This window comes from Staurois parvus, unplaced genomic scaffold (genome assembly GCF_062004578.1).
Source record: "Staurois parvus isolate SC_StPar_1 unplaced genomic scaffold, SC_StPar_1.0 ptg000860l, whole genome shotgun sequence".
Lineage (NCBI taxonomy): Eukaryota > Metazoa > Chordata > Amphibia > Anura > Ranidae > Staurois > Staurois parvus.
The window spans coordinates 1,936,920-2,009,008 of NW_028318656.1; the positions used below are offsets into that span (position 1 = coordinate 1,936,920).

General features: G+C 43.7%; 2 protein-coding genes and 1 non-coding gene across 3 annotated transcripts; all 3 read left to right on the top strand.

Annotated features, from left to right (window-relative positions):
- The first annotated feature begins 5,792 nt into the window (after positions 1-5,792).
- Positions 5,793-8,609, top strand: LOC149443305 (ras GTPase-activating-like protein IQGAP1). Its single transcript, XM_089655697.1, has 2 exons — positions 5,793-7,565; positions 8,007-8,609. Exons 1-2 carry the CDS (start codon positions 5,793-5,795, stop codon positions 8,607-8,609), a joined length of 2,376 nt encoding a protein of 791 aa, XP_089511823.1.
- A 14,252-nt stretch (positions 8,610-22,861) lies between these two features.
- On the top strand, positions 22,862-25,675 carry LOC149443306 (ras GTPase-activating-like protein IQGAP1). Its single transcript, XM_089655698.1, has 2 exons — positions 22,862-24,652; positions 25,109-25,675. The coding sequence occupies exons 1-2, from the start codon at positions 22,862-22,864 to the stop codon at positions 25,673-25,675; spliced, it is 2,358 nt and encodes a 785-aa protein (XP_089511824.1).
- A 2,582-nt stretch (positions 25,676-28,257) lies between these two features.
- TRNAS-GGA (transfer RNA serine (anticodon GGA)) lies at positions 28,258-28,339 on the top strand. The gene has a single exon. It is a non-coding gene; the product is annotated as a tRNA-Ser (tRNA).
- Positions 28,340-72,089: the final 43,750 nt, after the last annotated feature.

The window sequence follows — 72,089 nt, forward strand, 5'->3', positions numbered from 1 at the left end:
GATTAAATACCACCAAACGAAAGCTCTATTTTTGTGAAAAAAAGGACAAAAATGTCATTTGGGTTCAGTGTTGCATGACTGAGTAATTGTCATACAAAGTGTAAGAGCGCTGAAAGCTGAAAATTGGTCTGGGCTGGAAGGGGGTAAAAGTGCCCGGTATTGAGGTGGTTAAATGTTTTAAAAATTGAACAAAACATTATTTTGTGTTCATATTAACATATTGTCAGCATTCAGTATCCCTGATCACAGCCACACCAGTCATATTATGACACTGTACTGCTCTAGTGACAGTATGTAAAAAAAAAAACATTTTGAAAAAAGGTTTTCAATTTTTTTTTTTTAATCAAAATAGTGGAAAAAAAAATTAAACCTTTCCATTCATTTTATGAAATACATCAGACTGTTCACTTTCAAAAAAAGGTCAATTGGGAGATATTTGTACTGTCCTGGCATTTAGGAGCTTCAATAAATGAGATGCCGTCAGTACATCAGGATTGAGCCATTTTCAGATATACAGTGAAGGAAATAAGTATTTGATCCCCTGCTGATTTTGAATGTTTGCCCACTCACAGAGGAATGATCGGTCTAAAAATCGAATGTTTGGTGTATTGTAACACTGAGAGACAGAATAGCAACAAAAAATTCAAAAGAAATGCATGTCTAACAAATGATGCACTGATTAGCATATTTATGAGGGAAATAAGTATTTGATCCCCTATCATTCAGCAGGATTTCTGGCTACCAGGTGTCTTTCATACAGGTAACAAGCTGAGATTAGAAACAGTCTCTTAAAGGGAGTGCTGCTAATCTCATTTTGTTACCTGTATAAAAGACACCTGTCCACAGGAGCAATCAAACCATCAAATTCCAAACTCTCCACCATGGCAAAGACCAAAGAGCTGTCCAAGGATGTTAGGGACAAGATTGTAGACCTACACAAGGCTGGACTGGGCTACCAAACTATCAGCAAGCAGCTTGGTGAGAAAGTGACAACAGTTGGTGCAATCATTCACAAATGGAAGAAACACAAAACAACGGTCAGTCTCCCTAGGTCTGGTGCACCATGCAAGATCTCACCTCGTGGAGTGTCAATGATCATGAGAACAGTGAGGAATCATCCCAGAACTACACAGGAGGATCTTGTCAATGATTTTCAGGCAGCTGGGACCACAGTCACCAAGAAAACAATTGGTAACACACTACGCCGACAAGGACAGAAATCCTGCAGTGCCCACAAGGTCCCTCTACTCAAGAAAGCACATGTCCAGGCCCGTCTGAAGTTTTCCACTGAACATCTGAATGATGCAGAGGAGGACTGGCTGAAAGTGTTGTGGTCAGATGAGACCAAAATCCAGCTCTTTGGCATCAACTCAACTCACCGTGTTTGGAGGAGGAGGAATGCTGCCTATGACCCCAAGAACACCATCCCAACTGTCAAACATGGTGGTGGAAACATTCTGCTTTGGGGGTGTTTTTCTGCTAAAGGGACAGAGCAACGGCACCACATCAAAGGGACGATGGATGGGGTAATGTACCATAAAATCTTGGGTGAGAACCTTCTTCCCTCAGCCAGGGCATTGAAAATGTGTCGTGGATGGGTGTTCCAGCATGACAATGACCCAAAACACAGAGCCAAGGCAACAAAGGAGTGGCTCAAGAAGAAGCACATTAAGGTCCTGGAGTGGCCTAGCCAGTCCCCAAACCTTAATCTGATTGCAAATCTGTGGAGGGAGCTGAAAGTTTGAGTTGCCAAATGTCAGCCACCAAACCTTAATGACTAGGAGAGGATCTGCCAACAGGAGTGGGCCAAAATCCCTCCTGAGATGTGTGCAAACCTGGTGGCCAACTCCAGGAAACGCCTGACCTCCGTGATTGCCAAAAAGGGATTTGACACCAAGTACTAAGTCATGTTTGGGGATCAAATACTTATTTCCCTCATGAACATGCAGATCAGTGCATCATTTGTTAGACGTGTAGTTCTTTTGAATTTTTTGTAGCTATTCTGTCTCTTGGTGTTACAATACACCGAACATTCGATTTTTAAACTGATCATTTCTTTGTGAGTGAGCAAACATTCAAAATCAGCAGAAAAAAACCTTATTTCCATCACTGCATATCCCATAGTTTGCAGGCACCAGAACTGTCACACAAACCAATATACACTTATTGGGATTTGTTTTACCAAAGACACGCAACAGGATACATTTTGGCCTAAATTAATGGAGAAATTTGATTTTATTGGACATATTTTAGAACAGAAAGTAGAAAATATCATTTTATTTTCAAAATGTTCAATCTTTTTTTGTTTATATAATATAAAATAAACCCAGTGGTGATCAAATACCAACGAAAGAAAGCTCTATTTGTGTGAAAAAAATGATTTATACAATTTGGTACAGTGTTTCATGACCGCGCAATTACCAGTTAAAGTAGTGCAGTGCTGAAAAGCACAAAATTTCCTGGTCATGAAGGGGGTAAAACCTTATGGAGGACAAGTGGTTACAAGACGTCCATCAGACACAGTACTGAACACAATATTGGTGCTAGACATGTTTTGGAGTGTCACTCACCCAGCTCCTGGGGGTCATCTTCCTCCTTCACACCAATCAATAGGAAGTCAGAGCTGTGAGCAGGGAATTCTGGGAATAAAATGACAGTTATAATTCAGGTTCCAATAACAAGGTGTCAGCAAGATTCTAAAAAGGCTAAAATTGAAGTTTCATAGATGTATATTTTCTGTCCTAGTTCCTCCCTCCTCACTTATTAACACGCTAATAACATGTTACATGAAACCTTTGTCTTTTCATTACACATCTTATTTTACATCTATTGATGTCATCACTGCGTCTCTGTGCTTCTTCATGCAATTCAGGCAGATCATGGCTGGTGGGAGGGGCCGGCAGGGTGCTGTGCATACAGTCAGGTCCATAAATATTGGGACATCGACACAATTCTAACATTTTTGGCTCTATACACCACCACAATGGATTTGAAATGAAACGAACAAGATGTGCTTTAACTGCAGGCTGTCAGCTTTAATTTGAGGTATTTACATCCAAATCAGGTGAACGGTGTTGGAAGTATAGAACCAAATATGTTAGAATTGTGCGGATGTCCCAATATTTATGGACCTGACTGTAGTCTCCTGAAAACATCACAGCACCCCGTACTCCTCTCAAGAGCCTTCCATTATGATGAAAACAGGGGGCTGGATCTTGGGAGGAGTTATGCAAATATATAAATGCCTTGATGGGTGGACATCAGTGTGGAGGAGTGGGAGTTCCCAGAAAGAATGTATTTGCATGCAGACCACTCTAGGTAATGCCCCCGTGATGGTGAGCCTCCATGATTGATAGAACTTAAAGTGGTTGTAAACCTCAGACATGACAAAGGAAAAAAGCATTTCCCTCTATAGGGTGTACTGGTCTCAGTCCAGAGCACTAAGGGTCATTTCTGCCTGCTGCTTCATTCCTCTGCTATCAGCACCAGTCACTTCTCACAAGTTTTCCTGACACCAAGAAAAATATGGTGATGGGGAGGGACCTCCAGCAGAATGACAACCTCAGCTCTGTTCCTGTGAGCTGTGTGTGTGGGGGAAAGGGGGGGCGTCTCTTCCCTCCAATCAGCTCTCTTCACTGAGCTCTGCAGAGTGTAACTTCAGCTCTACGCCCCATTTTTTCTGAACGCTCAGACAACATTTATCAATTAAGAACTTTGAACAGATGTAGAGAAGAGAAGACTACAGATAAACAGGTACAACCTATACAGGAAGATCTGTTTCATCTCTGTGTACCACCTGAGGACAGTCTCTTCACTGGGTATATGTTGGGGTTTACAAACACTTTACATCCAATAAATGGAAGGGACAGCCCAGTGAGGCTGAGGAGGAAAGCGATAAATCATGCTGGATATCCTCTAGCCAGGAATGAGGCGGGCTCTATCTGACGTGATGACACTTGTAATGCACATTGTAAGCAGCTCACAGTGTGCAGTGTGAAATCAGAGGAAGCCATTTCAGTCCAGGAGAGGAGCCTCTATAACTGTCACACTCCATTGTTGGGGTCCCTCTGTATAGTAACACGGAGCTGCCTTGTTGTATTTGTAATGAAAGTGGAACGGCACGGTGATGGCCGGGACTGGACTGGTCATGTCGCTCGTGCACAGCCTCCTGGGGCACGCAGCGCGGTGATCTGTGGTGAGCTGTGTCCCTTGGAGACAACTAATCACCAATCAGGGTAAGGAGACAATGAGAATGGCTTGGCTCTCTGCTTATCCCCCCCCCCCCGATCGTTCCCCCGTGAGATCCGGAGATGGGGCATGTGCACATCCCACGGGAGGAGGGGGGGACTGTGAACCTCCCCTGTACAGTGTGTACTCCACCCATCATTATATATCCCCCAATGTATCATCACTGCACTCCACCCATAATTGGAAGGATTCTCAACAGCTCCCCCAAAACTATTAAAAATGTTCATTAAACATCTCATAGATGTGGTCGCCTTCCAAAGACATTGCAAGCCATGTGCATATCCAACAAATCCATCTTGATATTCAATTGCTCCACCCAAAACTAATAAAAACAAACACCCCATGTGATCAGCTTCAAAACACAATGCGATCCATGTGAAAATCCAATCAACCCAGCTTGATTCTGAATCGCTCCACATTAAAATGAAACTACAAAAACGTAAACACCCCATTTACGTGCTCCCGCCAAAGACACTGCAATCCATCTAATAGATTGTGATTCTCAATGGCTCCGCCCAACACTGAAACTATTAAAACACGCCACATATTTGGTTGCATTCAAAGACATTGCAATCCCTGTGAAAATCCAATAAATCTTGTTACTGTATTGTCCCCACTATAATGTACAGGGCGGAGCAAACCGTTGGCGCTATAGAAATCCTGGATAATAATAATATTACATCTATCTTGATAATCAATCGCTCCATGTAAAACTGAAGGGAATTAAACATTGCATTTATTTGGTCACATTCAAAAGACATTGCATTCCCTCTGAAAATTCAACAAACTCATCTTGGTTCTCAATCGCTCCACCCAAAATTGAAAACAATAAAACACCCCATAAATGTGATCACCTTCCAAAGACATTGCAATATACGTGAATATCCAGCAAATCTATTGTGATTCCCCATGTATGAGGCTGCCTTACAAAGACATTGCATTCTCTGTGAATATCCAACAAATCCATCCTGATTCTCAATCACTCCACCCAAAACTGAAAATTATAAACACCCCCATATATGTGCTCACCTTCTAAAAACATTGCAATCCATGCGAGTATCCAGCGAATCCATTGTGATTCTCAATCACTCCACCCAGAAAAAAAAAACAATAAACACCCCACACAAGTGTCACATTGGTATAATGTCCAAACGACAAAGTGTTTCCCAAACGGATTTTCAAGACGTGCGGCTCCACCCAATACTGAAGATACAGCGATGTGTTCATTCCTCCTCTGCTGGCAGTTATCACTACCAGGCTATGATGTGTCAGTTGGTTGTCACTGTGTCAATAAAGTTTTGTTGAAAGAAAATGTTTGAACTGTGCAACTGTCAGTATGAGGTCATCACAGTGCAGCAGAGGCTGTGTCAATAAAGTTTTTGTACAAAAAAGAAACTGTCACAGTGGAGCAGAGGCTAAAAATAGAAGCCAGCAGAGGCAGAGTTCAGTCTACAAGTGACTGTTGTGGTGAACACATCTGATCTGAAGACCTCTGATTACTACCAATAGAAATTCTTGGTGTATTCTACCATCTGATAGCAGAAATGGTGAGAAACACCCAGCGCACTACAGGAGGGAGAGAATCTCCCAGAAGGACAGGCTTGGGCTTCCTTTGCAACAGTCCCTGCAAATGGCTGAGGTCATTATTTGCAGAGGAAGATCAGCCAAAGACGACGAATGAAGACATTAAACTCAAAGAGACGGAGGAACAGAAGAAAGACGAAGTGGTGAAGGAGACTGAAGATGAAAGACTTGAGAGAGAAAGGTTAGAGGAGCGGCATCGTGAAATCGTTATAAAACTTCAGTCATGGGCCAGAAGAAGCTTGGAACAACAGCGATTCCACGATTTCATGCATAGTGAAAACCCATCGCCGAGCTCGGTCATGCAGTTTTCTAAATGCTTGAGCCCCCATGACCCAAACTTCAATCTGCAGCTGCGGATGAACACATTGAACGTGGAATTAACGTCTCATTCTAAAACCCTCAATGAACAGAGGTGTGAGATGGACAACTTGGACAGAGAAATCGCAGCTTTAGTGAAAGAAAATATCACTCAACAGGATCTCGTCTCCAGATTCAAAAAACTAAAGCCTAGCAATAAGGAGCAAGTTAAAGAGGCCATAGCCAAGCATAGACAGGAGGCTCGCGAGGACAGGAAGAGAAGTGAGAGGCTGGAGTCCTATGAACACCTCTTCTACTATCTGCAGACGGATCCAGCTTACCTGACCAGACTCATGGACCAGCTGCCATCCTATCATGATATTATCACATTTACAAGCAGACTGCTCCTCCAGCTCTACAACTACGGCAAAACTCCACGAGAAGAGTACTATTTCCTGAAATTGATGGAATTTGCTCTTCGTAAAGAAGTGGAAACCAAAATTGCTAGCGTTCAGGACATATTTCAGGGAAAATCACAGATTCTAAAGGTCATCAAATATTTTTACACCCAGAAAGCAAAGTACAATCCCGTAGTCAACGCGCTGACTCGGGGAATAATGGACACCTTGAGAATCGATGATAGACTGACCTATCCAGACTCTAAACACAAGAAGCGTACCAAGCTAGAGAAAAAAATGCGAAAACTATTCAGCCATAAAATTGATGTATATGCCCTGACGGACACATTCCTACAGGACATATTCTCATCTGTGAACAAGATTCCTTATGGGCTGAGATACCTAACCAAAGTCCTCCAACAATCTTTGCTAAGCAAGTTTCCAATGGTAGGTGAAGATTTACTGTCGGAGTCTGTTGGCTATTTCCTTTCTCAGTACCTCCACACAGCCATAGTGGAACCGGATAAATTTGACATCTATGTAGGTGAATTTTCAAACCAGAGGAACAACTTATTGTTCATATCTTCAATCTTCTGCATGACCATGCATCCCTTCTCTGCCAACACAGATCAAGCGCCTGGATTGGACAACTATATCAAGAAAACCTCCCAAAAGCTCGGGAGTTTCTTTAAGCAAGTTCTGAACACTATAGAACCAGAGAAAAAATTTGGCTTTACCAAGTACGCTGACGCAATACAGACTCCCCAGATAATCATACATGCAGGGGACATCATCTATACACATACTCTGCTTTCTATGTATGAGAAGGCTGTATTTTGCGACCGCGGACTTTCGCCAACCGCGGACATTGTGTACCAAATGTATAAGGGTATTGGACCGGTCCCTCCACTTAACGAGCTTGAGGCCACTCATGGAGCTGCCTATAACAAGATAAGGAAAATAATTAACATCCCCCTATCTTTATACAGCAAATTACCTCCACTGGAGAATTTGGATGGTGAAACAGAGAAAGCCAAGGTTTCCACCATGAATTTGGTCCTACAACTTATGGCTAAGACACCTGAACAAAAACTCCAAGAGATTCTGACACTCGAACAGGAAAAGAAGGAGGAAGAGGAGAAGGAGGAAGAGGAGATGGAGGAGGAGATGGAGAAGGAGGAGGAGGAGATGGAGAAGGAGGAGGAGAAGGAGAAGGAGGAGGAGGAGAAGAAAGAGAAGGAGGAGGAGGAGGAGGAGGAGGAGGAGAAGGAGAAGAAGAAGGAGAAGGAGGAGAAGGAGGAGAAGAAGGAGAAGGAGGATAAGGAAGAAAAGAAGGAGGAGGAGAAGGAAGAAAAGAAGGAGGAGGAGAAGGAGGAGAAAGAGGAGATTGTAACAGAAAGCACAACTCCCACCGACACTAAAGGTGCAAATGAACAGGAAGGATCCTGTTCAACTGAAAATCAAGATGATGCCTCTCAGGAATCTATAACAAAAACCGTCACCGCAAACCTGCAGATTTTGCAAAAAGCCGGTTACTTCACAGAGGCGACATGCTACGAAGAGGTCACCAACCTAATTCGCAATGAAATCAAAGGGAAACATGAACTTCGTGAGAGAAGAGCAGCTGAGGTGAAAATCAACGAGCAGGCGTTAGCTGATGTCAAAGACACCTGTGAAGATATGAAGGGCATCATAGACCTGTACAAGAAGTATAGGAAAAACTGTGTGGACGACTTGCTGGGTGAAAAGTCAGGCTTTGCTGGAAAGGTTCCAAGGATCCATTATACAGAAGATATGACTAAATACACGGCCAAAGATCTATTTAAGAGAGGTGTCATAGTGAGCACACGCGGGAAAATCAAGAAAATTAAAAAGGAAATGATTTATATAAAAGTGGTTGGTGAAGACATATATATCGATTTGGACGATAAATGTGAAAAGATATCGATTTTGGACATATTACGTGCTCATCATAGCGGTAATCCAAGGATGAAGATCTTCCATTATGACATCGATGTTGGAATGTTTCTATTTCTGCTTTGCAGCAACCTTTATGGAAGGCTGGACATGGATGAAGTTTAAGCTGGCCATACTGGCTGAATGATAAAAGGCAAACGCATTGGAGGTGGAGGCAGGAATCCTCCCTTCTGCGATACTGTATTCTGACAGCGGGGACTCCTGATTGGCGGCAGCACTGATTAAAACTAAATTTCCCAACAAGACCTTTCGACATGGCCGGATCTAGGGGGGTGCTGGGGTGGGCTGCCGGAGAAATAACAGCGGCAGAGAGCCAGGCGGTGGGAGCTGTGCTGTACTCTTCCCACTCCTGTCATCAGAACAGCACTCCTCCATACAGCAGATAACATTTGAGGGGGGGAGGATTTATGCTAGGAAGGGGGTGGGGTGATTTGAGTTATGGTGGGGGAAGATCTTGTGGATAGAATTAGTGCTAGGATGAGGGATGGGGGGGAAGGGGAATTTGGGTCAAGAGGCAGGATTTCTGCTAAGGGTGGATTTATCGTAGGACAGGGGATTAGTGCTGGGAGGGGGAATTAGGGGGGATTTATCGTAGGACAGGGGATTAGTGCTGGGAGGGGGAATTAGGGGGGATTTATCGTAGGACAGGGGATTAGTGCTAGGAGGGGAAATTAGGGGGGATTTATCGTAGGAAAGGGGATTTGTGCTGGGAGGGGGAATTGGGGGGATTTGTGCTAAGAAGGGGGATTTATACTAGGAGGGGGGATTTTTAGGAGAGGATTTGTGCTGAGAGGGGGGGATTTGTGCTGAGAGGGGAAATTTGTGTCACTATCCAAGGCCAGAGGAAGTGACACCATCACGCTGACCGGAACCCAGAAGTAGGCTGCCGCCAATCAAGGAAGGAGGATTGGATGCTTTGACACTTTTCTATGTACACTGCCTTTGATATCCCTATGGAATGTGAATGTTTTTAGCCTTTCATGAAAATCAGAAGTTTGCTGTTACTACGCCATGAGAGTCTCCACTTTTTATATATAAATATAATGTAATATAATTATTAGTCATAATTTATTAATTGAATGAGACTTTAGAGCTGCGCATCTAGTTATATTATGGGCGATAGATGGCGGCGCGGGTAGGGTGGGGAAGAGAGATGGGGTATGAAAAGGGGAGGAGGAGGTGTGGAGGGATCATTTATGATTTGTTTTGTGTAAATTTTGCACAAAAAAAAGAAGACCATACCTAGTGTGATGTCATGAAAAGAAGACCATACCTAGTGTGATGTCATGAAAAGAAGACCATACCTAGTGTGATGTCATGAATGGAAGGTCTGTCATGTATGCAAGAAAGTGGGACACTTAGCCAAGCAGTGTATTGAGTATCTACTGCCAAGGAGAGCTCTGTGGATATCCTGATCGGTTCCGGATGGGAGGTGCACAACATACCTAAGAGCGCAATACTGTGATAAATGAACCTTCACCTTGGGAAACAACAGCTCCGTACCGTCAAGCTGCAGTCTACCCAGTCTTCCAGGAGGAGAGCGCCATGCCCTTTGCTGCGATATATGGGCCTTCACCTTGGGAAACAACAGCTCCATACAATCAAGCTGCAGTCTACCCAGTCTTCACGGAGGAGAGCATCATGCCCTTTGCTGCGATAAATGGGCCTTAAAAAAAATATCTTAAAAACATATCATTTAAAAAAAAAAACAGTTTTGAGCCTACCTCTGAGGCAGCCGGTTGTACCGGCGAAATCAGTCAGAAAAAGGCCTATTTCACACCTAGAGGTCTCTCAGGGACTTTGATCTTGATGCTGTTACGATAATTACCAACAATCCTACCTTTGCTCTGCCTTGATAACTTGGAACTGTCCATACTTCAGGACTTGCTCACCAATATGCCTTCTGTTTCACAAAGATATGCCTACTTGGCCTGTGTATGAGCCAGACCTTTCTTGATGTACGAGGGAGGTTATGTGTCCTCCTCTGGATGGTGCCCTTGGCTCTTCGGGTACCGGAGGGAGGTGAAGACATCACCATTCATATATGTTTGTTATGTAACTTTCTTCCTCCTCTGGACTACATCAGGATTAATTATCTATCTGGGGACTTTGATGGATACCCTATAAGAGATTAATTCGGCTACTCACACAGTGTAGTCATTCACAATGAGCTGTGCCATCACGTCAGCTCTAAAACAGAAGTGGACCAACAGCTCAGTGATAGTCTGGGATAAGGCCATTGTCTCTATAGAGACACAACGTATGCTCATCAGGAAAATTGATCAAGATGGTTCCGTCATTAACAATGAGCTGTGCCATCACTTCACCTCTACAACAGAAGTGGACGAGCAGCTCAGTGATAGTCTGGGATAAGGCCATTGTCTCAATAGACACATAACCTATGCTCATCAGTAAAATGGATTAAGAAGATGGTTCCATTATTCACAATGAGCTGGGGGGGGGGGTGGAGTGGTGTTAGTGGAAGGCTCTCTTGGGTGGGTGGGGGAGGCAAGGGTGTTGGTCACTGTCAGAATCTCTGCAGGGGAGGGAGGTCTGGGGGAAGGTCTGATTTTTGTGTTGCCTAGGGCAGCAAAAAACCTAAATACACCACTGGCCAAGTGCCCAGGTTGTCTGCAGTGCGGGGATGGAATGAGGAGCTTATCCTCTTCTCTGCTAACCCCTGTCCTCTTACCTGCTAACTGCCTGTACATTGCCGTGCTGACCCCTGTACCCTGCCGTGCTGACCCTTGTCTTCTGCCGCCATAGCCCTTGTTCTCTGCTCTGCTGACCCCTGTCCTCTGCCCTACTGACTCTTGTACACTGCCCTGCTGATTCATCAGAGTTTACAATGACACATAGTCAGTACAGGGAGAAAGGAGTGCAGCTGGTATGAAAGTACAACCTGTGATTGACCCCAAAGAGCTCTTTCACACAGGCAGTAGTAAAAACAAGCATCTGAGTAGCAGTTTTAACGCCCCCACCTGCCCACCCAAATGCTAACACAACAGCCTGACAAGGCTGTACACATACTGAAACTGTAGCTGCCGCCTTGCTCAGAGGGACACAGCCTGGGAGATGGAAGGGGTGGGACGGATGACTGAAAAAGGGACTGTGCCAGCAAGTCTGGGACAAATGACAAGTATTTCTATTCAGCCCAACAGCACTGCACGTTTGGAAAAGGTACCAGTGCTACTTTGCTGCTGTTGTTGCTCTTTTTTGGCCCCAGAGATTTACACAGAAAATGCACCAAAAATGTATTTAAAATACACATACGTACGAGTTTTGTGTAGGTGTTTAAAGAGGCACCTGCTGGCATCCTTACATCCCCGCCCGGATCATTTAGCTGTCAGCTGGCTGACAATGAATGTAAACAAAGGAGAAGGGTCATTTAACCCCTTTGCACCCTAGTAACCAATAGTTGCGGCGGCAAAAAGCTGGGCTTTAACGCATATGAGCTGCTGGGTGGGCAATGTTTCTGCGCCAAAAACAGCTCTCGGTCCTGTGAAAACATCGGTAGCCGGCGGGACCGGCTTCCGTTTATGTGATCATTGCCAATCCAACCAATCACAATGGTCACATAATTGTTGACCCTTGTAGGACCTCTTCTTCATAACACTGGCCCGGTGGTTACAAGGGGCCTATGGGTGGGGGGCATATTGGAATCTGGAATATCTATTTAACAATATGTGAATAAGGGATACAAAGTACCTCTATTAATCCACGAAAAAAAGAAGTGAAAACACCCCTTGGGTCTTTGTTACAAGGACATAGACGGATTTGTGCTGATGGAAGATTTTGGGGGTGAGGATTTGTGCTGAGCGGGAGGATTTAGAAGTGAGGAATTGTGCTAGCATGGAAAATTTGAAGGGAAAAAAAGGATATGTGCAAGGAGGGCTAAATTATTTTTGCTAGAAGGGAGGAATTGGGGTGATTAAAGCTAGGAGGTGAGATTGAGGGGCAAAGATCTGTTTTAAGAGGGGAATTTGGAGTGGGAGGAGGATACATTTTTGCATTTTTGTTTGGGGAGAATTTTTGCTTGCAGAGGATATTTTTGCTTAGGCGGTGAGCTTGCTGACCACTGCTTAATTTGTAAGGGAGAGGGTCTTATGCTGAGACATGATGCTCACACATGGGGGGGAATAGATTATGTCTGCCATGAGAGGTAGATGACCTTGTCCCGACAAGTCCCGAGACTTACACAGAAAATGCACCAAAACTACATTTAAAATGCACATACGTCACAGTTTTGTGTAGGTTGTTACAGAGGCACTTACAACCCTTGACTCATCCCTGCCTGGCTCATTTAGCTGTCAGCTGGCTGACAGATGAATGTAAACAAAGGAGAAGGGACATTTAACCCATTTAGTTTTGATTCTGTGTGCATTGTGTAGATTGTTTATTCAAAATTAAAAACATAGTAGTTGTGGCCGAGCGGTTAAGGCGATGGATTCTAAATCCATTGGGATTTCCCCACGCAGGTTCGAATCCTGCCAACTACCATCTGTAGATTTGGAAACAGTACACACATTGGGTACATCAGTGCTCTGTAGGTCAATGTTCCAGTTCTGCTGGTTGATGACTCTTGACAGGAAAAAGTGCTGCACTTGACAGCCTAAAACTTTAGCAAGGTTCTGTAGCTCCTACAGTCCCTTGACTGAGATGAAGCTCTGTGTCCATGGAGGTCTTGGCGGGGTGTGGGGTCTAAATGACCTGTAGAGTTCCCTGAGACTGAGATAAAGGCTTGGCCCGGTCAGTAGATGACATTTACAGTCACACATCCCGCAGGAGTTTTTAGGAGGGGAGGAGGGCTTTTCTCAGCTAAGCACACGGTTAAGGGAGTTTTGTGATAGACTGGACTTGCAAAGAATGGAGATTGCTGGGTGGGAAGAAGAGGATAAAGGAGATACAGAGAACACAAGAAAAGAGGACTGGCAGCGGGTCAGGGGAAGGGGGGGGGAGGCTCTGGGGCCGGGGAGGGAAGGGAGGGAGAATTAAGCAGAAAATATGTTTTGTTTTTTTTGGTTTTTGTTTTTTTTTCTCTCTCTCTCTCTCGCCCCTGGTCTCTCCCCCCCGAAAGTTGAGGTCCTCCGGGAAGCTCCGGTTAGGAGAGAAGTAATGATACTTCCTGAGCCTGGCTGATAGAGAGAGGGGACCTGGGGGGGGGGTCGGAGGAGAGGTGAGCCGTACATGGGCGGAGCTTATTTTAAATCAAAAGGTGGAATCAGATCCACAAATGATTTGTAGGCAGTTTATAAGCCTAAAAATGGGTAGGGGAAAAAGAAGAGAGGGTGGGGGGTGGGAGATGGGGGTTGGGCGGGAGGGAGCCGAGGGAGGGGAGGTTGGGTTGATATGCTGCAAGATAGTAGGGGGGCCTAATAGGAAGAGACGAATCAGAAGAGAGATAGACAGAATCAAGAAGGATGTAAGAAATACAGTTTATAACATATAATGTGAATGGGTTGAACTGTCCTGGGAAAAGATTTAAGTTGTTTAAAGAGTTACACCACAGGGCAACGTCTGTGGTATTTTTACAGGAGACACATTTTGAGATAGAATCAAATGTGAAATTAAAATCCAAATATTATCCAACATGGTATTATGCTGACTCTCCAATTAAAAGAGCAAAGGGGGTGGCAATAGGATTGGCAAAGAATGTGAGATTTGAGTTGGAAGATAGAAAGACTGACCCGGAGGGGAGATTCCTGTTCTTGAAAGGTAAACTACAGGGAATTGAGTGTACACTAGCCAATATATATTGCCCCAACAAGAAACCGGAGATCTTTTTGAAGGGTATGTTGAAAAAATTGATAATTTTAAAAAAGGGCGTTTGATAATAGCAGGAGATTTTAATTTTTGTATGGACCCACAAAAGGATGCAACCTCCCTTGTGCGGAGAGAGGGGGGTAGGTCTCTGAGAGCTTTGAAGAAGGTGATCCACGAGTACCAACTGGTGGACACCTGGAGAATGATGCATATGAAAGACAGAGACTATACCTTCTTCTCTAATGCACATGAGATATACTCGAGACTGGATTACATTCTAATAGATCATCAACTCATTGAAATGCTGGTTAAAATAGAAATAGAGACAAGAACTTTCTCGGATCATGCCCCTGTCATAATGAAAATAGGATGGGGAAAAAGGTGGACGGGAGGTTTAGGATGGAGGTTAAACGAGGCTCTTCTCTTAGATGAAGATATTGTGCAGAAGATCAGGGAAGAGATTAAGGTATTTTTCAAGGAGAATGAGACGGAGGAAGTAACGACAGCTACAGTATGGGAAAGTCATAAGGTATATATAAGAGGAATTTTGATTGCGATGGGAGCAAGGAAGAAAAAAGAAAGAAGAGAGAGGGTTAGTGGACTCTTAAAGGAAATCCTGGATTTGGAGCAGATACATAAGAAGAAAATAACAATAGAAACAAGACAGAAGTTAATGAATAAAAAAGACGAATTAGAGAGATTGATGGAAGAGGAGAGGAGAAGGATATATAACAAAGTATTAAGCGAAAGATATACAGTCATGGCCGAAATTGTTGGCACCCTTGATATTTCTCCAGGAAATCATGTATTTCTCACGAAACGTATTGCATTAACACATGTTTTGCTATACACATGTTTATTCCCTTTGTGTGTATTGGGACAAAACAAAAAAAGGGAGGAAAGAAAGCAAATTCGACATAATGTCACACAAACCTCCAAAAATGGGCTGGACAAAAGTATTGGCACCCTTTCACAACTGCGGATAAATAAGAATGTTACAAGCATGTGATGCTCCTGTAAACTCACCTGGGGCAAGTAACAGGTGTGGGCAATATAGAAATCACACCTGAAAGCAGATAAAAAGGAGAGACGTTCACTTAACCTTTGCATTGTGTGTCTGTCTGTGCCACACTAAGCATGGACAACAGAAAGAGGAGACGAGAACTGTCTGAGGACCTGAGAACCAAAATTGTGGCAAAATATCAACAATCTCAAGGTTACAAGTCCATCTCCAGAGAACTAGATTTGCCTTTGTCCACAGTGCGCAACATTATCAAGAAGTTTGCAACCCATGGCACTGTAGCTAATCTCCCTGGTCGTGGACGGATGAGGAAAATTGATGAAAGATTGCAACGCAGAATAGTCCGGATGGTGGATAAGCAGCCCCAAACATGTTCCAAAGACATTCAAGCTGTCCTGCAGGCTCAGGGAGCATCAGTGTCAGCGCGAACTATCCGTCGACATTTAAATGAAATGAAACGCTATGGCAGGAGACCCAGGAGGACCCCACTGCTGACACAGAGACATAAAAAAGCAAGACTACAGTTTGCCAAAATGTACTTGAGTAAGCCAAAAGCCTTCTGGGAAAACGTCTTGTGGACAGATGAGACCAAGATAGAGCTTTTCGGTAAAGCACATCATTCTACTGTTTACCGAAAACGGAATGAGGCCTACAAAGAACAAAACACAGTACCTACGGTAAAATATGGTGGAGGTTCAATGATGTTTTGGGGTTGTTTTGCTGCCTCTGGCACTGGGTGCCTTGACTGTGTGCAAGGCATCATGAAATCTGAGGATTACCAAAGGATTTTGGGTCGCACTGTAGGGCCCAGTGTCAGAAAGCTGGGTTTGCGTCCAAGATCCTGGGTCTTCCAGCAGGACAATGACCCCAAACATACGTCAAAAAGCACTCAGAAATGGATGGCAAAGAAGCGCTGGAGAGTTCTGAAGTGGCCAGCAATGAGCCCAGATCTAAATCCCATTGAACACCTGTGGAGAGATCTTAAAATTGCTGTTGGGAAAAGGTGTCCTTCCAATAAGAGAGACCTGGAGCTGTTTGCAAAGGAAGAGTGGTCCAAAATTCCGGGTGAGAGGTGTCAGAAGCTTATTGATGGTTATAGGAAGCGACTGATTTCAGTTATGTTTTCCAAAGGGTGTGCAACCAAATATTAAGTTAAGGGTGCCAATACTTTTGTCCAGCCCATTTTTGGGGTTTTGTGTGACATTATGTCATATTTGCTTTTCTGCCTCTGTTTTATATTTGTTCCAATACATACAAAGGGAATAAACATGTGTATAGCAAAACATGTGTTAATGCAATACCTTTTTTGTGTGAAATACTTGATTTTCAGGAAAAATATCAAGGGTGCCAACAATTTCGGCCATGACTGTAGATGGGGAGATAGACCAGGAAAATATTTAATGAGAGCCCTGAATAAAAAGAAAAACAGGAATTATATAGAAAAGATAAAAAGCCCTAAGGGGGAGTTGGTCCACTCAACTAAAGAAATCATTAAAGTATTCACGGAGTATTATAGAAAGTTGTATAACATCAGTCATCAAGGTTCACCAAAAGAAACTAGAGAAGGTATTAACGAAAAAAGGAAGATATATTTAAAAAATGCTGGATTGCCAAAGCTTAGTGAAGCACAATTGAATTCCTTAGATGCGGAAATTTCCCAGGAAGAAATAGAAGTAGCATTAAAAAGTATAGGGGGAGGGAAAAGCCCAGGCCCGGATGGTTATACAGTTAAGTATTATAAAAAATTTTGTGAAGTACTGATACCAAAGTTAAAGAAGTATATGAATGACTTGGGAGGGGGGATGGAGGGGAGGAGGGAATCCCTTCAGGCCCATGTCGTTCTCATTCATAAGGAGGGAAAAGATCCCTCTCAGTGCTCTAGTTGTAGACCAATTTCATTATTAAACACTGATACCAAGTTGTACGCAAAGGTCTTGGCAAACAGGCTAAAAGATCTAATGCCCGAATGGATCCATGGAGATCAGGTGGGGTTCGTCCCGGGGAGAGAGAACTTTGATGCTTATCCAGAAAAGTAGAAAAGGAAAAGCCCCGGTGGTGCTCTTGTCAATTGATGCCGAAAAGGCGTTTGATAGAGTGGACTGGGGCTTTATGATGGACAACTTGGAAGTGTTGGGGATTGGAGAGAGAATGCGTGAGTGGATAGGTAAATTATATAGGGAGCCCACCGCAATCATCACGGTAAATGGGGAGAGGTCGGAATCCATTGGGATGTCCAATGGAACAAGACAAGGCTGTCCATTGTCCCCCTTGCTGTACGTTTTGACATTGGAACCCCTGCTATCAATAATAAGGAATAGCGGAGCGGTAAAGGGAATCCAGATAGAAAATATAGAACATAAAGTAGCGGCCTTTGCGGACGATCTATTGTTTTATGTAGGCAACCCCCGAATAACACTACCAAGTATAATGAAGACCCTGAAGGAATATGGTGAACTATCAAATCTAAAAATTAACCCAACAAAAACAGAGATTTTGAACATCAATATACCAAAGAGCGAAAAAGAAAAGCTACAAAAAGAATTCCCCTTTATATGGAGAGAAAAAGATATAAAATACCTAGGAATAAAACTTGCTACCTCATATAAACAACTATATAGATTAAACTATATTTTCCTGATAAATGAGATTAAGGACGAACTAAAAAGATTAGAAGGAGGAAATCCATCATGGTTAGGACGTATAAACCTAGTTAAAATGGTAATTATACCTAAAATACTCTATAGATTTCAAATGATTCCAATAAAACTCCCAGAGGCATTTTTTAAGATAATGAGAAGAATGATAACAAGATATATATGGAGGAATAAAAAACCAAGAATATCATATGAAACACTGAGCAGGACTAAAGAGAAAGGGGGGATGGGACTACCTGATGTCAAGAGATATTACAAAGCAGTAATTTTAGCAAGAATCTATGATTGGACTTTTAACCACAAGGGGAAAGGTTGGGTAAAAATAGAAAATGAACTGAGTGGAATTAATTTGAGTAAGATGATATGGGTTCCAGCACATTTTAGAAGAATTAAAGAAAGCACAAGCACCTTCACTTTAAACGTTTTAAGGACATGGGATAATTTACACAAACACATGAAATGGGAATTCAACTCTATATTAATGCCTCTTGCAAACACGGAGTTCTTCCCTCCAGGAAAAGATGAGATATCAGGGAGATGGTTTAAAAAGGAAGATATCCAACTGAGAGACGTATTGGTAGAGGGGGAATTGAGAACATTTAAAGAATTAAAAGAGAGGGGAGGAGATATGTTTACTAAAATAGATGAGTGGAAATATCACCAATTAAAATGTTTTATTGGAAATCTCCCAAAGCCCTTGAGATTAAAAAAGGAGTGAAATATGTTTGAAAGGCTATTAGAAACATGTAGAGATGGGAAACATGGTGTTACAAAAATGTATAGAATACTCACAGAATTAGACACAGACACAAAGTTAATTTTTATAACAAATTGGGAAAGAGATATGGAGGTGGTGATAGATGAAGATCAACAGAATAAGATATTTAGATTGGTTCATGAGAGTGTTAGTATGAGAGACGTTGAGATTAATTATAAATGTCTGACACGATGGCATATTACACCGAGCACTGAGCAAAGGATGAGGGGGGAGAATTCAAAAATGTGTTGGAGAGGATGTGGGGAGGAGGGCACGGCGTTTCATATATGGTGGCAATGTCCAAAAATTCAGGTTTTCTGGAAGACAATAGTTAAATCAATAGAATTAATAACTGGAAATGACATAGGGCTTGACCCAACCATGTGTCTCCTACATAATGTTGAGACAACCGTAAATAAATATAAAGAATCAGGCGTATGGTACTACTTAAGTGCTGCAAAAGGGTTGATTCCCAAGTTTTGGTGGAAGACGGAGGTGCCGACGGAGGAGGATTGGATCAATAGGGTAAACCAGATTAGTAGAATGGAAAAATCTTATTATATTCAGGAAGACAGGTTGGATCTATACTATTCGCGATGGGAAAAATCAGGATTGAAAGAGAAATATAGAAAACTTTAAACTAGGAAGTTATTTAAAGTTATTGGGCCTTGAGAGATTGGAGATCTTGCAGAGGGGAGGGAGGGGGGAAGGGGGGTAAAGGTGGGCTGGGAGGGTAGGGAAAGAAAAGAGGTAAAATAGAAGGGGCAAAGTAGAAATGTATGGATTATTTATATGTATTGTGTCTCTTCTTGTGGAATTTTTGTAATAACATGAAAAATTAATAAATATTTAAATAAAATAAAAAAAAAAAAAAAGACGTCCATCAGACACAGTACTGAACACAATATTGGTGCTAGACATGTTTTGGAGTGTCACTCACCCAGCTCCTGGGGGTCATCTTCCTCCTTCACACCTATCAATAGAATGTCAGAGCTGTGAGCAGGGAATTCTGGGAATAAAATGACAGTTATAATTCAGGTTCCAATAACAAGGTGTCAGCAAGATTCTAAAAAGGCTAAAATTGAAGTTTCATAGATGTATATTTTCTGTCCTAGTTCCTCCCTCCTCACTTATTAACACGCTAATAACATGTTACATGAAACCTTTGTCTTTTCATTACACATCTTATTTTACATCTATTGATGTCATCACTGCGTCTCTGTGCTTCTTCATGCAATTCAGGCAGATCATGGCTGGTGGGAGGAGCCGGAAGGGTGCTGTGCATACAGTCCGGTCCATAAATATTGGGACATCGACACAATTCTACCATTTTTGGCTCTATACACCACCACAATGGATTTGAAATGAAACGAACAAGATGTGCTTTAACTGCAGGCTGTCAGCTTTAATTTGAGGTATTTACATCCAAATCAGGTGAACGGTGTAGGAAGTATAGAACCAAATATGTTAGAATTGTGCGGATGTCCCAATATTTATGGACCTGACTGTAGTCTCCTGAAAACATCACAGCACCCCGTACTCCTCTCAAGAGCCTTCCATTATGATGAAAACAGGGGGCTGGATCTTGGGAGGAGTTATGCAAATATATAAATGCCTTGATGGGTGGACATCAGTGTGGAGGAGTGGGAGTTCCCAGAAAGAATGTATTTGCATGCAGACCACTCTAGGTAATGCCCCCGTGATGGTGAGCCTCCATGATTGAAAGAACTTAAAGTGGTTGTAAACCTCAGACATGACAAAGGAACAAAGCATTTCCCTCTATAGGGTGTACTTGTCTCAATCCAGAGCACTAAGGGTCATTTCTGCCTGCTGCTCCATTCCTCTGCTATCAGCACCAGTCACTTCTCACAAGTTTTCCTGACACCAAGAAAAATATAGTGATGGGGAGGGACCTCCAGCAGAATGACAACCTCAGCTCTGTTCCTGTGAGCTGTGTATGTGGGGGAAAGGGGGGCGTCTCTTCCCTCCAATCAGCTCTCCTCACTGAGCTCTGCAGAGTGTAACTTCAGCTCTACGCCCCATTTTTTCTGAACGCTCAGACAACATTTATCAATTAAGAACTTTGAACAGATGTAGAGAAGAGAAGACTACAGATAAACAGGTACAACCTATACAGGAAGATCTGTTTCATCTCTGTGTACCACCTGAGGACAGTCTCTTCACTGGGTATATGTTGGGGTTTACAAACACTTTACATCCAATAAATGGAAGGGACAGCCCAGTGAGGCTGAGGAGGAAAGCGATAAATCATGCTGGATATCCTCTAGCCAGGAATGAGGCGGGCTCTATCTGACGTGATGACACTTGTAATGCACATTGTAAGCAGCTCACAGTGTGCAGTGTGAAATCAGAGGAAGCCATTTCAGTCCAGGAGAGGAGCCTCTATAACTGTCACACTCCATTGTTGGGGTCCCTCTGTATAGTAACACGGAGCTGCCTTGTTGTATTTGTAATGAAAGTGGAACGGCACGGTGATGGCCGGGACTGGACTGGTCATGTCGCTCGTGCACAGCCTCCTGGGGCACGCAGCGCGGTGATCTGTGGTGAGCTGTGTCCCTTGGAGACAACTAATCACCAATCAGGGTAAGGAGACAATGAGAATGGCTTGGCTCTCTGCTTATCCCCCCCCCCCCCGATCGTTCCCCCGTGAGATCCGGAGATGGGGCATGTGCACATCCCACGGGAGGAGGGGGGGACTGTGAACCTCCCCTGTACAGTGTGTACTCCACCCATCATTATATATCCCCCAATGTATCATCACTGCACTCCACCCATAATTGGAAGGATTCTCAACAGCTCCCCCAAAACTATTAAAAATGTTCATTAAACATCTCATAGATGTGGTCGCCTTCCAAAGACATTGCAAGCCATGTGCATACCCAACAAATCCATCTTGATATTCAATCGCTCCACCCAAAACTAATAAAAACAAACACCCCGTGTGATCAGCTTCAAAACACAATGTGATCCATGTGAAAATCCAATCAACCCAGCTTGATTCTCAATCGCTCCACATTAAAATGAAACAACAAAAACGTAAACACCCCATTTACGTGGTCCCGCCAAAGACACTGCAATCCATCTAATCCACTGTGATTCTCAATGGCTCCGCCCAACACTGAAACTATTAAAACACGCCACATATTTGGTTGCATTCAAAGACATTGCAATCCCTGTGAAAATCCAATAAATCCTGTTACTGTATTGTCCCCACTATAATGTACAGGGCGGAGCAAACCGTTGGCGCTAAAGAAATCCTGGATAATAATAATATTACATCTATCTTGATAATCAATCGCTCCATGTAAAACTGAAGGGAATTAAACATTGCATTTATTTGGTCACATTCAAAAGACATTGCATTCCCTCTGAAAATTCAACAAACTCATCTTGGTTCTCAATCGCTCCACCCAAAATTGAAAACAATAAAACACCCCATAAATGTGATCACCTTCCAAAGACATTGCAATATACGTGAATATCCAGCAAATCTATTGTGATTCCCCATGTATGAGGCTGCCTTACAAAGACATTGCATTCTCTGTGAATATCCAACAAATCCATCCTGATTCTCAATCACTCCACCCAAAACTGAAAATTATAAACACCCCCATATATGTGCTCACCTTCTAAAAACATTGCAATCCATGCGAGTATCCAGCGAATCCATTGTGATTCTCAATCACTCCACCCAGAAAAAAAAAACAATAAACACCCCACACAAGTGTCACATTGGTATAATGTCCAAACGACAAAGTGTTTCCCAAACGGATTTTCAAGACGTGCGGCTCCACCCAATACTGAAGATACAGCGATGTGTTCATTCCTCCTCTGCTGGCAGTTATCACTACCAGGCTATGATGTGTCAGTTGGTTGTCACTGTGTCAATAAAGTTTTGTTGAAAGAAAATGTTTGAACTGTGCAACTGTCAGTATGAGGTCATCACAGTGCAGCAGAGGCTGTGTCAATAAAGTTTTTGTACAAAAAAGAAACTGTCACAGTGGAGCAGAGGCTAAAAATAGAAGCCAGCAGAGGCAGAGTTCAGTCTACAAGTGACTGTTGTGGTGAACACATCTGATCTGAAGACATCTGATTACTACCAATAGAAATTCTTGGTGTATTCTACCATCTGATAGCAGAAATGGTGAGAAACACCCAGCGCACTACAGGAGGGAGAGAATCTCCCAGAAGGACAGGCTTGGGCTTCCTTTGCAACAGTCCCTGCAAATGGCTGAGGTCATTATTTGCAGAGGAAGATCAGCCAAAGACGACGAATGAAGACATTAAACTCAAAGAGACGGAGGAACAGAAGAAAGACGAAGTGGTGAAGGAGACTGAAGATGAAAGACTTGAGAGAGAAAGGTTAGAGGAGCGGCATCGTGAAATCGTTATAAAACTTCAGTCATGGGCCAGAAGAAGCTTGGAACAACAGCGATTCCACGATTTCATGCATAGTGAAAACCCATCGCCGAGCTCGGTCATGCAGTTTTCTAAATGCTTGAGCCCCCATGACCCAAACTTCAATCTGCAGCTGCGGATGAACACATTGAACGTGGAATTAACGTCTCATTCTAAAACCCTCAATGAACAGAGGTGTGAGATGGACAACTTGGACAGAGAAATCGCAGCTTTAGTGAAAGAAAATATCACTCAACAGGATCTCGTCTCCAGATTCAAAAAACTAAAGCCTAGCAATAAGGAGCAAGTTAAAGAGGCCATAGCCAAGCATAGACAGGAGGCTCGCGAGGACAGGAAGAGAAGTGAGAGGCTGGAGTCCTATGAACACCTCTTCTACTATCTGCAGACGGATCCAGCTTACCTGACCAGACTCATGGACCAGCTGACATCCTATAATGATATTATCACATTTACAAGCAGACTGCTCCTCCAGCTCTACAACTACGGCAAAACTCCACGAGAAGAGTACTATTTCGTGAAATTGATGGAATTTGCTCTTCGTAAAGAAGTGGAAACCAAAATTGCTAGCGTTCAGGACATATTTCAGGGAAAATCACAGATTCTAAAGGTCATCAAATATTTTTACACCCAGAAAGCAAAGTACAATCCCGTAGTCAACGCGCTGACTCGGGGAATAATGGACACCTTGAGAATCGATGATAGACTGACCTATCCAGACTCTAAACACAAGAAGCGTACCAAGCTAGAGAAAAAAATGCGAAAACTATTCAGCCATAAAATTGATGTATATGCCCTGACGGACACATTCCTACAGGACATATTCTCATCTGTGAACAAGATTCCTTATGGGCTGAGATACCTAACCAAAGTCCTCCAACAATCTTTGCTAAGCAAGTTTCCAATGGTAGGTGAAGATTTACTGTCGGAGTCTGTTGGCTATTTCCTTTCTCAGTACCTCCACACAGCCATAGTGGAACCGGATAAATTTGACATCTATGTAGGTGAATTTTCAAACCAGAGGAACAACTTATTGTTCATATCTTCAATCTTCTGCATGACCATGCATCCCTTCTCTGCCAACACAGATCAAGCGCCTGGATTGGACAACTATATCAAGAAAACCTCCCAAAAGCTCGGGAGTTTCTTTAAGCAAGTTCTGAACACTATAGAACCAGAGAAAAAATTTGGATTTACCAAGTACGCTGACGCAATACAGACTCCCCAGATAATCATACATGCAGGGGACATCATCTATACACATACTCTGCTTTCTATGTATGAGAAGGCTGTATTTTGCGACCGCGGACTTTCGCCAACCGCGGACATTGTGTACCAAATGTATAAGGGTATTGGACCGGTCCCTCCACTTAACGAGCTTGAGGCCACTCATGGAGCTGCCTATAACAAGACAAGGAAAATAACTAACATCCCCCTATCTTTATACAGCAAATTACCTCCGCTGGAGAATTTGGATGGTGAAACAGAGAAAGCCAAAGTTTCCACCATGAATTTGGTCCTACAACTTATGGCTAAGACACCTGAACAAAAACTCCAAGAGATTCTGACGCTCGAACAGGAAAAGAAGGAGGAGGAGAAGGAGAAGGAGGAGAGGGAGAAGGAGGAGAGGGAGAAGGAGGAGAGGGAGAAGGAGGAGAGGGAGAAGGAGGAGGAGGAGATGGAGAAGGAGAAGGAGGAGGAGGAGAAGAAAGAGAAGGAGGAGGAGGAGGAGGAGAAGAAGGAGGAGAAGGAGGAGAAGAAGGAGGAGAAGGATTATAAGGAAGAAAAGAAGGAGGAGGAGAAGGAAGAAAAGAAGGAGGAGGAGGAGGAGGAGAAAGAGGAGATTGTAACAGAAAGCACAACTCCCACCGACACTAAAGGTGCAAATGAACAGGAAGGATCTTGTTCAACTGAAAATCAAGAAGATGCCTCTCAGGAATCTGTAACAAAAACTGTCACCGCAAACCTGCAGATTTTGCAAAAATCCGGTTACTTCACAGAGGCGACATGCTACGAAGAGGTCACCAACCTAATTCGCAATGAAATCAAAGGGAAACATGAACTTCGTGAGAGAAGAGCAGCTGAGGTGAAAATCAACGAGCAGGCGTTAGCTGATGTCAAAGACACCTGTGAAGATATGAAGGGCATCATAGACCTGTACAAGAAGTATAGGAAAAACTGTGTGGACGACTTGCTGGGTGAAAAGTCAGGCTTTGCTGGAAAGGTTCCAAGGATCCATTATACAGAAGATATGACTAAATACACGGCCAAAGATCTATTTAAGAGAGGTGTCATAGTGAGCACACACGGGAAAATCAAGAAAATGAAAAAGGAAATGATTTATATAAAAGTGGTTGGTGAAGACATATATATCGATTTGGACGACAAATGTGAAAAGATATCGATTTTGGACATATTACGTGCTCATCATAGCGGTAATCCAAGGATGAAGATCTTCCATTATGACATCGATGTTGGACTGTTTCTGTTTCTGCTTTGCAGCAACCTTTATGGAAGGCTGGACATGGATGAAGTTTAAGCTGGCCATACTGGCTGAACGACAAAAGGCAAACGCATTGGAGGTGGAGGCGGGAATCCTCCCTTCTGCGATACTGTATTCTGACAGCGGGGACTCCTGATTGGTGGCAGCACTGATTAAAAATAAATTTCCCGACAAGACCTTTCGACATGGCCGGATCTAGGGGGGTGCTAGGGTGGGCTGCCGGAAAAATAACAGCGGCAGAGAGCCAGGCGGTGGGAGCTGTGCTGTACTCTTCCCACCCCTGTCATCAGAACAGCACTCCTCCATACAGCAGATAACATTTGAGGGGGGGGGAAGATTTATGCTAGGAAGGGGGTGGGGTGATTTGAGTTATGGTGGGGGAAGATCTTGAGGATAGAATTAGTGCTAGGATGAGGGATGGGGGGGAAGGGGAATTTGGGTCAAAAGGCAGGATTTCTGCTAAGGGTGGATTTATCGTAGGACAGGGGATTAGTGCTGGGAGGGGGAATTAGGGGGGATTTATCGTAGGACAGGGGATTAGTGCTGGGAGGGGGAATTAGGGGGGATTTATCGTAGGACAGGGGATTAGTGCTGAGAGGGGGAATTAGGGGAGATTTATCGTAGGACAGGGCATTTGTGCTAAGAAGGGGGATTTATACTAGGACGGGGGATTTGTGGGAGAGGATTTGTGCTGGGAGGGGGGATTTGTGCTGAGAGGGGAAATCTACATCACTATCCAAGGCCAGAGGAAGTGACGCCATCACGCTGACCGGAACCCAGAAGAAGGCTGCCGCCAATCGAGGAAGGAGGATTGGATGCTTTGACACTTTTCTATGTACACTGCCTTTGATATCCCTATGGAATGTGAATGTTTTTAGCCTTTCATGAAAATCGGAAGTTTGTTGTTACTACGCCATGAGAGTCTCCACTTTTTATATATACAATTCTATGGCTATTTTTCCAGAGTGAACTGAAGGAGAGATTTTATATGTGACCCAGTAGTGTCCCGGTGTTGAACTTAACAAGCGCATGAGACCATCCTTTTGCAGGAGGTCTAATCCTTTGGTAAGGTATATCTGCATACACCGCGTTGTCTGGTGGAGGCTCTCTCTTCTTAGATTGGCAGAAGATCTTGCATGGAAGCCCCCTGCTTCCCAACTGTGTTTAGTCATTACACCAAATAGTTTTTTTGGTTTTATTTCACGGACATTGCTGTTGGACATTTTTCATCAATTCTAAATATGGGACTATTTCTAGGACTATCTCTTGAATGAGATTTTTCATGCACTTTATATGTGTGTGTTTATTAGTCATAATTTATTAATTGAATGAAACTTTAGAGCTGCGCATCTAGTTATATTATGGGCGACAGATGGCGGCACGGGTAGGGTGGGTATGAGAGGTGGTGTATGAAAAGGGGAGGAGGTGGGTGTGGAGTAATCATTTATGATGTGTTTTTTGTAAATTTTGCAAAAAAAAGAAGACCATACCTAGCGTGATGTCATGAAAAGAAGACCATACCTAGCGTGATGTCTTGAAAAGAAGACCATACCTAGTGTGATGGCATGAAAAGAAGACCATACCTAGCGTGATGTCATGAAAAGAAGACCATACCTAGCGTGATGGCATGAAAAGAAGACCAGACCTAGCGTGATGTCTTGAAAAGAAGACCAGACCTAGTGTGATGGCATGAAAAGAAGACCATACCTAGTGTGATGGCATGAAAAGAAGACCATACCTAGCGTGATGGCATGAAAAGAAGATCATACCTAGCGTGATGTCATGAAAAGAAGACCATACCTAGCGTGATGGCATGAAAAGAAGACCAGACCTAGCGTGATGGCATGAAAAGAAGACCATACCTAGCGTGATGGCATGAAAAGAAGACCAGACCTAGCGTGATGGCATGAAAAGAAGACCATACCTAGTGTGATGGCATGAAAAGAAGACCATACCTAGTGTGATGGCATGAAAAGAAGACCAAACCTAGTGTGATGGCATGAAAAGAAGACCATACCTAGCGTGATGTCATGAAAAGAAGACCATACCTAGTGTGATGGCATGAAAAGAAGACCAGACCTAGCGTGATGGCATGAAAAGAAGACCATACCTAGCGTGATGGCATGAAAAGAAGACCAGACCTAGCGTGATGGCATGAAAAGAAGACCATACCTAGCGTGATGTCATGAAAAGAAGACCATACCTAGTGTGATGTCATGAAAAGAAGACCATACCTAGTGTGCTGATATGAAAAGAAGACCATACCTAGTGTGATGTCATGAAAATTGCTCTGGTATGAGTTAAACCTAAGAACTTTGAATAGTCAGTATGGAAATAAAAAATCTGAAGTCCGTAGGGGTATCCCTGCTGTCCAGCGAAGACGTTGGGAGCCACTTTGATCTAACTAAGCCTTTTGGGCCTTGTGGGGTACCCTCTGCCTGGCCTTGTAGGATTGTTGATTAAAATGTGGCTTCATCTACTGGCTACTATTGAGTTATTGGCTTAGTCCCCTAAGGAACAAGACTGCCATCTACCCTACCTTATCAAAAAAAATTAAAATACATAAAAATTATTAATTGAATTACTTTTAAAAACGTCCTCGCTTTACAGATTACCCAGTAGTTGTGGCCGAATGGTTAAGGCAATGGATTGGAAGTCCACTGGGATTTCCCCACGCAGGTTCGAATCCTGCCAACTACGATCTGTAGCTTTGGAAACAGTACACACACTGGGTACATCAGTGCTCTTTAGGTCAATGTTCCAGTTCTCGAGGATGAGACCTCTTACCAGGCTAAAGAGCTGCATACAGTGTGCAATCCTCACTTTACATCCTAACACTTTTGCACAGTTCTGTGGCTCTTACAGACGCCTGAAGCTGTCATGTAAAGCTCTGTGTCCATTGAGGTCTTGGCTAGTCCGCCATGTTTGTAGGGTCTAAAATGACCCGTACAGTTCCCCGTCACTCCGATAAAGACTTGGCCCGGTCAGTAGATGATATTTACAGGTATTCAGCTGGTCACAATCCATGCCAAAGTTTAGTATTTTGAAGATCTTTTTTTTTTTTGGCTTTACGATTGAAATGTAGTTCATGCATGGGCTAGAGTTTGTTTTAACCACTTGCAGACCGCCCGCAATGTACAGTGGATGGGCGGTCCGCATAGGAACAGTGACATAGCCGTACGTCCCTGCCTGCTTCTCTGTTCAGGGAGCGCACTCGTCGGCTCCCGCTGTGATTGTATACAACGAGAGCATGTCAGTGAGTTCCAGACAATGATTCATGGCTTGGACCTGCTGATTGGCTGTGTGCAATCACAGCCCAGAGATCTGTGTTGACAATCAACACAGAGCTCTATACAGAGGGAAAAATCTCTTTGTTTCCCATCCCTGCAAAGCAGGGATGAGAAACTAAGAGGTCGATTAGTAAAAGCAGCACACTTTACACACATAACACATTGTTAGGAACACATTTAACCCCTTGATGGCCCTAGAATTTAACCCCTTCCCAGCCAGGATCATTAGTACAGTGACAGTGTATAGTATTATCACTGAATTAATGTCACTGGTGATCTCAGTGGCAGTTAGTCAGTTCCTCTCAGAGTCAGTGCCTGCTGCACTATAGCACAGTCCCATTATAAGTCGCTGGTCACCTCCATTACCAGTATAAAATTTTAGTAATTAATAAATTCCAGTATATATACACACCATAGTTTGTGGAGGCTATAACTTTCATGCAAACCAATCAATATACATTTATCGGGATTTTTTTTTTATTAAAGACATGTAGCAGAATACATTTTGGCCTAAATTTTAAAAAAAAAAATTGTTTTATTTTTGTACATTTTGTTATTGGATAAGTTTTGAAGCATAAAGTAAAAAGCATTATTTTTTTTTCAAAATTTTCATTCTTTTTTTATTTATATACAAAAAAACAAAAACCCATGTTGATCAAATACCACCCAAGGAAATCCACTAATTGTGAAAAAAATCATATAAATTTTGTTTGGATACAGTGTTGCATGACCGCGCAATTACCAGTTAAAGTAGCGCAGTGCTAACAGCAAAAAATGGCCTGGTCATGGAGGGGGTAAGATCTTTCGGAGCTCAAGTGGTTAAAGGAGGGTTCTCTTTAACCACTTCCCATTCAACGTAGTGATGGGAAGTTGTTGCCAGCTGCAGCCATGATCTTGGTATGAAAGATTTGGAGAACTCTGGGATGAAGCAGAAAAACACATTCGGTTACACACCAACAAGCGGTGGTCATGGTCAGGTTCCATCTAAGGGCTTGTTCACATTTGCTTTGGTCTCTGAAGTACGTACCATAGTCTGATAACTTTTCAGAGAGCATTTGACAGGTGGTGAGGAGGTGCTGCATTGCCTCCTCACTGCCTGCTTCAATCCCTTGATCCCTGAAGTACATTGCAGTCGGTTGTGGGGTGCTTCACTCAGGTTGAGCGGCCCATTCACTTGACTGGGTCATGTTTAATAAGTGCTATGCCTGCCAAAATGGATAGAAGGTATAATCCTTGCCATAGCATGTGTACACTCACGTCTGCTCCCTCTGTGGTGGGGGAGAAAAATTGTGGCACGACCACAAGTTTTTACCATCCCCAACTGCTAGTCTAAACGAGCCCTAACAGTGGGAGTGGTTTAAAGAGGGACGATTAAACAGACCATGAGTCTAGTTGCTATACAATCACATTACATTTCTGTGTCATGATCCTTGTACCCACAATGCACTTCTAATAACTGTGCCACAAGATTCAGAGACTCACATAAACCTTTGGACAAAAGGATCATTTTCATACAATTACATTTCTCAATTCTGTATGCGAGAAGATAACACAGTGTTTGACTGAGCCTACCTTAAAGAAGAAATTCATTGAAACCAGCAACTGTTGAGAAAATGAACACTTTGGTCAGGATTTTTTACAGAGTGAGTGGAACTCCGCTTTAAAGACATACAGTTGTGTTCATAATGATAGCAGTCAGACATCACTAACCGGATCAATCACTGTTTTTGGTATAAATGATATTTGTACATGGCAAATAATTTACTAGCAGGTGTAGTAGAGTAATAGAAATCCAACAGACCCAACAGTCATGACATGCATGCTGCTGATTCTGTGTAATTGAATCACTCATTGAAAGGGGCATGTTCAAAATAATAGCCGTGTGGAGTTCTATTAGTGAGGTCATTCATTCTCTGAAAAACAGGTGGCAATTATTGCCCTTATTTAAGGAAGGAAGGCAGCAAATGTTGTCCATGCTGGTTACAGTGCATTTCTCTCTGAAAGTCTGAGGAAAATGGGTCGTTCCAGACATTGTTCAGAAGAACAGCGTATATTGATTAAAAAGTTGATTGGAGAGGGGAAAACATATAAAGAAGTGCAGAAAATGATAGGCTGCTCAGCTAAAATGATTGCAAATGCTTTAAAATGGCAACCAAAACCTGAAAGACGTGGAAGAAAGCGAAAAACTACCATTCGAATGGATAGAATAGCCAAAATGGCAAGGACTCAGCCAACAATCAGCTCCAGGAAGATGAAAGAAGGTGTGACGTTCCCTGTGAGGACTGTTACAATTAGAAGACGCCTATGTGAAGCCAAGCTATCTGCAAGAAGCCCCCGCAAAGTCCCACTGTTGGAAAAAAGACATGTGCTAAAGAGGTTACAATTTGCCAAAGAGCACATTGACTGGCCTAAAGAGAAATGGCGCAACATTTTGTGGACTGATGAAAGTAAGATTGTTCTTTTTGGGTCTAGTGGGCGGAGACAGTTTGTCAGACGACCCCCAAACACTGAATTCAAGCCACAGTACACTGTGAAGACAGTGAAGCATGGTGGTGCAAGCATCATGATATGGGGATGTTTCTCATACTACGGTGTTGGGCCTATTTATCGCATACCAGGGATCATGGATCAGTTTGAATACATCAGAATACTTGAAGAGGTCATGCTGCCTTATGCTGAAGAGGAAATGCCCTTGAAATGGGTGTTCCAACAAGACAACGACCCCAAACACACCAGTAAACGTGCAACATCTTGGTTCCAGAGCAACAAGAGTGACGTTATGGAGTGGCCAGCCCAATCCCCGGATCTTAATCCAATAGAAAACTTGTGGGGTGACATCAAAAATGCAGTTTCTGAGGCAAAACCAAGAAATAGAGAAGAACTGTGGAATGTAGTCCAATCATCCTGGGCTGGAATACCTGATCACAGGGGCCAGAAGTTGGGTGACTCCATGCAACACAGATGTACAGCAGTTCTCAGAAACAGTGCGACTACAACCAAATATTCATGAAGTCATTCAAAGGAAAGCAAAATCTTCAAACATTTCTCAGTTTATATAGTGAATGTTTGAGTTTGTAAAGAAGAATACAAACACTGCTATTATTTTGAACCGTCTAATATTCACTTTTCTTCAATTTTTTTTAGAGGAACAACACAAATTTGATCTATTTTTCTTCATGTTTTGATTTGGAATAGAATGTGTCGTGTTCCCAATGCATTTGTGTGTGTGGAAATAAAAGCTATTAGAAGGATTTTGAGCTTTATTCACTTTTTTTAACACACTGCTATTATTTTGAACACAACTGTATATAGTACATTCACATCAGTCCCTAACCCTCAAGGGGCGTACAATCTAAGGTCCCTAACTCACAGTCATACATACACATACTAGGGACAATTTAGACAGGAATCAATCGGATATGTTTTAAGGTTTCAATCTGATTTATTAATATTCAAAGGGAGAGAATGAGAGAAAATAAGAGATGAAAAAAAAGAGAAACAAAAGATGGAGAGAGAGAGGGAAACCTTATCTGAATGTAGGGATAAAAAATATTTTCACTGAATTGTCACCAGACATATTTAAAAAAAAGCATGGAGGTAGCATTGCTAAGGAGCTGCATGATGTGCTATGCTTTTTGTGATGCTAACTCATCACACAGGGCTCAGGAGCGTGCATTATCCGGGGCACAGGGCTCAGGAGCGTGCATTATCCGGGGCACAGGGCTCAGGAGCGTGCATTATTCAGAGTACAGGGCTCAGGAGCGTCCATTATCCAGGGCACAGGGCTCAGGAACATCTATCATCCGGGGCACAGGGCTCAGGAGAGTGCAATATCCGGGGTATAGGGCTCAGGAGCGTGCATTATCCGGGGCACAGGGCTCAGCAGGGTGCATTATCTGGGGTACAGGGCTGAGGAGCGTGCATTATCCGGGACACAGGGCTCAGGAGCGTGCATTATCCGGGGCACAGGGCTCAGGAGCGTGCATTATCCGGGGCACAGGGCTCAGGAGTGTGCATTATCCGGGGCACAGGGCTCAGGAGCGTGCATTATCCGGGGCACAGGGCTCAGGAGCGTGCATTATCCGGGGCACAGGGCTCAGGAGCGTGCATTATCCGGGGCACAGGGCTCAGGAGCGTGCATTATCCGGGGCACAGGGCTCAGGAGCGTGCATTATCCGGGGCACAGGGCTCAGGAGCGTGCATTATCCGGGGCACAGGGCTCAGGAGCGTGCATTATCCGGGGCACAGGGCTCAGGAGCGTGCATGATCCGGGGCACAGGGCTCAGGAGCGTGCATTATCCGGGGCACAGGAGCGTGCATTATCCGGGGCACAGGGCTCAGGAGCGTGCATTATCCGGGGCACAGGGCTCAGGAGCATGCATTATCCGGGATACAGGGCTCAGGAGCGTGCATTATCCGGGGCACAGGGCTCAGGAGCGTGCATTATCCGGAACACAGGGCACAAGAGCGTGCATTATCCAGGGCACAAGAGTGTGCATTATCCAGGGCACAGGAGCGCGCATTATCCAGGGCACAGGAGCGCGCATTATCCAGGGCACAGGGCTCAGGAGCGTGTATAATACAGTGCACAGGGCTCAGGAGCGTGCATTATCCTGGGCACAGGGCTCAGGAGCGTGCATTATCCAAGGCACAGGGCTCAGGATTTGTGCATTATTCGGGGCACAGGGCTCAGGAGCGTGCATTATCCAGGGCACAGGGCTCAGGAGCGTGCATTATCCGGGGCACAGGGCTCAGGAGAGTGCATTATCCGGGGCACAGGAGCGTGCATTATCCGGGGCACAGGGCTCAGGAGCGTGCATTATCCGGGGCACAGGGCTCAGGAGCGTGCATTATCCGGGGCACAGGGCTCAGGAGCGTGCATTATCTGGGGCACAGGGCTCAGGAGCGTGCATTATCTGGGGCACAGGGCTCAGGAGCGTGCATTATCCGGGGCACAGGGCTCAGGAGCGTGCATTATCCGGGGCACAGGGCTCAGGAGCGTGCATTATCCGGGGCACAGGGCTCAGGAGCGTGCATTATCCGGGGCACAGGGCTCAGGAGCGTGCATTATTCAGAGTACAGGGCTCAGGAGCGTCCATTATCCAGGGCACAGGGCTCAGGAACATCTATCATCCGGGGCACAGGGCTCAGGAGAGTGCAATATCCGGGGTATAGGGCTCAGGAGCGTGCATTATCCGGGGCACAGGGCTCAGCAGGGTGCATTATCTGGGGTACAGGGCTGAGGAGCGTGCATTATCCGGGACACAGGGCTCAGGAGCGTGCATTATCCGGGGCACAGGGCTCAGGAGCGTGCATGATCCGGGACACAGGGCTCAGGAGCGTGCATTATCCGGGGCACAGGAGCGTGCATTATCCGGGGCACAGGGCTCAGGAGCGTGCATTATCCGGGGCACAGGGCTCAGGAGCGTGCATTATCCGGGGCACAGGGCTCAGGAGCGTGCATTATCCGGGATACAGGGCTCAGGAGCGTGCATTATCCGGGGCACAGGGCACAAGAGCGTGCATTATCCAGGGCACAAGAGTGTGCATTATCCAGGGCACAGGAGCGCGCATTATCCAGGGCACAGGGCTCAGGAGCGTGTATAATACAGTGCACAGGGCTCAGGAGCGTGCATTATCCTGGGCACAGGGCTCAGGAGCGTGCATTATCCAAGGCACAGGGCTCAGGATTTGTGCATTATTCGGGGCACAGGGCTCAGGAGCGTGCATTATCCAGGGCACAGGGCTCAGGAGCGTGCATTATCCGGGGCACAGGGCTCAGGAGAGTGCATTATCCGGGGCACAGGAGCGTGCATTATCCAGGGCACAGGGCTCAGGAGCGTGCATTATCCGGGGCACAGGGCTCAGGAGCGTGCATTATCCAGGGCACAGGGCTCAGGAGCGTGCATTATCCGGGGCACAGGGCTCAGGAGCGTGCATTATCCGGGGCACAGGGCTCAGGAGCGTGCATTATCCGGGGCACAGGGCTCAGGAGCGTGCATTATCCGGGGCACAGGGCTCAGGAGCGTGCATTATCCGGGATACAGGGCTGAGGAGCGTGCATTATCCAGGGCACAGGGCTCAGGAGCGTGTATTATCCGGGGTACAGAGCTCAGGAGCGTGCATTATGCAGGGCACAGGGCTCAGGATTTGTGCATTATTCGGGGCACAGGGCTCAGGAGAGTGCATTATCCGGGGCACAGGGCTCAGGAGCGTGCATTATCCGGGGCACAGGGCTCAGGAGTGTTGGGAGAAGGAGGTGAGCTAGGAGGGGGTGGGGAATTTGGGCTAAGAGGGGGGATGGGGTGGCATTTGTGCTAGGGTGGGGGATTTGTAGGAGAGGATTTGTGCTGAGAGGGGAGCCAACCTGGTTGGCTCTGAGGAAGAGGCAAATCCTCGAAACGTCTAAGCCTGTTGGAGGTCCAGGGTTCCCATTGCAGACATCACTAAGTGTGGACTGGACAGTGCTGTTCTTTTATGATTTGCCTTTGATATTATTGTCATCTAGGAGTATAATTAAGTGTTCTTGCAAGAACACTAATTGTTATCTCACAAATATATTCTTATTCCGTTTCTTATTATAGCCAAATTTGCCACGCTAACTCCTCCCACAGTTTTTACACTACAAAGACAAGTAATATATCAAAACGTGCGGATTGTTCCCGATCGGATTGCTATTACTTTGTGGAACATTTCGCCAAACGGTTCACAAAATATCGCGGTTTTTGTGGTGAAATTTTCCCATAGGAATGAATGGAGCAACTAGAGTGGCAGTAGAGAAAAGCTACAGTGTGGAAGGAAAAATCAGAACATGATTTGTAAACTGCCATCACTCTGTCATTTTCAAGCCCACCTACACATATCTTATATCAAAATGTTCAGCTAACCCTGATGCCACTAAAAATGTTCACGGCTAAGACATAGTCCTGATAGTTTTTACAATATGACCTTTTGTTTGCAACTCACGCCGCCCATTGACTTTCATTGAAACTTCACTCACAGCCACCTGAAATTTGAAGGGACATTTTTAAACTGCGACTGTGCTTTCATGTTTAATATTTCAGAGACATACTATACATCAAAATGTAGCTCTGGGTCTTGTGATTCTCACAATATCAAGCTCTTCACTGTAGCATTTATACTTTTAAAACTAAAAGTGTTTGAAGATGGCAATCGCCAGTGAAGTTGGCAAGTTGCAGCAGTGTGTTTACAAAAGCCCTTCTCACCTTCCTGTGACTGACTGAGTGAGTTGCTATAGCAACCAAAGGTGACTCAGGAGGCAGCTGAGTCACCAAGTTGAAATGCATTTCTCCCTTTATCAGGCTTGCCATGTGCACTGCTTACATTTCATCAATCATTTGGTTAGGGTTGGATGCAAGAACACTTCACACAATTTCCCCAGAAATTGTAGATTTTCTAGTTGTATAATGTATGGCCAGCCTTATAGTATCTCTTCATATCTGGCATCCCCCTTTTCCTTTATCTCTACTTAAGATTTCATAGCTTATTCTGGGCTTCTTATTTCTACATATAAATGTTATAATTTTTTTAATTATTCAAAAATATGCCTCTGGGAGCTTAATTGGTATCATTTAAAATTTATACAGAATTTTGGGATTTTGATCAGTGCCCTGATTATCAGTGTAAACATCCCGTCACAGGAAAAACTGGTTATTATATCGTTCCCAAAATTCTATAATAACCAGTTTTTCTGTGACAGGGGATGTTTACACTGATAATCAGGACACTGATCATCAGTGCCCTGATTATCAGTGCATCCTCATCAGTGTAGAATATTAGTGCCAATCAGTGCAGCATATCAGTTCCCATTAGTGCCGCTTTATCAGTGCCTCTTCATCCGCACCTATCAGTGCTGCCTGATCAGTCAGTGCCCATCAATGCAGCCTCATCAGTGGCCATCTCTGTAGCCTCATCAGTGCACATTAGTGAAGAAGAAGAAAAATTACTTGCAAATTTTCATAACAGAAAGTAAGAACAGGGTTTTTTATTTTCAAAAATTTCTGTCTTTATTCATTTAGAAAAAAAGAAAAAAAAACAGCGCTGATTAAATATCACCAAAAGAAAGCTCTATCTGTTTAAAAAAAAATGATAAGCATGTAATTTGGGTACAGTGTTGCATGAACGCGCAATTGTCGTTCAAAAAGTGACAGCACCTAAAGCTGAAAATTGGCTTGGACAGGATGGGGGAAGAAAGTGTCCAGTATTGACGTGGTTAAGTTGAAAAAAAAAAACAGGCAGGAGTTTTAATGCAGAATAGACAGATTGGGGGAGATTTACAAAGGGCTCTTTCACACAGGCGATTAGGCTGCATTTTTAACGCTTCCCAAACACCTACCAATGCCACTCAAAATTCTATTAAGAGAGGATGGAGGTGTTCACACTGCAGCGTTCGCATTACTTCACATTATCGTGAGCCAAAAATAAAGCTGCCTGCAGAGTTTCGAAGGAGTTAAATTTTGCCTCCATTCACGTCTATTGTAACGCACTACAACTGCAACTTAAATGCACTGTAAACGTGCCTATGGCATTTACAGTTCGGTTGCAAAGTGTCAAAAGTGATAACTTCCCATTTTAGCCCTGTAAAAAAAACAAACCCACAGGGCGTTTGAGAAATCTTGCCTGACGCAACATAAACACTTGTACAGCACATCAAAAATGCTCATTAATGCTATAGGTACGTTAATGCGCTTTAGGCTGCTTTAAAATGTAACGCCAGTGTGAAAGAGCCCTTATAGTGGTTGTAAAGGCTGAAGGTTTTTTTTAGCTGAAGGTATAAAAAAAACCTGGTGTGTGCAACAGAGCCCCCAGCCCCCCTAAAACTTACCTGAGCCTGATACAACAATGTGCACAAGAGCCTCGGCTCTCTTGGGTCTCCCCCTCCTCATTAGCTGGGACAGCAGCAGTAGCCTTTGGCTCGCATTACCATCAATCATAGCCAGTGAGGGGCAGAGCTGAGCAACACACTGTGTGTGAAAGAAAACACAGACCAGTGGCTCGGAAGCGAGCCTGCTCGGGTGCCTCCATATCAAGCTGCTTGCTATGGGGACACTACGCAGGAAGGAAAGGCCTGGAGTGCTGACGGGGAACCCGTGAAGAAGAGGATCGGGGCTGCTCTGCGCAAAACCACTGCAATGAGCAGGTTAGTATGACACACACACACAAAAATAAACAGCCTTTAATGTCACTTTAACCATTTCCATACCGGGCACTTTTACCCCCTTCCCTCCCAGGCCATTTATCAGGTTTCAGCGCTCTCACACTTTGGATGACAATTGAGCGGTCATACATCATTGTACCCAAACTAAAATTTTATTATTTTCTTCACACAAACAGAGCTTTCTTTTGGTGGTATTTAATCACTGCCGGGGTTTTTATTTTTTGCTAAATTAACAAAAAAAGACCGAAAATTATGAAAAAAAGCACATTTTTCTTTGTTTCTGTTATAAAAGTTTGCAAATAATTGTTCTTCATAAATTTAGGCCGAGATGTATTCTGCTACATGTCTTTGGTGAAAATAACCCAAATTAGGATGTATTATTTAGTTTGTAGGAAAGTTATAGAGTTCACAAACTATGGTATAGATCTGAATATTCATCAATCCTGAAGTACTGACAGCCAATCTAATTTCTTGAGGTCCAAGAATGTCAGAACAGTACAGATATCCCCCAAATGTCAGGACAGTACAGATATCCCCCAAATGTCAGGACGGTACAGATATCCCCCAAATGTCAGGACAGTACAGATATCCCCCAAATGTCAGGACAGTACAGATATCCCCCAAATGTCAGGACAGTACAGATATCCCCCAAATGTCAGAACAGTACAGATATCCCCCAAATGTCAGAATAGTACAGATATCCCCCAAATGACCCCTTTTTGCAAAGTAGACAGTCCGACGTACTTCATAAGAGGAATGGCGAGATTTTTGAAGTTGTATTTTTTTGTCATAATTTTTCGGAAAATTAAAAAAATTATTTTCACTATTTTTTTTGTACATACTGTCACCAGTGCAGTACAGCATCTTCATATAACTGGCATGGCGGTGAACAGGGACACTGACTGGTGACAGTATGAAAAAAAAAAATATATAGATTTTTTTTTTTATTACTTTTTTTATTTTTTTTAAGATTTTTTTTTATATTTCACTATGTCCAAAGTATTTTTTTTTTTTTTTTTTACACAATTTGTTTATAGCAAAGAATTACTTTGCTATAAGCAAGCATTTACCTGAATGACATCGATTCATTCAGGGGTTTTTTTTTGTGCTTAGCTGTGATTTGGCCACAGCTAATCACATGACATGTGCATGTGATCGCTGTGATTATTCACAGCTAGACACTAGTATACAATGGATGGCATGAATGAAGCCATCCATTGTATACAACTGTCATGTGACCTGCTGTGATTGGTCACATGGTACTGGCAACGGGGGCCGGTACTCAGATCTGTCATCAGCCGTGTCCGAGGTACATGACCTGTGACAGATCGCACCGCTGCGCGGCTCTGCAAGCGCGAAAATTGCGCATGCCCAGGATGACGCCATATGGCGTCCACTCGGAAATCTACAGCATTTTGCCAGCCACCAAACGGCTATTGGCTGGGCGGCTATTGGTTATTTTTTTTTTTTTTTAATTTAAATATTTATTTGTTTTCAAATATAGCAATATAAATATCTCCAACACAAGATGTAATAAAATACAACATAACAAATTTCTTCTAAAAACATTTATTGCATATCATTTTCTCCCCTTAATCCCCATCCCTCAACCCCCCCCCCCCTCCCTCCCTCCCCTCTTCAATAAACCCCTGACATCTGTCCAATTCCCATCTTTATTCTTATTTACGGAGTAGCTTCTTTCTTCTTTGCTCTAAATTCCTCCCATTTCTTCCATTTTGTATAATAAACCTCCATCTTATCCTCCTGTATATAATACAGTTTCTCCATTCTAACAATCTGGTCCACTCTGGCTATCCAGTCATCTACCTCCGGTGCCTCTACTTTACGCCAGAACCTAGGTATCAACCCTTTAGCTGCATTTAAGTAGCACTCTATACCCATATTCTTAAATGTTTTCATTGATATTTCTGTGATATAAAAAAGGCATATCTCAGGGTCCAAACCAATCTCAATTTCAGTGATATTCCTAATTTGATTTATAACCTTCCTCCAGTAAACTTGTATTTTTGGGCATCCCCACCACACGTGATACATTGTGCCCTCCTCTCCACATTCTCGCCAACACCCAGATTGTTTCTCACCACTCATTTTGTGTTCTTCTATCGGAGTGATATACCACCTACTTAAACATTTATAGTTCAACTCCACCTCCCGCATACTAACATTTCCATGTACCATTCTATATATTTTTCTTTGTGTATGTTCCTCCCACTCCACCCCCAAATCTCTTTCCCATCTTTCCATATATCTTAATTTTACCTTACTATCTAAATCAGTGAGAATTTTATATGTTTTAGCAGTGTTGTGTTTCCCATCACCTCGCACTTCAAAAAATTTCTCAAATAAATTCCAATCCTTTCTAATTCTAAGGGGCTTCGTCAGTTTCCCCACAAATTGTTTTAATTGATTATACCTCCATATATCTATTTTAGTGAAAATCCCTCCCTCTTCCCTTTTCAAATCCTCTAGTGTTCTTAAGTTTACCCCCTCCATTACGTCTCTCAACTGAGCATCCTCTTTCTTAATCCATTTACCCGTAATTTCCTCTTTACCTGGGGGGGAAAACTCTGAATTTCTTAATGGCATTAACAATGAGTTGAAATCCCAATTCCTCTGTTTGTGCAATCTATCCCATTCTTTCAAAACAGTCCTAGTGAATGGACTTGTGCTCTCAGCTCTCAATTCTCTAAACTGTCTTGATACCCAAACAATCCCACTCAAATCTTTCCCACTAAGTGTATTTTCTATTGTAACCCAATTTTTACTCTTTATATTATGTTTCCAGTCAAAAATTCTTGATAGGATCACTGCTCTATAATATCTTTTGAGTTCCAGCAGTCCCACCCCCCCCCTTTTCTTTATTTCTACTTAGCACTTCATATGATACTCTAGGTTTTTTATTTTTCCATATATATCTTGTTACTATTTGTTTAATTGTTCTAAAGTATGTCTCTGGGAGTTTAATGGGAATCATTTGGAGTTTATACAAAACCTTAGGGAGAATTACCATTTTTATTAGGTTAATACGACCTAGCCACGAAAGATTTCCTCCGATTCTCTTCAATTCCTCCCTAACCTCATTTAGCAATGGTATATAATTTGCTTTATAAAGATTTTTCTGTGAAGAAGTAAGTTTTACTCCCAAATATTTTATTTCTCTATCTTTCCATATAAAGGGGAACTCTCTCTGTATCGTTTCTTTTTCACTCTTTGGAAGGTTTATATTTAATATCTGTTTTACTCGAATTAATTTTTAGGTTTGTTAATTCCCCATATTCCTTCAATGTTTTCATTAGGTTAGGAAGCGTTATCCTGGGGTTACTAATATAGAACAATAGGTCATCCGCAAATGCAGCGACTTTATGCTCTATCTTTCCTACATTAATTCCCTTTATATCTATATTTTTCCTGATTGTTAATAACAAGGGTTCCAATGATAAGACAAACAACAATGGGGATAATGGGCAACCCTGTCTAGTTCCATTTGTCATTAAAAAAGACTCTGATCTCTCTCCATTTACCATTATCATCGCGGACGGTCCTTCATACAGTCTTCCAATCCATCTCCTCATCCTGTTACCCAGTCCCAAGGCCTCTAGCTTATCCATCATAAAACTCCAATTGACCCTGTCAAACGCCTTCTCCGCGTCTATTGAGAGCAACAGTACTGGATTTTTTCCCATTCGACTTTTCTGAATAAGCATCAGGGATCTCAACCCATTATCTCAACCCTCCCTTCCTCTAACGAAACCCACCTGATCCCCGTGTATCCATTCTGGCATCAGATCCTTCAACCTATTTGCTAAAACCTTTGCATACAACTTCGTATCTGTGTTCAGCAATGATATCCGTCTATAACTTGAGCACTGGGAGATATCTTTACCTTCCTTATGTATCAAAACCACCTGGGCCTGTAGGGATTCCTGTCTCATCTCCATCTCTCCTCCCAACGCGTCCATATACCTCTTTAATTTAGGTAATAGTAAGTCACTATATTTTTTATAGTATCTCACGGTATATCCATCTGGGACCGGACTTTTCCCCGATTTAAAGCTTTTTAATGCTATTTTTAGTTCTTCCTGTGAGATTTCAGATTCTAAGGAGTTTAATAAATCTTCGCTTACTATTCTCTTCTCTTCTCCTCCTTTACCTTTTTGTTCTTATCTATAGGGTCGTTGGGGGCAATATTATATAGTTCACTATAATAATCCTTGAAAACGTTTGCAATTTCTTTAGTTGAGTGGACCAATTCTCCTTTGAAATTTTTTATTTTATCTATATAATTTCTATTTTTTTTCTTCCTCAGTGTTCTCATCAAATATTTACCCGGTCTATCTCCCCATCTATATCTTTCTCCCGTGATTTTATGAAAAATTCTCGTTTTTTCTTCCTCCAATACTTTCTCTAATTCTTCCCTCTTTTTTTTCATTTTTTCTTCTATCTCTTTCGTTATATTACTTTTATGTAGGAGTTCCAACTCAGCTATTTCCTTTAGAAGCTCACTAATCCTTTCTCTCCTTTCCCTTTTTTTCTTAGCCCCAATCGCAATTAGGATTCCTCTGATGTATACTTTGTGCGCCTCCCACACTGTAGCTCTTGACACATCTCCCGTTTCATTCTCCTCAAAAAATCTCCCTATCTCCTCCCTGATTTTCCGTTCAGTATCTTGATCCATGAGAAGTGCCTCGTTCAGCCTCCATGTCAGTCCTCCCGCCAACCTCCCTCCCCATCTTAATTTTAATACAACGGGGGCATGATCCGAGAGGGTCATTACTTCTATCTTAACACTAGACAGATCTTCGATGAGACGATGATCTATCAATATATAATCTAATCTGGAGTATGTTTTATGAATATTAGAATAAAAGGTATAATCTCTATTTCTGTTATTTACTATTCTCCAGCTATCCACCAGTTGGCTCTCTCTCATCACCTCCTTCAAAAATTTCATCGACTTATTTCCCTCTCTCGGCACTGTAGAAGTTGTGTCTATATGTGCATCCATACATAGGTTGAAGTCTCCGGCCACTATTAAATATCCCTTAGAAAAATCCATCAATTTCTTCAGAACCCCTTTCAAAAACATCTCTGGTTTCCTATTAGGGCAATATATATTTGCTAGCGTACACTCAATATCTTGCAATTTACCTTTCAAAAATAGAAACCTCCCGTCCGGATCGGTATTCCTATCTTCTAATTCAAACCTAACATTTTTTGCAAATCCTATAGCCACCCCCTTCGCTCTCTTAATTGGAGAATCTGCATAATACCACACCGGATGGTATCTAGATTTCAATTTAAGATTTTTTTTTTAACTCGAGGTGCGTTTCTTGCAAGAATACCACTGAGGCCGCTCTATGCTGTAGTTCTCTAAGTAACCTAAATCTTTTACTTGGACAGTTCAGCCCATTTACATTATGAGTTATGAACTGTATTTCCTCCATATTTTGTTTATTTGTCATCTTTCTATTTTACCATCTCCTTTCTTCTTCCATTTCCCTCTATCTCTCCTTTCATGCCAGATGTCAGTTTTAAAGAACCCCTCTCCCCCCTCCCCTTCCAATTCCCTCCCTCCCTTCCGCTTTAGGCCTATGGCTTGCCTTCCCCCCTCTACCTCCCTCCCTCCCACCCACTTTAGGCTTGTAGTTTGCCTATAAATCTGTTGAGGATCTAAACCCTCCATAGATTTTATACCTTGGGGTTGAGCTCCTCCCATGAACGGCCTCTCCCACCTCCCACCTCCCCAGATGCCCCTTGTCTATTTCATAAACTCAAGATGATTCCACTAAGATGTACTTCATTCGAGCGAACAGGAAATAGGAAGAGCGAGAAGAAAAAAAGGAGGAAGAAAAAAAAAAAAAAAAAAAAAATCTTTCCTCCTCTATCTTTCTCTCCTAATTAACTGCCAGTCTTCCTTTACTCTATCCCCACTATCTCCTGCCTCCTCCTCCCAGCCAGAAATTTCTATTATTTGCAAATCAAGTCTATCACAAAAGTCCCTTAAATCCTCAGGAAATCTCAAGTAGGCTGTAACTCCGTTCTTCCATCCGATTAGACACTCAGGAATACCCCATCTATAGTGCACTTTTTGTTTTTTCAATTGCTCTAACAGGGGTTTCAAAGATCTTCTTCTCCTTAGTGTCTCTGTTGTCAAATCTGCAAATATCTGTATATTTACTTCTCCATATTTAATATTTGATCTTCCCTTAATCTTTCTCCATATCTCTTCCTTATCACACATCTTTTGGAATTGGACAATTATGTCTCTGGGTTTCTTTTCACCATTTCCATGTTGAATCCTTCCAATTCTAAAAACCTCTTCCAGATTCACCTGTTCTATTTCTGGTCTCTCTCTTATGGAGTTTAGTATTTTACAGATAAAGTCTCTCATTTCCTCTCCCTTCACGGATTTCGGAATACCTTTTACCCTAAAGTTCTTCCTTCTCTCCCTGTTTTCCTGTATTTCCATTCTATACAACAGTCTTTTTTGCTCTTTCTTAATATCTTTTGTCCTTTTTTCTAAGTCAGAGATAGATTGGGCGTGATTTTTAATTCTTTCCTCTGTCTCCTCCATCCGCAATAACACTTGCCCTAAATTACTCTGTATGATTGTCAGTTCTTGTTTTATTGTTTTTTCTAGACTTTTGAACATATCTGCCATCTCTTTCTTATTTGGTACTTGTAGTTTACTTTCCAGATTTTTCCTTTCCACATTCTCTAATATTTGTTGACTATTATGCTTTGTTCCCAGGGAGAGTCTCGGGCTAGCTTCCAAGCTTGTTTCCAGCTCACTTTTATCACCGATATCTTGAGATCCTTCTGGGGTCACATTACCTTGAGATGTATATTTTTTTATCGTGCCTACTTGGGACCCCTTTAGCCCACTACTTTTAGCGTTTTTATTCTTCATCTCTTCTGTGGTTTTATTCAGTTAAATACAGGAACCACCTTGGTTTAACAGCTTCAGACCAGGTACCTAGATTTCAACACGTGCTTAATTATCCACTTTCCCACTATGCGCTCCTTCTTCTTCCAGGGCTGCTAGTTTCACTTATACTCATCTTCCCCAGGGAGTCTACCCCACTTTAAACATACAGTCACCATATAATCACAATTTGTTTGGTCGTGCTGCTCACACTCACCCTCTGGTTGCTTTTCTTCTGGTGAGGCAGCCCCGAACCACCAGCTGCTAACTTCAGCTTCCAATTACTCTCTTCAGGGGGACTCCTCTGGTTCTTCTTCCTCAGCCCCTACTCCCCTGTGTATAGACTCAACACACACTGGGAGCGGGCCATCCATTGATCGAGTGTCTTCTCCTGTATGTCTGCAAGGGGGGAGCGAGAGGGGGGAGCGAACCGGCGTCCTCACTCTCACTGCAGATGCCGGCCGGCTTTCTCCCCTTCCCAGTAATACTCTGTGCTTTCCCACTTGTCAGCTCCGTGGGTCTCCGCTCTCTCAGCTGCCCCGCACTTCCGTCCGGACCTCCTGCAGCAAGCCCCGTCTCCCAGCACACCCTCCACTCTCCGCTCCCGGGCCGCCGGTCCCGCTCCAGAGCCGTCGCTCGTGGGTAAGTCCCCGGGTCAATCCTGCACAGGCATCCGGGATGGTAGAGGTGATTCGGAGAGCACCCGCTCCGTGCTCTCCTACGCCGTCATAACAAGGCTCCTCCCCCCCAAAGGGGTTGCCGGGCGGCTATTGGTTAAACAGGAGCACATAGAATCTGGTGGAGCTGGAAATTGTAACCAGCTTGTATTGTCAAGGCCTAATTGAACAAACTGAAGTTAGAAGCTGGTTGACTCTCATGTACAGCTGCACCACTTCAACTCTTCCCTGTGACGTCAGGACATACAGGGGACGGAACTGGCGGGAAATTTGAAAGTTGTAAAAGTGACATTCACTAAATCCACTAAAATCTGATAGTATTACATTACTATATCAAACCATTTCACATACATTTTGTCCCGAGTGCTTTGTCCTGTGCCCTGCCTGCATTTTTACTGTTCTTTCTGCCTGGAAACTGAGAAACGTCCATGGCGTCCAAAAAGCGTTCCTTTAGGTCAAAAGCAGTTTTAGACCGGCTAGAGAACAGCGATAGTAAATCAGAACCACTTGCAGAATTGAGTGATAACACAGGCCTGCGACGAAAAAGCTGTTTGATTATTTTCATCTAATTTCCATGTATTTTAGTTTGCTGAAAACAAATAAAACATTGAAAAAACTCCTAGACGTCATGATTTGCCACAAAATGCAAAATTGTATTTAAATTTTTTTAAATTTTTGCTATTTTTTTTATATTATGGGTTTTTAACCAAATTGAAAGTCCAAATTACTATTAATTCACATAAGTGCATTTAAGATATAAAATTCCAAAACAACCTTAAAGGGGTTGTCCAAGTTATGTAAAAAAAAAAATAGCACTGTAAATCTGATGGTCAGCAATATATACATAAGCTAAGCAAGTTTTAGGGGGAAAAAATTCTATTTCCTCATTTCCCTAGTTCTCTTTTGGCCCTTTGTTGTTTGCAGGTAAACAATCTCTGTCCCCCCCCCCCCCCTGCAAAGGGGGTGAATACAAGTGCTGCTCTGAGTGACATGTCTGACTACTGGGATACTCAGTAGCATGCTGTAATGGTAGAAGGGGTTAATCTTTCCTGTGGGTGGGATACCAAATATCCTTGTTTTCTGTGTCTATGGGACAGTCGAAACCGACAAAATCACTGGACCAAGGAGAGTTGGCAGCCGAGGCTGCTAACAGTCGGTGAAAAAAATATGTCCTCCGAGAAACTTTGGTACCTTCCCATAAAGTTCTTCTACCACCTCTCCACATAAAATTGGGATTGATGAAGCAATTCATAAAATCACTTACAAGAGATGGAGAATGCTTCAAATACTTGGTCACCAAGTTTCCAGGTCTGTCGGAGGCAACATTGAAGGAAGGTGTGTTCGTCGGACCAAACATTAGAAGGCTTATAATTGATCAAGAGTTTGTCAATACCATGACGGATCCTCAAAGAGAAGGGTGGATTGCATTTAAAGAAGTCGTACAGAAATTTTTAGGCAATAACAAAGATCCTCACTACAAAAAGATCGTCGGATGAATGCTGAAAGCATTTCAAGCTTTAGGTTGCCTGATGAGTTTGAAAGTGCATTTCCTCCAGTCCCACCTTGACTACTTTCCTGAAAATTTGGGAGCTGTGAGTGAGGAACAAGGTGAACGATTCCACCAAAACATTAAAGAGATGGAAAGGAGATACCAGGGAACATGGAGCATTACAATGATGGCAGACGACTGTTGGATGCTTCAGAGAGACATTCCAGATGCTATTCACAAGCGTAAATGCACCAAGAGGAGCCTCACAGGGAAGAAGAATCGAGTTTAGTGTATGTCGGTGAGCTCATTTCAGTTCAAAAAAGGATTTTCATGAAAAAATTGTAATAAAACTTTAATTTTATAAGTCTATTTCCATTTATTTTGAGGTATTGCCTTATTTACCATCGTTACCTAAATTGTCAGAAAACATGATGTCCTATGACAAAATGGAGGTCATTTTCGGATTCAGCGCACCAAAAAACAAAGATTAGGTGGAATAACCAAAACAGCTCTTGAAAAAAATTTTTTTGCAGACCTGTGTAATGATTCGTCATCAGACACTGAAAACGATTTTGCGACTTTGCTCAGTGATGTGCAAACTTGGCGCTATATTTCAAATTTCAGTGTTTTTGGTTTGATTATATTATTGAATTAAATTTATTATTATATTATTTTTTATGATTATTTATTAAATTATAATTTATGATTTCGTGTTTCAAATTTTATCATACCCGGGATGTTTACTAGACTCTTGTTCGGACAGATTTCAGTGAGTTATTCCTAAAAATTACAGGCCTATAATAAAAAAACGACATATTTCCATGCAAAAAAATGTACCGCTTTGAGCACAGAAATACTGACATAATCAGACCGCTAGGGAGGTTAAAGCAGAGGCCCTAGAGAATGAATTGGTGGGTTTTGCATTTGTATTTCACAAAGTATATGCATAGTGGTTTTTCAACCAAAAATATAATTATATTGTAATTTTAGTGCAAAAAAACAATACACACGGGTGTGGAATTTTTTGAAAAAACTACTTGTCCAGGGACTAAATCAGTGCCCCAATCTACTTGTCCCTCATGACCATCTACTTGTCCAGAAAAAGAAACATAAATTTAACCAAAACCGTATTTAAATCTTCTATAAGTAATGTCGGGGCTTTTAAAAACAAAAGGGGCTTTATGGCGACTTAAACGTTTACTATTTTTAGCATTGCGCTGTATTTCTCCTCCTCCCCTCCCCTCCCTGCCTGTCTGCAGCCCCAGCAACTAGCAGGGAGAGGAGAGACCTTGCAGTATAATGAGCACCAATTGGCTGCTCGTCAGGAAAGGGGAGTGTCCAACTTATCCTTTATCCCTTTCGCCGCCAGAGCCATTTTTTGCTTTTTTTTGTCTATGTTTGAAAAATCATTTTAGGCCTGAAGATTACACAAACCCCCAAAACATGATATATTTTGTGAAATCAGAGATCCTAGAGAATAAAATAGCGCTAGTTCCAATTTTTTTATGTCACATGATATTATCACAAAGGTCTAGGAAACACAAAATGTCAGTAATAAAATACACTTAAGTTAACATTAAGGCACAAAAAGCAATACTTTATACAATTTTCTTGTAAAATATAAAAGATGAGGTTGCAGCGAGTAAATAGATGTCCAACATGTCAAACCTTAAATTTGCGTGCGCTCATGAAAGGGCAACGAACTTTAGTAACCCTATATTTTCTATAGATGGTGCTTTTAAAGCCCCTTATAGGTCATCAGTATAGCGTACGGAGGTGATCAGCTGCTAGAATTATCGCTCTCATTATGGCGTGCGCAGCGATATGTACCGTGTATCGCAATCCCCGTTTTCATGTGTAGTGTAGGCGCCCAAGCGTGCGCTTTTACTTTTGTGCGTGTGTACATATGTGGGGGTAGGGGGCCTTGAAAAATTTGGGGGTGTTAAATGCTTGGGTGTAGCTTCCATTTTAAAAAAAAAAACTTTTTTTTAAATCACATATGGGACACAAAGTGATGATTTTTGGTGACAGGTTCTCTTTCCTGAGACATCCAGGGTCTAAAAGACCGATTAAATCACATATGGGACAAAAAGTGATGATTTTTGGTGACAGGTTCTCTTTCCTGAGACATCCAGGGTCTAAAAGACCGATTAAATCACATATGGGACAAAAAGTGATGATTTTTGGTGACAGGTTCTCTTTCCTGAGACATCCAGGGTCTAAAAGACCGATTAAATCACATATGGGACAAAAAGTGGTGATTTTTGGTGACAGGTTCTCTTTCTTGAGACATCCAGGGTATAAAAGACCGATTAAATCACATATGGGACAAAAAGTGGTGATTTTTGGTGGCAGGTTCTCTTTCTTGAGACATCCAGGGTCTAAAAGACCGATCAAATCACATATGGGACAAAAAGTGATGATTTTTGGTGACAGGTTCTCTTTCCTGAGACATCCAGGGTCTAAAAGACCGATTAAATCACATATGGGACAAAAAGTGATGATTTTTGGTGACAGGTTCTCTTTCCTGAGACATCCAGGGTCTAAAAGACCGATTAAATCACATATGGGACAAAAAGTGATGATTTTTGGTGACAGGTTCTCTTTCCTGAGACATCCAGGGTCTAAAAGACCGATTAAATCACATATGGGACAAAAAGTGGTGATTTTTGGTGACAGGTTCTCTTTCTTGAGACATCCAGGGTATAAAAGACCGATTAAATCACATATGGGACAAAAAGTGGTGATTTTTGGTTGCAGGTTCTCTTTCTTGAGACATCCAGGGTCTAAAAGACCGATCAAATCACATATGGGACAAAAAGTGGTGATTTTTGGTGACAGGTTCTCTTTCTTGAGACATCCAGGGTCTAAAAGACCGATTAAATCACATATGGGACAAAAAGTGGTGATTTTTGGTGGCGGGTTCTCTATCTTGACATCCAGGGTCTAAAAGACCGATCAAATCACATATGGGACAAAAAGTGGTGATTTTTGGTGGCAGGTTCTCTTTCTTGAGACATCCAGGGTCTAAAAGACCGATCAAATCACATATGGGACAAAAAGTGGTGATTTTTGGTGACAGGTTCTCTTTCTTGAGACATCCATGGTCTAAAAGACCGATTAAATCACATATGGGACAAAAAGCGGTGATTTTTGGTGACAGGTTCTCTTTCTTGAGACATCCAGGGTCTAAAAGACCGATCAAATCACATATGGGACAAAAAGTGGTGATTTTTGGTGACAGGTTCTCTTTCTTGAGACATCCAGGGTCTAAAAGACCGATCAAATCACATATGGGACAAAAAGTGGTGATTTTTGGTGACAGGTTCTCTTTCTTGAGACATCCAGGGTCTAAAAGACCGATCAAATCACATATGGGACAAAAAGTGGTGATTTTTGGTGGCAGGTTCTCTTTCTTGAGACATCCAGGGTCTAAAAGACCGATCAAATCACATATGGGACAAAAAGTGGTGATTTTTGGTGACAGGTTCTCTTTCTTGAGACATCCAGGGTCTAAAAGACCGATCAAATCACATATGGGACAAAAAGTGGTGATTTTTGGTGACAGGTTCTCTTTCCTGAGACATCCAGGGTCTAAAAGACCGATTAAATCACATATGGGACAAAAAGTGATGATTTTTGGTGACAGGTTCTCTTTCCTGAGACATCCAGGGTCTAAAAGACCGATTAAATCACATATGGGACAAAAAGTGGTGATTTTTGGTTGCAGGTTCTCTTTCTTGAGACATCCAGGGTCTAAAAGACCGATCAAATCACATATGGGACAAAAAGTGGTGATTTTTGGTGACGGGTTCTCTTTCTTGAGACATCCAGGGTCTAAAAGACCGATTAAATCACATATGGGACAAAAAGTGGTGATTTTTGGTGGCGGGTTCTCTATCTTGACATCCAGGGTCTAAAAGACCAATCAAATCACATATGGGACAAAAAGTGGTGATTTTTGGTGGCAGGTTCTCTTTCTTGAGACATCCAGGGTCTAAAAGACCGATCAAATCACATATGGGACAAAAAGTGGTGATTTTTGGTGACAGGTTCTCTTTCTTGAGACATCCAGGGTCTAAAAGACCGATTAAATCACATATGGGACAAAAAGCGGTGATTTTTGGTGACAGGTTCTCTTTCTTGAGACATCCAGGGTCTAAAAGACCGATCAAATCACATATGGGACAAAAAGTGGTGATTTTTGGTGACAGGTTCTCTTTCTTGAGACATCCAGGGTCTAAAAGACCGATCAAATCACATATGGGACAAAAAGTGGTGATTTTTGGTGACAGGTTCTCTTTCTTGAGACATCCAGGGTCTAAAAGACCGATCAAATCACATATGGGACAAAAAGTGGTGATTTTTGGTGGCAGGTTCTCTTTCTTGAGACATCCAGGGTCTAAAAGACCGATCAAATCACATATGGGACAAAAAGTGGTGATTTTTGGTGACAGGTTCTCTTTCTTGAGACATCCAGGGTCTAAAAGACCGATCAAATCACATATGGGACAAAAAGTGGTGATTTTTGGTGACAGGTTCTCTTTCCTGAGACATCCAGGGTCTAAAAGACCGATTAAATCACATATGGGACAAAAAGTGATGATTTTTGGTGACAGGTTCTCTTTCCTGAGACATCCAGGGTCTAAAAGACCGATTAAATCACATATGGGACAAAAAGTGATGATTTTTGGTGACAGGTTCTCTTTCCTGAGACATCCAGGGTCTAAAAGACCGATTAAATCACATATGGGACAAAAAGTGGTGATTTTTGGTGACAGGTTCTCTTTCTTGAGACATCCAGGGTATAAAAGACCGATCAAATCACATATGGGACAAAAAGTGGTGATTTTTGGTGGCAGGTTCTCTTTCTTGAGACATCCAGGGTCTAAAAGACCGATCAAATCACATATGGGACAAAAAGTGATGATTTTTGGTGACAGGTTCTCTTTCCTGAGACATCCAGGGTCTAAAAGACCGATTAAATCACATATGGGACAAAAAGTGATGATTTTTGGTGACAGGTTCTCTTTCCTGAGACATCCAGGGTCTAAAAGACCGATTAAATCACATATGGGACAAAAAGTGATGATTTTTGGTGACAGGTTCTCTTTCCTGAGACATCCAGGGTCTAAAAGACCGATTAAATCACATATGGGACAAAAAGTGGTGATTTTTGGTGACAGGTTCTCTTTCTTGAGACATCCAGGGTATAAAAGACCGATTAAATCACATATGGGACAAAAAGTGGTGATTTTTGGTTGCAGGTTCTCTTTCTTGAGACATCCAGGGTCTAAAAGACCGATCAAATCACATATGGGACAAAAAGTGGTGATTTTTGGTGACGGGTTCTCTTTCTTGAGACATCCAGGGTATAAAAGACCGATCAAATCACATATGGGACAAAAAGTGGTGATTTTTGGTGACAGGTTCTCTTTCTTGAGACATCCAGGGTCTAAAAGACCGATCAAATCACATATGGGACAAAAAGTGGTGATTTTTGGTGACAGGTTCTCTTTCTTGAGACATCCAGGGTCTAAAAGACCGATTAAATCACATATGGGACAAAAAGTGGTGATTTTTGGTGGCGGGTTCTCTATCTTGACATCCAGGGTCTAAAAGACCGATCAAATCACATATGGGACAAAAAGTGGTGATTTTTGGTGGCAGGTTCTCTTTCTTGAGACATCCAGGGTCTAAAAGACCGATCAAATCACATATGGGACAAAAAGTGGTGATTTTTGGTGACAGGTTCTCTTTCTTGAGACATCCAGGGTCTAAAAGACCGATTAAATCACATATGGGACAAAAAGCGGTGATTTTTGGTGACAGGTTCTCTTTCTTGAGACATCCAGGGTCTAAAAGACCGATCAAATCACATATGGGACAAAAAGTGGTGATTTTTGGTGACAGGTTCTCTTTCTTGAGACATCCAGGGTCTAAAAGACCGATCAAATCACATATGGGACAAAAAGTGGTGATTTTTGGTGACAGGTTCTCTTTCTTGAGACATCCAGGGTCTAAAAGACCGATCAAATCACATATGGGACAAAAAGTGGTGATTTTTGGTGGCAGGTTCTCTTTCTTGAGACATCCAGGGTCTAAAAGACCGATCAAATCACATATGGGACAAAAAGTGGTGATTTTTGGTGACAGGTTCTCTTTCTTGAGACATCCAGGGTCTAAAAGACCGATCAAATCACATATGGGACAAAAAGTGGTGATTTTTGGTGACAGGTTCTCTTTCTTGAGACATCCAGGGTCTAAAAGACCGATTAAATCACATATGGGACAAAAAGCGGTGATTTTTGGTGACAGGTTCTCTTTCTTGAGACATCCAGGGTCTAAAAGACCGATCAAATCACATATGGGACAAAAAGCGGTGATTTTTGGTGACAGGTTCTCTTTCTTGAGACATCCAGGGTCTAAAAGACCGATCAAATCACATATGGGACAAAAAGCGGTGATTTTTGGTGACAGGTTCTCTTTCTTGAGACATCCAGGGTCTAAAAGACCGATCAAATCACATATGGGACAAAAAGTGGTGATTTTTGGTGACAGGTTCTCTTTCTTGAGACATCCAGGGTCTAAAAGACCGATCAAATCACATATGGGACAAAAAGTGGTGATTTTTGGTGACAGGTTCTCTTTCTTGAGACATCCAGGGTCTAAAAGACCGATCAAATCACATATGGGACAAAAAGTGGTGATTTTTGGTGACAGGTTCTCTTTCTTGAGACATCCAGGGTCTAAAAGACCGATCAAATCACATATGGGACAAAAAGTGGTGATTTTTGGTGGCAGGTTCTCTTTCTTGAGACATCCAGGGTCTAAAAGACCGATCAAATCACATATGGGACAAAAAGTGGTGATTTTTGGTGACAGGTTCTCTTTCTTGAGACATCCAGGGTCTAAAAGACCGATCAAATCACATATGGGACAAAAAGTGGTGATTTTTGGTGACAGGTTCTCTTTCTTGAGACATCCAGGGTCTAAAAGACCCTGCATGTCTCCCCTGTACTACACTTAACGTAATGCGGTGCATATGGCACCGCATTACATTCTTTCCCAGCCTCAATGACCGGAAATCTGTTGAACGGGGACCCAGAAATGACGTCATATCACCTCCGGGTCAGGAGGAGAGGAAAGGGAGCAGAGCGGATGTGTCCGCTCTCCTCCCTCCCCTACACCACATCCCGTGGCACCCACAGAACCAGTCTCCGCTTGCCAATCTGCGAGCCCGGGACATATAGCGGGGGGAGAGGCCGTCACTGTGGGCTTCTCCCTCCCTTTTAGACGACGGCGAGTCGGGTCAGCAGATGGGTGGGGAGCGCGGAGAGGCTGACACTGTGTGAAAGCAATCAGTGACAGCGCTGCCACTGATTTCTTCACCTGACAGGTAAGCCCTGCTGCTTGCTCGCAGTAGGGCTAAAGGCCAAAAAAAAACTACCTGTCCGGCGCCCAAAACTGCATGTCCCAGGCGTCTGGCGATAGGAATTGAACATCCCTCATACATAACCCTATTTTTTTTGTAAAATATAAAACATGATGTACCGCTAAAGTACAGTAAAAAGATACCAAACATGTCACGCTTTAAAATTGCACAGCTGCAGGCATCACTTGCAGTCAAGTAACATACATACACCTCTGGTCCGGACATCATTCGTTTCTTCCTGCCTGTCCTCTGCTTTACCCTAGGCTGCACCCCAGTAAAGGATTTCGGCAATGCGGAGATGACTGCACTCCTCTGCGTACGCGGGAGCGATGTCACCTCAGCCTGGCCAATGAAGACGGCCAGAGATTGGTATCCAGATGATGACAGCGGGCAGCCGGGGAGCTCCAGGACACCGCAGTGCTGCAGTGCAGGCAAGTATAGTTTTGCTTTAAAATTCACCTAATGGTATAGAATGAGACATGCTGGTATCACTTACCCCCAGGTCCACACCCCAATTCCTCCTTCAGGGTGCAGTGCCTCCACTTGGCAGTATAAAGTATGTGGTGGTATACAGAGTATGTAGTATACAGCACAGTATATAGGTATGTGGTGGTATACAGAGTATGTAGTATACAGCACAGTATATAGGTATGTGGTGGTATACAGAGTATGTAGTATACAGCACAGTATATAGGTATGTGGTGGTATACAGAGTATGTAGTATACAGCACAGTATATAGGTATGTGGTGGTATACAGAGTATGTAGTATACAGGGTGTGGTGGTATACAGAGCGCAGTATACAGGGTGTGGTGGTATACAGAGTATGTAGTATACAGCACAGTATATAGGTATGTGGTGGTATACAGAGTATGTAGTATACAGGGTGTGGTGGTATACAGAGCGCAGTATACAGGGTGTGGTGGTATACAGAGTATGTAGTATACAGCACAGTATATAGGTATGTGGTGGCAGAGAGCACAGTATACAGGGTGTGACGGTGTACAGAGTATGTAGTATATAGCTCAGTATACAGGGTGTGGTGGTATACCGAGTATATAGGTATATGGTGGTATACAGAGTATATAGTGCGGTATACAGGATGTGGTGGTATACAGAGTATATAGCGTGGTATATAGGTGTGTGGTGGTATACAGAGTATATAGCGCGGTATACAGGGTGTGGTGGTATACAGGGTGTGGTGGTATATGTGTGTGTGGTTATATACAGAGTATATAGCAGTGTGGTGGTATACAGAGTACATAGCGCGGTATATAGCAGTGTGGTGGTATACAGAGTATATAGCAGTGTGGTGGTATACAGAGTATATAGCACGGTATACAGGGTGTGGTGGTATACAGGGTGTGGTTATATACAGAGTATATAGCGCGGTATACAGGGTGTGGTGGTATACAGAGTATATAGCGCGGTATACAGGGTGTGGTGGTATACAGAGTATATAGCGCGGTATACAGGGTGTGGTGGTATATGTGTGTGTGGTGGTATACAGAGTACATAGCGCGGTATATAGCAGTGTGGTGGTATACAGAGTATATAGCACGGTATACAGGGTGTGGTGGTATACAGGGTGTGGTTGTATACAGAGTATATAGCGCGGTATACAGGGTGTGGTTGTATACAGAGTATATAGCGCGGTATACAGGGTGTGGTGGTATACAGAGTATATAGCGCGGTATACAGGGTGTGGTGGTATACAGAGTATATAGCGCGGTATACAGGGTGTGGTTATATACAGAGTATATAGCGCGGTATACAGGGTGTGGTTATATACAGAGTATATAGCGCGGTATACAGGGTGTGGTTATATACAGAGTATATAGCGCGGTATACAGGGTGTGGTTATATACAGAGTATATAGCGCGGTATACAGGGTGTGGTTATATACAGAGTATATAGCGCGGTATACAGGGTGTGGTGGTATACAGAGTATATAGCGCGGTATACAGGGTGTGGTGGTATACAGAGTATATAGCGCGGTATACAGGGTGTGGTTATATACAGAGTATATAGCGCGGTATACAGGGTGTGGTTGTATACAGAGTATATAGCGCGGTATACAGGGTGTGGTTATATAGAGTATATAGCGCGGTATACAGGGTGTGGTTATATAGAGTATATAGCGCGGTATACAGGGTGTGGTGGTATACAGAGTATATAGCGCGGTATACAGGGTGTGGTGGTATACAGAGTATATAGCGCGGTATACAGGGTGTGGTTATATAGAGTATATAGCGCGGTATACAGGGTGTGGTTGTATACAGAGTATATAGCGCGGTATACAGGGTGTGGTTATATACAGAGTATATAGCGCGGTATACAGGGTGTGGTGGTATACAGAGTATATAGCGCGGTATACAGGGTGTGGTTATATACAGAGTATATAGCGCGGTATACAGGGTGTGGTTATATAGAGTATATAGCGCGGTATACAGGGTGTGGTTATATAGAGTATATAGCGCGGTATACAGGGTGTGGTTATATACAGAGTATATAGCGCGGTATACAGGGTGTGGTGGTATACAGAGTATATAGCGCGGTATACAGGGTGTGGTTATATAGAGCAGCGTTTTTCAACCACTGTGCCGCGGCACACTAGTGTGCCGTGAGATATTGTCTGGTGTGCCGTGGGAAAAATTCCAATTTCATCTGTAACATGTGGCTTCGGCTCACAAATAGACCAATCATTAGAATCTAATGATTCAGTGGTCGGCAAGCCGCGGCTCGCGAGCCACATGCGGCTCTTTACCCAGTCTAATGCGGCTCTTCTGTGTGCCGGGCGCCTGCTCCCCTCCCTCCTCTCGGTCGGCCGCTCCCCTGCCTCCTCTCGGTTGGCAGCCCCAAAAGTCCGCGCGGACCTTTTAATCCGGCTTGCGGATGTGGCTGTCAGGATGTGTGTAGGCGGGGCAGCGTGCCGAACGTGAGGGGAGGGGAGCTAGGCTCCTCTCACAGTCCGCCCTGAAGACCCGAACGGCGCGGGAAGACAGCGAGAGGAACGCAAAAGGTAAGTGAATTGACACGGGGGACTTGGCTTACTAGAAGGGGGGGGGGGGAATAGTACTGTGGGGGATGAAATACTATATGAGGGATGAATTACTTTATGAGGGATGAAATACTATATGGGGGGATGAAATACTATATGGGGGATGAATTACTATATCAGGGATGAATTACTATATGAGGGATGAAATACTATATGGGGGGATGAAATACTATATGGGGGGATGAAATACTATATGGGGGGATGAATTACTATATGAGGGATGAAATACTATATGGGGGGATGAAATACTATATGAGGGATGAAATACTATATGGGGGATGAATTACTATATGAGGGATGAATTACTGTATGAGGGATGAAATACTATATGGGGGGATGAAATACTATATGAGGGATGAAATACTATATGAGGGGATGAAATACTATATGGGGGGATGAAATACTATATGGGGGATGAAATACTATATGAGGGATGAAATACTATATGAGGGATGAAATACTATATGAGGGATGAATTACTATATGAGGGATGAAATACTATATGGGGGGATGAAATACTATATGGGGGGATGAAATACTATATGGGGGGATGAAATACTATATGAGGGATGAATTACTATATGAGGGATGAAATACTATATGGGGGGATGAAATACTATATGGGGGGATGAAATACTATATGAGGGATGAATTACTATATGGGGGGATGAAATACTATATGAGGGATGAATTACTATATGAGGGATGAAATACTATATGAGGGATGAAATACTATATGGGGGGATGAAATACTATATGAGGGATGAAATACTATATGGGGGGATGAAATACTATATGAGGGATGAAATACTATATGAGGGATGAATTACTATATGGGGGATGAAATACTATATGAGGGATGAAATACTATATGGGGGATGAAATACTATATGGGGGATGAAATACTATACGGGGGATGAAATACTATACGGGGGATGAAATACTATACGAGGGATGAAATACTATACGGGGGATGAATTGCTATGGGGGATGAATTACTATATGGGGGATGAATTACTATGGGGGATGAATTACTATATGGAGGATGAATTACTATATGGGGGATGAATTACTATATGGGGGATGAATTACTATGGGGGATGAATTACACTATGGGGGATGAATTACACTATGGGGGATGAATTACTATATGGGGGATGAATTACTATGGGGGATGAATTACTATATGGGGGATGAATTACTATATGGGGGATTAATTACTATGGGGGATGAATTACTATATGGGGGATTAATTACTATGGGGGATGAATTACTATGGGGGATGAATTACTATATGGGGGATTAATTACTATGGGGGATGAATTACTATGGGGGATGAATTACTATATGGAGGATGAATTACTATGGGGGATGAATTACTATATGGGGGATTAATTACTATGGGGGATGAATTACTATATGGGGGATTAATTACTATGCTTACTATGGGGGAATATTACTATACTTACTATGGATGACACATACACATCATTCATCTACTCTTGGTCCGGCCCCCGGGTCCAATTATAAAATACTTTATTATTTCATAATAAAGTAATTATAAAATAATTTCTTTGTGTTTGATTCCTATTCAAGAGAATTACTTTATATATAGTCAATATAGGCACAGAGGTAAATTTTTTTAACATTTTCTAATGGTGGTGTGCCTCGTGATTTTTTTCATGAAAAAAGTGTGCCTTTGCACAAAAAAGGTTGAAAAACACTGATATAGAGTACATAGTGCGCTATAGAGTATATAGGTGTGTGGTGGTATACAGAGTATATAGCAGTGTGATGGTATACAGGGTGTGGTAGTATATAGGTGTATGGTGGTATACAGAGTACATAGCGCGGTATACAGGGTGTAGTTGTCTGTCAGAGAAGCGGGTCCCGGCACACAGACGTCACTCCGCGATGGACTCTGAAGTAAAAATGCGCGGGAGGAAGTGACGTCCTGAGCCCGCCCTTTTCTGATCTCCTGGGAGACGGGCGCCTGTCCTATTATTATGCAGGACCTCTATCGTAAAGGAGGCCTCGCTCTGAGCGTGCGCAGTACGGCAGGTTCAACTTGCTACGCAGTACCAGAAATTCATCGACGCATGCGCTGAGGGTAAATCAATATAATTTTGACTCGCATGCGCAGTACGGGATTGAAGCCAGGAATGACGCATGCGCAGCTTTGGATGGAAAGCTGCTGTGATGGTTTGTGCCCACATTAGTGGGTCAGGTGCTCTGATTGATGATTCCATGAGATGGTGACTCCCTGTGCTCTGTGATAGAATGGTCTCTCCTTCTGTGTGGAGGAATATATTGGGGGGTCCAATACTGACACTGAAGCTGATCTGTAACAGTACAACACAGTTCACTGTAGGAGACCCTATTGGGGTGAGGGTTACCTTGGCGCTGCTCGATGAAGGGGTTCCTCAGGGGCGGTCTCAGTCTTCACTCCATAAACAAGCACACCTGACTGAACCATGCAGACATTACTGCATATTGGCTCATAGAAGGTATTCTGCGGGGGAGGGCTTAGTCAATACGTCCCGGGCCACACTACCATTCCTCTATAATGGCTCATAGAAGGCGGTCTGTGTGGACGGGCTCAGTCAATACGTCCCGGGCTATAGTACAATTCCTGTATAATGGCCCATTGAAGGCGGTCTGTGGGGGCTGGCTCAGTCAATACATCCTGGGCCATGCTACCATTCCTGTATAATTGCCCACTGAATGTGGTCTGTGAGAATGGGCTCAGTCAATATGTCCCAGGCCACACTACCATTCCTGTAGATTAACCCATTAAGGCGTTCTGCAGGGGCGGGCTCAGTCTGAATGCTCTGTAAACTCTCACAATCATGGAAGTGGCTCCAAAGAGGCTGTACGAGATCAGAGCCCGAGAAGCAACACTAATGCCGAATTCTAATCGAAAAAATAAACAGCCCATTAAGGATAAAATAATAAAACCAGCTTTTGCTGGAATGTTGCCCTTCACTCAGGAGATTTCCTTCGCATTGCTTTATTTCTGCCACCACATGACCTCACTCTGATGGCCATCATCATTCAACCCACTTTCTCTGAGCCCAGGTCCCCTGGACCCACCCCCAGCCTGCAAGTGGACAGTGAAAGAAGAAGCAGCACAGCGATGAGCTCATCTCTGTGTCACTCTGCTCTCTCTTCCTATAGGCACATGAACCGATTGGGTCCTTTTCTGCTTCTTCCTGTCCCGCTCCAGCCCTGCTGCACAAGGACTGCTATAGGCTGCTATCGGGTCACATTCAGTTACACTGCTTGTGTTTAAAAATGTATTTTATTTATTTATTTCAGGTACCATACTTATAAAGTGCTGTCAATTTACGCAGCATTTACTTTACATATATATGTACATTGACATCAGTCCCTAACCCTCAAGGGGTGTACAATCTAAGGTCCCTAACTCACATTCATACATACACATACTAGGGACAATTTAGACAGGAGCCAACTAACTGACCAGCTTGTCTTTGGAGTGTGAGGAGAAGCCAGAGTACCCCGAGGAAACCCACGCAGGCACAGGGAGAACATGAAAACTCCAGGCAGGTGGTGCCGTGGTTGTGATTTGAACCAACGACCCTAGTGCTGCCAGGCGGAAGTGCTAACCATTTAGCCACTGTGCTGCCCACAAATATACAGTAGTTTTGGATGTATGAATACAGAGCAGCTTTCATTTACATATATCCTTCTTATCTGCCTGGAGTTCAGCTTTAATATATGCCTCACTCATTCTTTAGGTGACGCCAGCAGCTTATCTAGCTTCTGGGGAAAGTTCAGAGAAGAGCCTGCGAGGTCAGAGACACAGGATGAATGCCTCCCAGTGGGTAGGTTACCTGGCACCATCATCCGCATCAGAGAATTTCAGCACCCACCACCCCACAGTTGCCCAACAGGTAGTGGACATAGCCCAGGACCTAGCAGCTGCGTACTGAGAGCCAGCAGGACAGGTGCTGCCTGTGAGGTATGCGTTGAGCACCAGCATAAGGTCCTTGGCCATTTCTGTGGGCACTTGAAGACTAGGTTCTTTGAAAAGCGATTTGTGGTGGAATCGGTTTTTAGAGAGCGGCTTCCATCTGGTCATGAGTTGATCTTGCCTCCTCCTGAATGCCTATTTTTTGCATGGAACTAACATGCCGTAACTGCCAGCCAGGCTTTTGTCACATGGTTGTGGTGTGACCCCCATTAGCTTGCCTGTCAACACGACAAGACGCTTAAAATTTGTGCTCAAATGACAAAAATGATTTTTGAAACAATGACAGCTTTTTTTTTCTTTCTGCACAAAGTTATCACGTTATTGAGATATTTCTCACACATGCCATTGGTATATGTGGAATTACACCCCAAAACACATTCTGCTACTTCTGCCGAGTATGGGGATACCATATGTGAGAGAGTTTTTGGGAGCCTAGCTACGTACAGGGGCCAGGGGCGGACTGACAACTCATGCGGCCCCCAGGCAATAGAGGATCATGGGGCCCCTGTGTCCTTGCCCAAACTCAAAAAAGCCTATGAAAAAGGTACCAGGGGCATCTCATGGGGCCCCCTACTGACCCCGGGCCCTCGGGCAGTGCCCGAGTTTCCAAATGGTCAGTCTGCCCCTGACGGGGGCCAAAAACAAATGACCACCTTCATGCTTTTAAAGGGCGTAATTTCCTCATTTCACGTCCTCACTACCTATCACAGTTTTGGAGGCCCTAAAATGCCAAAATAGTACCCCCCCCCCCAAATTACGCCTTATTGGAAAGTAGACACCCAAAGGTATTTGCTAAGAGGCAGGGCAAGTATTTTGTATGGAACTAACATGCCATAACCACCAGCCAGGCTTTTGTCACAAAGTTGTGGTGCAGCCCCAATTGGCTTGCCTGTAAATGTGACAAGCCACATTAAAGTGGCATTCAACTCCACCCCACCCCCTCACCCCCATGTTGTTTTTGTTTTCCCTCTTGCATGTAGTGCAGCGTTCTTTTCATAATACATACTCAGCCGCAAAGTGAGGACTTGTTCACTCCAGAAGGTGTGTCCGAGTGCTCGCACTTTTTTGCGCATTCCCATCTGTCGCATTTTAGGCCAGACCGCCAATTTTAAAAAAATTAATAAGTGATTCTTGAAAAAAATTACTTTTTTTTTCCACGTTGTTACGTTGAGATATTTTTTACACATGCCACAGGTATATGTGGAATTGCACCTCAAAACACATTCTGCTTTTCCTGGGTATGGGGATACCACATGTGTGAGACTTTTTGGGAGCCCAGCCCAGTACGAAGGCCGAAAACAAATGACCACCTTCAGGCTTTTAACCGCTTCCCCGCCGCCCTACAGCAGAAGTACTGCTACAGGGGGGCAGGGCTGTGCAGAATCACGGATATATGCATGATTTTGCATTTCTGGGTAGGGGGCGCACGCCACCCTACCTGTGCCGCCATTGGCAGCTACAGATGTCGATCACTGGGTCCCCCGCTGGAGATTCCCCGCCTGACGATCGCCAAGTATCACTGACAGGGGAGAGACCAGGGTCGGACTGACCATTCGAGCACTCGGGCACTGCCTGAGGGCCCGGGGTCAGTAGGGGGCCCCATGAAATGCCCCTGGTACCTTTTATAGGCTTTTTTGGGTGTGATTTGAGTGTGGTCAAGGACACAGGGGCCCCATGATCCCCTATTGCCCTGGGGCCCCATGAGTTGTCAGTCCGCCCCTGGGAGAGACCTATGTGTAAACAACTCAGGTCTCTCTCCTGCCAGCAATAACATGCTGCTGTGTATTTCTCAGCACAGCAGAGAAATACACAGCAGTATGTTTCCCTAGTAAAACACACACAGCATGTACAGTAAAACAGCACACGGTTAACCCTTTGATCGCCCCAGATGTGCACCCCTTCCTGCCCAGTATCATTAGTACAGTGTCAGTGCTTTTTATTAGTGTATTAGTGTCACTGGGGATGTCAGTGGCAGTTAGTCAGTCCCTCCCCCCCAGTGTCAGAATGCCTGCCGCAGTCCCGCTATAAGTCGCTGATCGCCATTACTAGTATAAAAAATAGAAAATAAATTCCAGTATATACCGCCATTTGTAAACGCTATAACTTCCACGTAAACCAACTAATTTACACATATATGCAGCATTTGTCCATTTTGCCCCGGCTACTACCAACTTTATAAAGCAGCAGGGAGTAGCATTCATAAAAGGGAACACAGCTTAACCGCTTCCCGGCTGCCCTATAGCAGAAGTACTTCTACAGGGGGCAGGGATGCGCAAAATCACGTATCTATACGCGATTTTGTATTTCTGGGTAGGGGGTGCACTCTACCAGTGCCGCTATTGACTCATCGGCATATCAATCATCAGGATTCTCGAGGTCCATCTGCCCTTGGTCTATCCATTAAATACATGTGCCTCTACTATGGGGGCTCTTAAAATTGGAGAGTTAGGAACTACAGAATACTGGGGTGCAGTGACAAGGCTCTGCAGCTTATGCATGAGTTTGCAAATGTGTGCTAACTAAACCCCTGTTGTTAACGCATACTGTTAGACAGGTTAATTCGGTTTGTTTTCAGGCTGGCTGGCAAGTTAGAGCTGGGAATTTTTCTTTTTTGTTTTTTAAACTACTCACCATGCCTCTTAGCAACTATCTTGGGGTGTCTGCTTTCCAAAAAGGGGTCATTTGGGGGGGGATGTTTATACTCTCCTGGCATTTTAGAGTCTCCAAAGCTGTGACAGGTAGTGAGGAAGTGAAATGAGGAAATTACGCCCTTTAGCCACTTGGTCTCCAGAGGACTTTACCCCTTCTTGACCAGGCCATTTTTTGTGATACGGCTTTGTGTTATTTTAACTAACAATTGCGCAGTCATGCAACACTGTACATAAATGACATGTATTTCCTTTTTTTCCCCACAAATAGAGCTTTCTTTTGGTGGTATTTGATCACCTGCGATAAAAACAAAAAAAGTCCGACAATTTTGAAAAAAAAAACATTGACTTTTTGCTATTAAACATGTCCAATAAAAAAATTTAAAAAATCAAATTTCATCACAAATTTAGGCCAAAATGTATTCTGCGACATGTCTTTGCTAAAATAAAAATCCCAATACGTGTAAATGAATTGGTTTACGTGAACGTTATAGTGTCTACAAATGGCGGTATATATACTGGAATTTTTTTTTTCACTAGTAATGGCAGCGATCGGCGACTTGTATAAGGACTGCTGGACTGGACACGGGGGGGGGGGGGGGGGGACTAACTGCCACTGACATCCCCAGTGACACTAATAGAGTGATCAATGCTAATAAAAAGCACTGACACTGTACTACTGACACTGGGCAGGAAGGGGTTAACATCTGGGGATATCAAAGGGTTAACTGTGTGCTGGGTGTGATTTACTGTGTACACAAGTTGCTTTGTATTGCTCTGCTACGCAGAGCAATACAAATCAGCATGTTCATGCTGACAAGGGAGAGATTTGTATTGTTTATAAACTTTATAAAGTTGGTAGCAGTTGGGGCAAAATGGACAAATGCTGCATTATGCAGCTCTGGAGGACCACCCAGGGTAAGATAAGGAATATGCCCAAGAAGAGTTCCATACCCCCGCTGGTAAAGGTGTGTCTGCATGATCTGTCTCACACAATGTTCCTGCAGATTCTGCCCAGGGGCCCCAGGTGCATGGGGGCCTCATGATCAGGGCTAGGACATGGGGGAAGCCAGTGTGCTGTGTTAGGGGGGTGCACAGGTGATTTGTCTGCTTGTGCTGTTTTTCTTTGACAGGAGTAACTGTTTCTTCTGTCTGAAGAAGCAGCTGGATGATGCTGTAGAGAGGATTCAACTTGTCTTCACTCGTTCAGGGGGTGGAGGTATACCCACACTGAGACTGAGAACTGATCTCAGCCTGAGCAGGGGAGAGGAAGGAGAAGCTGCCTTCATTACAGGTGGGAACAGCACATGGGATCTGTGAGCACAAGGGGAAAGGGGAGTACAACTCTGATGTCTGGGGACACTGTGATGGGGACACATAGGGGTTTATTTACTAAAGCTGGAGAGTCCAAAATCAGACTCCCTTCTGCATAGAAACCAATCAGCTTCCAGGTTTCATTGCCAAAGCTTCATTGAACAAGCTGAGGTTAGAAGCTGATTGGTTTCTATGCAGAAGGGAGTCTGATTTTGGACTCTCCAGCTTTAGTAAATAAACCCCCTGATGTCTGGGGATACTGTGATGGGGACACCTAATGGATGAGAACATTGTGATGGAGACACCTGATGTCTGGGGACACTGTGATGAGGACACCTGATGTTAGTGGACACTGTGATGGGAACACCTGATATCAGGGGACTCTGTGATGGGGATACCTGATGAATGGGGACACTGTGATGGGGGATACCTGAAGAATGGGGACAACTGATTGATGTGAACACTGTGATGGGGACACCTGTTGTCTGGGGACACCTGATATCTGGGGACACCTGATGGATGGGAACACTGTGATGGAGGCACCTGATGTCTGGGGACACTGTGATAGGGACACCTGATGTCAGGGGACACTGTGATGGGGGATACCTGATGAATGAGAACAAATGAGTGATGGGTACACTGATGGGACACCTGATGTCTGAGGACACTTTGATGGGTACACCTGATGCCTGGGGGCACTGTAATGGGGACACCTGATGTTCGGGTTACACTGTGACGGGGACACCTGATGTCTGGGGACACTGTTATGGGGGACACCTGATGTCAGGGGACACTGATGAGGACACCTGATGTCTAGGGATACTGTGATGGGGACACCTAATGGATGGGAACATTGTGATGGAGACACCTGATGTCTGGGAACACTGATGAGGACACCTGATGTCAGTGGACTCTGTGATGGGGATACCTGATGAATGGGGACACTGTGATGGGGGATACCTGAAGAATGGGGACAACTGATCGATGTGAACACTGTGATAGAGACACCTGATGTCTGGGGACACTGTGATAGAGACACTTGATGTCAGGGGACACTGTGATGGGGGATACCTGATGAATGAGAACAAAGGAGTGATGGGCACACTGATGGGGACACCTGATGTCTGAGGACACTTTGATGGGTACACCTGATGTCTGGGAGCACTGTAATGGGGACACCTGATGTTCGGGTTACACTGTGATGGGGACACCTGATGTCTGGGGACACTGTTATGGGGGACACCTGATGTCAGGGGACACTGATGAGGACACCTGAGGTCTGGGGACACTGTGATGGGGGACACCTGATGGATTGGAACATTGTGATGGAGACACCTGATGTCCGGGAACACTGATGAGGACACCGATGTCAGTGGACACTGTGATGGGGACACCTGATATCAGGGGACTCTGTGACGGGGATACCTGATGAATGGGGACAACTGATGAATGGGGACACCTGATGTCTGGGGACACTGTGATGGGGAAACCTGATATCTGGGGACACTGTGATGGGGACACCTGAAGGATGGGAACACTGTGATGGGGACATCTGATGTCTGGGGAGACTGTGATGGGGACACCTGATGTCTGGGGAGATTGTGATGGGGACACCTGATGTCAGGGGACACTATGATGGTGTATACCTGATGAATGAGAACAAATGAGTGTTAGGAACACTGATGGGTACACCAGATGTCTGGGGACACTGTAATTGGGACACCTGATGTCTGGGGACACCTGATGTCTGGGGACACTGTGACGGGAGACACCTGATGTCAGGGGACACTGTGACAGGGGACACCTGATGTCTGGGGACACTGTGACGGGAGATACCTGATGTCAGGGGACACTGTGACAGGGGACACCTGATGTCAGGGGACACTGTGATGGGGAACACCTGATAGATGAGGACACCTGATGTCAAGGGACAATGTGATGGGGACACCTAATGTAAGAGGACACTGTGATGTGAATACTTGATGCAGACTGGCAGGGGACCCAGTGGATTACTTTGCCCAGGGGCCCATGATGCTGTTAAGATGGCACTGGATGCGCCACTGTCCTGGGGATTTCCTTGCTGCATAATCCCGGTAGATACTTCTGGCCAGTCAAAGGGTTTCAGGACCTGGCTCCCCTCCATACTCTGGAGAGAGCAGACAAAATCCTTGGTCTCCTCCATGGACCATAATCAGTGGTTAGAAGTCTAACCCCTAGTCCCCTCCAACGCCCCTTGTCCTGGTTGGATCTGTCACACTGTATATGAGACGGTTGTTGTCTTTTTTCATGTTTTGCACGTTGGCACTGGAGCTTATGGGACACAAGAGCAATAGTCTGCAGAGTTTATGAAAGCAATAATCTGCAGTTTTCACAGTTGGATGCTTATGTATAGAGACTGAGGACACTTGGGAAGAGTTACTAAAACTGAAGCACTCAAAACCTGGTTCTGCTGTGCATGGGAGCCAATCAGCTTCTAACTTCAGCTTGTTCAATGAAGCTTTCTCAATAAAACCTGGAAGCTGATTGGTTACTATGCAGAGCTGCACCAGATTTTGCACTCTCCAGTTTTAGTAAATCTCCACTTTGTTGTTTTTATGTTATTTCATTTACTTACAGTAAATATAAAAAGAACACATACAGTACAGGTTTAAATACATGATGATCACATGTTTGATGGTTAAAGTTTATGCAGATTAGAAAAAAATTAATTGGTTTTAATGTTTATTAGTGCGTGATTTTAAAGGTATAGATCTGTCCTTTTTTTCCCCACACACATTGTATCTATGGACCTGTCTCGTCTACAAGATTGTGTTCAGCTGCTCACCATTTACTTGATTTTCATAATGAATGCAGAGGTCTGAGGCTGCATTCACACCTGAACGTTTTTTTTTTTTTCTGTTGTTTTGTCACGTGTTTTGATGCGCGTAGTTGAACTTTGGCATTTTTTTAAATAGCCAATAAAAAAAAATATCATCTGTTTCACCATTTGTTGCTAGGTTTTTCGCTTTTTTAGCTTTTTCATCAGCATTTCTTTATTATTTTTTTTTATTTATTAATTTTTGTTTTTATTTTTTTGTAAGGGAGTAGGATTATGGGTTAGGATTAGAGTTATGTGCAAAATAATTCATTAATTTATTTATTACTATTATTAATGTATTAAAATAAATATTCAATAATAGTACATTTATTATTTATTCATTTTTGTTTTTATTTCTTTGTTAATGTTAGGGATTAAGTTTTCGGTTAGGGTTATAAATTAGAGTTAAGGTTTAGGTGTATGGGGTATATACCCCTATTTATATTTCTTAATTTTATATATTTTATGCCAGTTTTTCATCAGTTTTTTACTTACCGTATTTTTCGCTCCATAAGACGCACCTGAGCATGACGCCCCTAGGTTTTAGAGGCAGAAAACAGGAAAAAAATATTCTAAACCAATGGACTGCAGATATAGTACAGAAGATGACCAGAGACTGCGGACACAGTACAGGAGATGACCAGAGACTGCGGACAGTACAGGAGATGACCAGAGACTGCGGACATAGTACAGGAGATGAGCAGAGACTGCAGACATACTACAGGAGATGACCAGAGACTGCGGACACAGTACAGGAGATGACCAGAGACTGCGGACACAGTACAGGAGATGACCAGAGACTGCGGACACAGTACAGGAGATGACCAGAGACTGCGGACATAGTACAGGAGATGAGCAGAGACTGCAGACATACTACAGGAGATGACCAGAGACTGCGGACACAGTACAGGAGATGACCAGAGACTGCGGACACAGTACAGGAGATGACCAGAGACTGCGGACACAGTACAGGAGATGACCAGAGACTGCGGACACAGTACAGGAGATGACCAGAGACTGCGGACACAGTACAGGGGATGACCAGAGACTGCGGACACAGTACAGGAGATGACCAGAGACTGCGGACACAGTACAGGAGATGACCAGAGACTGCGGACACAGTACAGCAGATGACCAAAGACTGCGGACACAGTACAGGAGATGACCAGAGACTGCGGACACAGTACAGGAGATGACCAGAGACTGCGGACGTAGTACAGGAGATGACCAGAGACTGCGGACGTAGTACAGGAGATGGCCAGAGACTGCGGACGTAGTACAGGAGATGACCAGAGACTGCGGACATAGTACAGGAGATGACCAGAGACTGCAGACATAGTACAGGAGATGACCAGAGACTGCAGACACAGTACAGGGGATGACCAGAGACTGCAGACAGCACAGGAGATGACCAGAGACTGTGGACAGTACAGGAGATGACTGCTGACCTTTGGGCAGGGGGGGAGCAGGTACCTGAATTTGACAGGTACCCACTCTTACTTCCACGGAGTTTTTTTTGGTTAGTGTCCGCTCTGCAGTGGGACCTTAACTGTTCCTCTATCCAGCCACGTGCTGTCTTCCCGGCTTCTGTAGTGTGGGCGCTCGGCTTGACAGCCTGGTGCCCAGTGCGCATGAGCGAGAAGCGCTGGGCTTTGTGATTGGTCCGGCGACTTCTGGGACCTGTCATGTGTCCCAGGTGCCGCCTTACCATTCACAAAGCGCACCGCTTCATGCGCACTGGGCACCCAGCTGTCAAGCCGAGCGCCCACACTACAGAAGCCGGGAAGACAGCGCGGCACTGCATAGAGGAACAGGTAAGGTCCCACTGTAGGGCTGAGCGGCCAAACCCGGTATTCTGACACGGCAGCGGTGGAAATACCGGACTGGCCGCTCCATATTCGCTCCATAAGATGCACTGACATTTCCCCCCCTTTTTTGGGGGAAAAAAGTGCGTCTTATGGAGCGAAAAATACGGTACCTCTCCTTCAGTGGTCTGAGGTCCCTCGCAAGCACTTGGCTTCTTACAGGTGCTGGTCTTTGGCCATAAATTCAAACTACCTACCTGATCACAGTCTTCTGTAGAATATACACTGAGCTGCTCATGCGCAGCTCAGTTTACATTCCAGCACATGGCCTGTGTGCCAGGTTGACTGCACGCCTGTATATGGGGGGGTGACATCAATCCTTGCAGACCAATCAAGATGGCCAGCTCCAGGTTCAGGTTCTTCTTCCCCTTCTGACCATACTCACTTGCTCCTCTAGCTACACGAAATATCAGAACCTGACCATTACAACCATGACAGACTGACGACATCAGAAATCTTAAGCGACATAGTCGTGCACTTGAGCGATTGTGGCGTAAAACCAAATCTGAGCAAGCATTCACCCTATATAAATCTGCTTTCTTAACATACAATACCTTGTCATCCATTCCTTGTCATCTCTTTCCTACTTTTAACTCTCTACTTTCTCCACCTCCACCCAGTAACTCACTCACAGTTTACGAGATTGCAAATCATTTCAAAAACAAGATTGATGCAATTTGTAGGGGCATCTCTACTGCACAGACATCCATCCCACTTTGCATACCTTCTGCTAAACTTCCCTCAACACTTTCCTCTTTTGACTGTGCTACTACCGAAGAGGTCACTAAAGTTTTCTCAGAAGCCTGTCTCACTACCTGCCCCCTGGATCCTGTCCCCTCATATCTACTACGGTCACCCTCTTCTTCTGTCCTATGCTCCCTCACATCTTCAATCTCTCCCTCTCCAATGGTGCCTTCCCCACTCCTCTAAAGCATGCACACATCACTCCCATACTTAAAAAGCCCTCCCTGAACCCCACCAACCTGAACAACTTAAGACCCATCTCCCTGCTCCTGTTTACCTCGAAACTCTTAGAACGCTTAGTCTACCATCGCCTGAGCTCCTACCTCACTGACAACCTTCTTGACCCTTTACAGTCTGGCTTTCGCTCACTACACTCCACTGAAACTAGCCCACTAAAACTCACTAATGATTTACTAACTGCTAAAACCAATGTCAATACTCCGTACTCTTACTACTTGACCTCTCTGCTGTTTTTGATACTGTTGACCATCCCCTCCTCCTCATAAAAAACGCCACTCTCTTGGCCTGCGAGACTCTGCTCTCTCCTGGTCCTCCTCCTACCTATCGCAGCGCTCCTTCAGTGTTACCTATAACTCTGTCTCTCCTCTCCACTCCCTCTTTCTGTAGGGGTCCCTCAAGGTTCTGTCCTTGGACCCCTTCTTTTCTCCATCTACACCTCCTCCCTTGGTCACTTGATAAACTCCCATGGCTTTAAGTACCATCTCTATGCTGATGACACAGAAATCTAGCCTTCTACTCCTCACCTCACCCCTTCAGTCTCCTCTCGCATTACTAACCTACTAAGTGACATATCGGCATGGATGTCACTCCACTTCCTCAAACTCAATCTTTCCAAAACTGAGCTCTTAGTATTCCCCCCAGCCCGTGCCCCCTCCCCTGACTTCTCCATCAAGACCAATAATACAACCATCAGTCCCTCCCCTCATGCC

What these genes read in the sequence shown, in the direction of transcription:
- LOC149443306 (XM_089655698.1), top strand. Translation starts at nt 22,862, where the DNA reads ATGGTGAGAAACACCCAGCGCACTACAGGAGGGAGAGAATCTCCCAGA. An exon ending in AAGTTTCCACCATGAATTTG is followed by an intron (nt 24,653 to 25,108) that starts GTCCTACAACTT and finishes GCAAACCTGCAG; the next exon opens with ATTTTGCAAAAATCCGGTTA.
- LOC149443305 (XM_089655697.1), top strand. Translation starts at nt 5,793, where the DNA reads ATGGTGAGAAACACCCAGCGCACTACAGGAGGGAGAGAATCTCCCAGA. An exon ending in GTGAAACAGAGAAAGCCAAG is followed by an intron (nt 7,566 to 8,006) that starts GTTTCCACCATG and finishes GATGCCTCTCAG; the next exon opens with GAATCTATAACAAAAACCGT.